The sequence below is a fragment of the Oncorhynchus mykiss genome, chromosome 6 (genome assembly GCF_013265735.2).
Source record: "Oncorhynchus mykiss isolate Arlee chromosome 6, USDA_OmykA_1.1, whole genome shotgun sequence".
Classification (NCBI taxonomy): Eukaryota; Metazoa; Chordata; class Actinopteri; order Salmoniformes; family Salmonidae; genus Oncorhynchus; species Oncorhynchus mykiss.
In genome coordinates, this window is record NC_048570.1 from 64,728,869 (window position 1) to 64,800,957 (window position 72,089).

At 42.7% G+C, this 72,089-nt stretch overlaps 2 protein-coding genes across 2 annotated transcripts; both read left to right on the top strand.

The window, feature by feature from the left end:
* Positions 1–24,160: 24,160 nt before the first annotated feature.
* LOC110526343 (neuronal acetylcholine receptor subunit beta-4) lies at positions 24,161–36,930 on the top strand. The gene is made up of 6 exons (XM_021607229.2): positions 24,161–24,702; positions 32,632–32,777; positions 33,641–33,685; positions 34,154–34,263; positions 34,426–35,503; positions 36,058–36,930. Exons 1-6 carry the CDS (start codon positions 24,654–24,656, stop codon positions 36,220–36,222), a joined length of 1,593 nt encoding a protein of 530 aa, XP_021462904.1. The 5' UTR covers positions 24,161–24,653; the 3' UTR covers positions 36,223–36,930.
* A 3,300-nt stretch (positions 36,931–40,230) lies between these two features.
* On the top strand, positions 40,231–52,836 carry LOC110526344 (neuronal acetylcholine receptor subunit alpha-3). Its single transcript, XM_021607230.2, has 8 exons — positions 40,231–40,413; positions 41,370–41,509; positions 44,070–44,114; positions 46,756–46,865; positions 47,342–48,593; positions 48,692–51,225; positions 51,350–51,825; positions 52,510–52,836. The coding sequence occupies exons 1-6, from the start codon at positions 40,356–40,358 to the stop codon at positions 48,815–48,817; spliced, it is 1,731 nt and encodes a 576-aa protein (XP_021462905.1). The 5' UTR covers positions 40,231–40,355; the 3' UTR covers positions 48,818–51,225; positions 51,350–51,825; positions 52,510–52,836.
* Positions 52,837–72,089: the final 19,253 nt, after the last annotated feature.

Genomic DNA, 72,089 nt, shown 5'->3' on the forward strand with positions numbered 1-72,089 from the left:
TTTACAGATGGGCTATATACAGGTACAGTGATCTGTGAGCTGCTCTGACAGCTGGTGCTTAAAGCTAGTGAGGGAGATATGAGTCTCCAGCTTCAGTGATTTTTGCAGTTCGTTCCAGTTATTGGCAGCAGAGAACTGGAAGGAAAGGTGGCCAAAGGAGGAATTGGCTTTGGAGGTGGCCAGTGAGATATACCTGCTGGAGCGCGTGCTACGGGTGGGTGCTGCTATGGTCACCAGTGAGCTGAGATAAGGCAGATAAGGCGGGGCTTTACCTAGCAAAGACTTGTAGAAGACCTGGAGCCAGTGGGTTTGGCGACGAGTATGAAGCGAGGGCCAGCCAACAAGAGCATACAGGTCGCAGTGGTAACAAAACGGATGGCACTGTGATAGACTGCATCCAATTTGTTGAGTAGAGTGTTGGAGGCTATTTTGTAGATGACATCACCAAAGTCGAGGATCGGTAGGATGGTCAGTATTACGGGGGTATGTTTGGCAGCATGAGTGAAGGATGCTTTGTTGCGAAATAGGAAGCCGATTCTAGATTTAATATTGGATTGGAGACGATTAATGTGAGTCAGGAAGGAAATGTTTACAGTCTTACCAGACACCTAGTTATTTGTAGTTGTCCACATATCCTAAGTCTGAACCGTCCAGAGTAGTGATGCTGGACGGGCGGGCAGGTGCGGGCAGCAATCGGTTGAAGCGCATGCATTTAGTTTTACTTGTATTTAAGAGCCGTTAGAGGCCATGGAAGGAGAGTTGTATGGCATTGAAACTCGTCTGGAGGTTAGTTAACACAGTGTCCAAAGAAGGGCCAGAAGTATACAGAATGGTGTCGTCTGCGTGGAGGTGGATCAGAGATTCACCAGCAGCAAGAGCGACATCATTGATGTATACAGAGAAGAGAGTCGGCCCGAGAATTGAACCCTGTGGCACCCCCATAGAGACTGCCAGAGGTCCGGACAACAAGCCCTCCGATTTGACACACTGAACTCTATCAGAGAAGTAGTTGGTGAACAACGCGAGGCAGTCATTTGAGAAACAAAGGCTGTTGAGTTTGCCGATAAGAATGCTGTGATTGATAGAGTCGAAAGCCTTGGCCAGGTCGATAAATACGGCTGCACAGTAATGTCTCTTATTGATGGCGGTTATGATATCGTTTAGGACCTTGAGCGTGGCTGAGGTGCACCCATGACCAGCTCTGAAACCAGAGAAGGTACGGTGGGATTGGGTACGGTGGGTGGCAGGTGGTGGGACACAATGCAGATAGCCAAGTTAACCACTGTGCGGGAGCCCTGGTTGGTCAGCCCAATTGAGGTAGTATGTACATGAAGGTATAAAGTGACTATGCATATATGATAAACAGAGAGTAGCAGCAGCATAAAAAGAGGAGTTGGGGGAGGGGGGCACGCAATGCAAATAGTACAGGTAGCCATTTGATTACCTGTTCAGGAGTCTAATGGCTTGGGAGTAAAAACTGTTGAGAAGCCTTTTGTCCTAGACTTGGCACTCCGGTACCGCTTGCCATGCGGTAGTAGGAAGAACAGTCTATGGCTGGGTTTTAAAAATATTTTTAGGGCCTTCCTCTGACACTGCCTGGTGTAGAGGTCCTAGATGGCAGGCAGCTTAGCCCCAATGATGTACTGGGCCGTACGCACTACACTCTGTAGTGCCTTGCGGTCAGAGGCCAAGCAGTTGCCGTACCAGGCAGTGATGCAACCAGTCAGGATGCTCTCGATGTTGCAGCTGTAGAACCTTTTGAGTATCTCAGGACCCATCACAAATCTTTTTAGTTTCCTGAGTGGGAATAGGCTTTGTCGTGCCCTCTTCACGACTGTCTTGGTGTGTTTGGACCATTCTAGTTTGTTGATGATGTGGACACCAAGGAACTTGAAGCTCTCAACCTGCTCCACTACAGCCCCATAGATGAGAATTAGGGTGTGCTCTGTCCTCCTTTTCCTGTAGTCCACAATAATCTCCTTAGTCTTGGTTACGTTGAGGGATAGGTTGTTATTCTGGCACCACCCGGCAAGGTCTCTGACTTCCTCCCTATATTCTGTCTCGTCATTGTTGGTGATCAAGCCTACCACTGTTGTGTTGTCTGCAAACTTAATGATGGTGTTGGAGTCGTGCCTGGCCATGCAGTCGTGGGTGAACAGGGAGTACAGTAGGGGACTGAGCACGCACCCGTGGGGAGCTCCAGTGTTCAGGATCAGCATGGCAGATGTGTTGCTACCTACCCTCACCACGTGGGGGCGGCCCGTCAGGAAGTCCAGGATCCAGTTGCAGAGGGAGGTGTTTAGTCCCAGGATCCTTAGCTTAATGATGAGCTTTGAGGATACTATGGTGTTGAACGCTGAACTGTAGTCAATGAATAGCATTCTCACGTAAGTGTTCCTTTTGTCCAGGTGGGAAAGGGCTGTGTGGAGTGCAATAGAGATTGCATCATCTGTGGATCTGTTTGGGCGGTATGCAAATTGGACTGGGTCTAGGGTTTCTGGGATAATGGTGTTGATGTGAGCCATGACCAATCTTTCAAAGCACTTCATGGCTACAGACGTAAGTGCTACGGGTCTCTAGTCATTTAGGCAGATTGCCTTTGTGTTCTTGGACACAGGGACTATGGTGGTCTGCTTGAAACATGTTGGTATTACAGACTTAATCAGGGACATGTTGAAAATGTCAGTGAAGACACCTGCCAGTTGGACAACACATGCCCGGAGCACACGTCCTGGTAATCTGTCTGGCCCCGAAGCCTTGTGTATGTTGACCTGATCCACAGTCGCCTGGAACAGCTGATGCTCTCATGCATGCCTTAGTGTTGCTTGCCTTGAAGCGAGCATAGAAGTGATTTAGCTCATCTGGTAGGCTCGTGTCACTGGGCAGCTCGCGGCTGTGCTTCCCTTTGTAGTCTGTAATAGTTTGCAAGCCCTGCCGCATAAGACGAGTGTCTGAGCTGGCGTAGTATGATTCCATCTTAGCCCTGTATTGACGCTTTTGTGTTTGATGGTTCGTCGCAGGGAATAGCAGGATTTCTTGTAAGCTTCCGGGTTAGAGTCCCATACCTTGAAATTTGGCAGGTCTACCCTTTAGCTCAGTGCGAATGTTGCCTGTAATCCATGGCTTCTGGTTGGGGTATGTACGTACAGTCACTGTGAGGACGATGTCCTCAATGCACTTATTGATAAAGCCAGTGACTGATGTGGTGTTCTCCTCAATGCCATTGGAAGAATCCCGGAACGTATTCCAGTCTGTGATGGCAAAACAGTCCTGTAGCTTAGCATCTGCTTCATCTGACCACTTTTTTATAGACTGAGTCACTGGTGCTTCCTGCTTTAATTTTTGCTTGTAAGCAGGAATCAGGAGGATAGAGTTGTGGTCGGATTTACCAAATGGAGGACGAGGGAGAGCTTTGTACGCGTCTCTGTGTTTGGAATACAGGTGATCTAGAATTTTTTTCCCTCTGGTTGGACATTTAACAGGTTGATGGAAATTTGGTAGAAATTATTTAAGTTTCGCTGCATTAAATTCCCCGGCCACTAGGAGTGCCGCCTCTGGGTGAATGGTTTCCTGTTTGCTTATTTCCCTATACAGCTGATTGAGTGGTGCGGTGTTCGTGCCAGCATCTGTCTGTGGTGGTAAACAAACAGCCACGAAAAGTATAGCTGAAAACTCTCTAGTTAAGTAGTGTGGCCTGCAATTTATCACAATATATACTCTACTTCAGGCGAGCAAAATCTAGAGAAAAATTTTAGATCCCCTCATCTTACCGGAGTGTGCTGTTCTATCTTGCCAGTGCAGCGTGTATCCCGCTAGCTGAATATCCATGTCGTCATTCAGCCACGATTCCGTGAAACATATGATATTACAGTTTTTGATGTCCCATTGGTAGAATATTCGTGATTGTACTTCATCTAGTTTATTATCCAATGAATGCACGTTGGTGAGTAGTTTTGACTGTAACGGCAGCTTTCCAAGTCACCTTCGCCGGGTCCTGACCAGGCATCCGGCTCTTTGTCCTCTGTACCTGCGTCGCTTCCTCTTGCAAATAACGTAGATGTAGGCCCTGCCAGGTGTTTGGAGGATGTCTTGTGCCTCTTGTTTGTTGAAGAAAAAATCTTTGTCTAATCCGAGGTGAGTGATCGCTGTCCTGAAATCCAGAAGCTCTTTTTTGCCGTAAGATACGGTTGCAGAAACATTATGTACAAAATAAGTTACAAATAACGCAAAAAAAATACCAACACATAATAGCACAATTGGTTGGGCGCCCGTAAAACTGCTGCCATTTCTTCCGGCACCATTTCTGTAGCAGTTTGGGTCTAGAGTGTCTCCCCCTTTGAAGAGGGGGATGATCGCGGTAGCTTTCCAATCTTTGGGAATCTTAGACAATACGAAAGAGAGGTTGAACCGGCTAGTAATATGGGTTGCAACAATTTTGGCAGATAATTTTAGAAAGAGAGTGACCAGAATGTCTAGCCAGGCTGATTTGTAGGGGTCCAGATTGTGCAGCTCTTTCAGAACATCAGCTATCTGGATTTGGGTGAAGGACAAATGGGGAGGCTTGGGCGAGTTGCTGTGGGGGGTGCAGGGCAGTTGACCGGGGTAGGGGTAGCCAGGTGGAAAGCATAGCCAGCCATAGAAAAATGCTTTTTGAAATTCTCAATTATAGTGGATTTATCGGTGGTGACAATGTTTCCTAGCCTCAGTGCAGCGGGCAGCTGGGAGGAGGTGCTCTTATTCTCCATGGACTTTACAGTGTCCCATAACTTTTTTGAGTTTTTGATACAGATGCAAATTTCTGTTTGAAAAAGCTAGCCTCATCTTTCCTAACTGCCTGTGTATATTGGTTCCTAACGTCCCTGAAAAGTTGCATATCACGGGGGATATTTGATGCTAATGCAGTATGCCACAGGATGTTTTTGTGCTTGTCAAGGGAAGTCAGCTCTGGAGTGAAACAAGGGTTATATCTGTTCCTGGTTCAGATTTTTTTTAATGGGGCATGCTTATTTAAAATGGTGAGGAAGGCAATTTAAAAAAATAACTAGGCATCCTCTACTGACAGGATGAGGTCAATACCCTTCCAGGTTACCCAGGCCAGGTCGATTAGAAAGGCCTGCTCGTTGAAGTGTTTTAGGGAGCGTTTGACTGTGATGAGGGGTGGTTGTTTGACCGCAGACCCATTACAGATGCAGGCAATGAGGCAGCGATTGCTGAGATCTTGGTTGAAAACAGCAGATATGTATTTGGAGGGCAAGTTGGTTAGGATGATATCTATAAGGGTGCCCGTGTTTACAGATTTAGGGTTGTACCTGGTAGGTTCATTGATAATTTGTGTGAGATTGAGGGCATCAAACTTAGATTGTAGAATGGCTGGGGTGTTAAGCATGTCCCAGTTTAGGTCACCTAGCAGCACGAGCTCTGAAGATAGATGGAGGGCAATCAATTCACATATGGTGTCCAGGGCACAGCGGGCAGAGGGTGGTCTATAGCAAGCGGCAACGGTGAGAGACTTGTTTCTGGAAAGGTGGATTTTTAAAAGTAGAAGCTCGAATTGTTTGGGTACTCTGCAGGCTATCTCTGCAGTAGATTGCAACTCCGCCCCCTTTGGCAGTTCTATCTTGTCGGGAAATGTTCTTGTTAGGGATGGAAATTTCAGGGTTTTTGGTGGTCTTCCTAAGCCAGGATTCAGACACGGCTAGGACATCCGGGTTGGCATAGTGTGCTGAAGCAGTGAATAAAACAAACTTAGGGAGGAGGCTTCTAATGTTAACATGCATGAAACCAAGGCTTTTACGGTTACAGAAGTCAACAAATGAGAGCACCTGGGGAATAGGAGTGGAGCTAGGCACTGCAGGGCCTGGATTAACCTTTATATCACCTCAGGAACAGAGAAGGAGTAGGATAATGGTATGGCTAAAGGCTATAAGAACTGGCCTTCTAGTACGTCCGGAACAGAGAGTAAAAGGAGCAGGTTTCTGGGTGTGATAGAATAGATTCAAGGCTAAATGTACAGACAAAGCTATGGTAGGATGTGAATACATTGGAGGTAAACCTAGGCATTGTGTAATGATCAGAGAGATATTGTCTCTAGAAACATTTAAACCAGCTGATGTCACCACATGTGTGGGAGGTGGAACTGAAGTGTTGGCTAGGTCATATTGAGCAGGGCTAGATAAGTGAAATAAGACAATAATCACTAACCAGAACAGCAATGGACAAGGCATATTGACATTAGGGAGAGGCATGCGCAGCCGAGTGATCATAGGAGTCCAGTGAGTAGTTAGGCTGGCTGGAGACACAGCGATTCAGACAGCTAGCAGGCCAGGGCTAGCAAGCTAGCAGAAGGGCCTTAGAGGGACAATGCGACAGAGGAAGTCTGTTATAGCCTCCTCGTGCAGTTACGTCGAATATACCAGTCGTGATGGAGTAGTAGGGTTCCGTGTAGCAAAGGGGTTCAGTCCAATTGGCAAAATAGGTATAGTGGTCCAAGATATTGGCCGATGGATCTGAACAATTGAACAATTAATTGAACAATTGAACAACAATTGAACAATTAAATGTAATTGCAAAAACTTATGACAACGAACGAGCACAAAATCTTCAACAAAATCATATTTTACAGTAACAAAATCGTATTCTACAGGAACAACTCAATTTAGCCAAAACTAAATACGACAATGTCCACGCCAAACTAGATAAATCTATTAACAGGAAAGCTCAACTTGATAACATGCATGCAGTTTTGTTGAACATTACTCAAAGTAACACTGTTCTACTCTAAATTCTGCAGACCAAAGACGATCAAATAATGAACACAGTGACTAAGTTAGATGACAAATCAGAAGAACTCATTGAAGTCGCTGACCTAATGAATGATGAGAGAACACAGGTGATGAAGATGGAAATATTGATTTCTAAGCTGGATGAAATCTCATCACTGAATCTCTCGCTCCGTACTCAAGACCTCTATCTGCAAACCATGACAGATACGTTTGAGACTGAAAGGAGCAAGTGCGACACTCACGTGTCCATAACTCTAAGCGCTCAAGTGGACTTTGTAATGCAGCAGAATACCACCCTTAGGTACAATCTTACTATCATAGGTTTCATTCAGCTTACTTTGGCCTAATCACTGAAACAGGAATGGATGAGCTGTTACCATTCAAACAAATGTTTCTGTCGAACATGTATCCCACCTTCATTACATACTTGGGCCCTACAGCCTAAGTTGGCTTGCCTACCTTACAACTCAGAGAGCTTGCACACACAGCTTTTAAGGCATCAAAAGCTCACAACGCTAAGAGCCCTGACATATCGGTTTTGAAGTTTGACCAGGACCACTCACTCCAGTTAGAGGGTGCATTATCAGGTATTGGAGCGTTGAAAGATGACATACAACAACGGTTTCTACCACGAAACCATGGATCCAATAACCACCGTGGTCGAAATAACTGTAAAGTACGTCGCCATCAAAATGACAACCGCTACAATCAACCTGTTGTTCGGTGATCTCAAAAGGACTTTGAAGCCAACTGAACGTTGGTTAAAAGTGGAACGATGCAACACTACACTTTGAGGTTTCACTCAGACTATCTCGCCTCTCACATTGAGAGTCATGCAAAAACTACACTTCCAGGACGTATCGCTTGTTCCCCCTGTGTATGTTACCAGCCTCGAATCTGAACCCCTGCTACTCTGAGCAAACTTGATGGATCGGTTACTCCCACTGATGGATTGGAAAACCAACCATGTATGGTCACAGGTCACAGCGCCTTCCCCACTGACCACACTGTCTTCCCCTAACGCTAGCTACAATGCAGTCATCCTAGAGGAGTATTTGTCGAAACTACCCCCTTAAGAAAAATACGTTTTGAAACTTCTTGGTGCAGAATCCGATCCAAGGAAATATTACGAAATCTCGACACATTCAATCAGCAAACCTGATTGACCATTCTCTTCATGATTTCGAGCCAGCAGTCTCTGTGGATGAGCAACTTCTTTCCTCCTTGCAGCCGTGCAAATCTGTAGTTGAAACATAAGAAGATTTGGTTGAAAGGTAACAGCCATTCTCATAATGACAACTGACACTGACAACTCGTACATGACAACTCGTACAATAGGGTTCGACCTTTTCATTCACGCCTCGAATGTCAACACCACACGCTGGTGGGGGTGTCGAGACTACATGCAACACCGTATGAGGTCGCCAGAGCAGAAAACAACATCTAGTTGTAAACTCCCCGATGAGAATAGTGAGGAGCAGACAGGCCCCTAGACAGGGATAATCTTAGAACACATCTAAGATATTACTGAGGTGTACCACACTGGTCGTAAAATAAGTCCAGTGGACTTCCACCTCCAAAACAAAGGAAAAAAATAATGATGCCTTGCCATGTGTAGGTTCAACTACAAGACAACTAGTAAAATTATCTAATCATGTGTTCCGGTAGGATAATATTTCAGAATAAATCAGTAGGATGACTGATCCCCCAGAGTACCAGTACCAATGCCAGCACAGTCAGTCCAGCAACAATCAGTAAGAGGATTAGAGACCTCACAAATCAAATTGCTATTGATAACAGCGACAGAGGAGTTAGTAGTCACTCAGATTTCAACACATGTAAGGGAATCTCCAGAACACTCTTCTGATGGTCAACACACATGCCACTAATAAATAGAACCCTCCATTCAGGAGGAAAGTTATTAGAAGTCATGAACTATAATCACACCGAGTACGAGGCCTTTGAGGCCTTTGACTCTACAGTACTCACCAGTTTCTCCACAGAGGTCCATAGGTTATCCCTGTAGACTGCCCGAAGCTGGTGCCTTACAGCTGTAGACTTATCATGTAGTTATCAACTTAGGATAGTGCCCTAAGCAACACACCCCAAATTAGGAACGCCCTAGATATGACATTAGACAATGCCATGATAGGGTAATTTTGCCAGGACCTTGGACGTAAATTGAATACAGCCCAATTAGATGATTTAGGTGTGATAACTATTTTTTTTGTATATCTTTTGTTTATGCTTTCATTCCTTTTCGTTTCAGTTCCTTTGACACTTAGGAAGTGCATTGTTAACATCTCCCTAAATTACTGCCCAGAACTTCCAGTCTGGTCGACCAGACGACAGGTATGGAACAGCGATCACCAACCGGACATCCACTGCCCATTCTTGTGGTGGACTGCTCCGCTTTCAGAAAGCCTGCCAAGGTCAACCACCAGAGGGGGACTGCAACGATGACCCACAACCAGGACATCACATGGTAGTTATTTTTATGTTGGTTTGCAACTTGCAGAATCCTTCCAGGTCGAATCCTTCCAGGTCGAATCCACCAGAGATGGACTGTCATAACTCTCCTGTTACAATCTGAAGGATCAAGTTACAGTGGGTCCGCTCTACAGCGTGCTCTCTCTCAGGGGGAGAGTGAGAAGTCGGTCATAAAATATGCTGCCCCTATGTTCTGTAGTGTTCGAGAATGGAGTGTAAACTGTGGAACACAGAGAGACCCTTGGACATCAAAAGTTTGAATAATTGAACAATATTTATATTTTTGAGAATGTGGGAATGGTCTGTGGACACTTAAGGGACAGTCAGGTTAAGTGTGTTTCATTTGGTGATCTCATGAAGGACAGGAAACACACATATCTGTATTTCCCAGCTGCCAGGTTTACATCAAGTATTGTGAAACATATGTGATTAAACATGAAACCATTTGTGAAAAGATGTAATGCGATGTTAACCTTCTCAATGAGAATATGGATTTTCATATAAAGTTTGACTATTCAGTGGCCACAACCCAGACATCACATTAGGCATCATAGAACCGCCCCTTTTTCCACAGAGTAGATAACCACTTCCTACAAAATTTACAGTCAGAGAATGCCGGGACGAGGTCCCCACGTTGGAATGGTTACAATTCTATAAATCATTATACCAGAAAATATGGAGCTGACGCTACATGTTGAAATGGTTAAGAACTACAACTCTATAGGCCACGGAGACCATACAGCTGTAGGTTTGGCTACATGGCTGTAAATGTTTAAACTCTAAAACTATCGATCACTACAGTATAAGAGCAAATCCTAGATGTATAATTACTAGTCAGCAGCTAGAAATTACGCAAGTCTAGTACGAGAATATCGACAACCGCAGAAGCATCTATTCTATGCAACAACCATCTGTAGGTCTGACGTATCCATTACAACAGACACTATCCAGATCCACAGAGAAAGCTACAACCATGAAGGACATTGTGACTTCTGGGGAACCAGAGACTCTCTGATGAACTGACCCTCCAGCAGATGGACAGGTGATTCCAACAGAGAAGACAACAACATATGGGCGTAAATATATACATTGCAATTATTCTCTAATGAGCGGCCGTGCAAAGGATTAGCATTTCAGTGAATATAATTATCACCTGTGTGTCGTGAATCCTTTTAGTCTTTCCTGCTCTTTCTCAGTCCCCACCCCTTTCCTTTGTCGGCTTCTTCCGCCAGGGACTTTTTTTTGTATCATGTAGTAGCCCAAATATCTACTGTTTGTTTGTTTGTTATGTATTTTTGTGATTATTTAGGTGGTTAGTAAATAAATAATTAAGCCAATTTGCATATCGCTGATACACATTTAGGCTAGGGTTCGTGCAGATATCCAAGGGTTTTGCGACGTTCAGTAATGAGAACTGATGAGGTAATAATAATTCATTAATAACCGACTATTTTGATAAGATATGAAAATATCTGAAGAGTCGATTCGGGAAATAGAGACTCTATAAACTATTTTTTTCCGTGGTGCCCCGACTTCCTAGGTACTTAAAATGTACATGATTAGTTTAATCATGTAATAATAATTACACAGAGAATTGATTTGATAAAATAACAGTCTTCACATTTAATGATAGCCACAGACACGACAATCCTCAAAGTGGAACAGAGTAGATTTAGTGACCTAAGGCCGTCAGTCTCTCACTGGAGAACATTCATCAGTGTTACTGATGATTCATGGTTATGGTCTCTCACTGTTCTCTCATTGCATAGAATCCATACAGCATGTGCTCTGATATGTATTGCTTACTGTATGGTTCTTTTGTACTCTTGTACTTTGCTTATTTTGGTATGATTGAATGCCTCAGACAATGTGGTTCATCCTAAGACCCAATGATGTACTTTGCTTCTTTTGTTATGATTGAATGCCTCAGTCAATGTGGTTCATCCTAAGACCCAAGTTATTCATTGTTACCTTACAGTACCTTCTCATTGCGGCATTTTTGTTAATGGAAACTTTTGTCTTTAGTTGGGTAAACACAACATGGATAAAAACATAGTCAAGCCATCAGGTATTTCATAATATTATTATTTTGAGTAATATCTTGCCAAATGGCTCCATTGCTTCCAAACGGACCCTTGTTATTTACATTAGACTACCACATAGACTTGGATGTCCTCCACATCAGCAAACCAGCAGGTAATTCACCTCTTGATTGGCAGGAGGACCTAGCAGGTTAGGAGATGACAGGCATCCAACACATCATGACCCAAGCCAAGGAGACTGCTGCTGAAGCCCTGGCCCATCTCTCTGGTCAAGAGCCAACACTGGGCTGTTTGTATTCCATGTCACAGACAGATCAATAAGCACAGGATAAAATATTAGAACTTTCAAGGAATCGTGGGAGGGACAGAGAACATTAAAAACAGATTTTATGGAGGGAATGTCTCCAACCTATAATGAATCGAGGCTGGCAGAATTAGTATTCATTGAGGCAAATGTCTCCATATTGGAAGAATAAATGGACGCTAATGCAATAAAAAGAAGAACTGAATCAGCCGTGAGCTGAATTAAACGGGGAAGTGAATCAAAGCAATAAATTTAGGTACAAGGGCATGTACCATATGCAATTAAATATAGAGAGAATGACTTCCACCTGCACTTGAGAGTAAACAGCCAACATTAGCATAAACCCTGGGATAATGACTCACAGGACATGGAAGGAGAAACTTGTTGTGTTTGTTGTTGTTGGTGACTGTGGTTGTTTAGGGAAAAACCAAACCCCATGACATGCTTTGTATGGTTAGTTGATTCTCTCTGGCATACATCATTAGTGGTCAGTCCAGATCCACAGCTATCACTCACATAGTGTAGCCAATCCCGTCTGTACTGATGAGATCCCTAAAGAAGGCTTTGCCTGCGGTCTTCCCCTCACTGTGGCTAACAAAGGGCCTCACCTCTCCAATCACACCTCCCTGGGGAAGGGTAACATGGACACCAAATTGAATCACAAAGATGATGAAACACTGTCCAGATGATGTCAGGGATAGACTCCTACTAACAACACTCCCTTGTTAACTGTAAACAAGTGGATAAAAAGATACTGTTGCATCATTGACAGCTGCTGTGGGTCAGTCATGGGGGAATATTACAATCTGTGTTTCAGTTCAATTAAGGTTTGTGTTACTCCAGATTCTTGGTCCAGTGGTCCAGAGTTTCTATGGCGATATAGAAATACCCAGACCCATTTGTTTGTAACATAACACTGTGATAATGACTTTGACCAGTTCACCCAACTTCATCGTAAGTACCTGTGTTCTCTCAACTGGTGTAGTGCTACCTAGAAGTTGAGTGCAGTCATTAAAATGCACTGTAGAAAATTATAGGAGAGCGTCTATTATTCTGCATATGTACTTCAGTAAAGTTGTCACAACCTGATCTATTTCACCTGTCTTTGTGCTTGTCTGCACTCCCTTCCAGGTGTCGCCCATCTTCCCCAGTGTGTTTATACCTGTGTTCTTTGTTTGTCTGTTGAAGTTTGTTTTGTTTGTCAAACCTACCAGTGTTTTTCCCCCTGTTCCTGTCTGTTTCTAGTTTCTGTTTTCTAGTTTTCCTGGTTTTGACCATTCTACCTGCCCTGGTTCTGTACCTTGTCAATTCACAATGGATTACCGACCTCTGCCTGCCCTTGACCTGTCGTTTTTCCTGCCCCCTGTTCGAGTAATAAACTTTTGTTACTTTGACTCTGTCTGCATCTTGGTCTGTCCTAAAACATGATAAAAATGAAAAAGATCTTGATCATTGAAATGTATTTTTACAGTTATTTTCATAGATCCCCATGAAACGGATTCAGAGCTGACTCCAGTTGCAGTTGTCCCATACTGTTCTACACAACTCTTTGTTCTCTCTCCATCACAGGAACATGAATAATGGTGGGTGAGAAAGTGCAAATACAACCAAAAACCAATTAAGGGTTAGCAGCACTTCGTAAAACCCAATCTTGATCTTCGTAAAGCAATATTCCTTTGCCAAGCATGCTATCGATCTGCCAAGCCTTGGTTTTGTCTTTTAAAGCTTTATGTCAAGGTTCACCCAAACACACTGTGGAGGTCAGATTCATCCCACATTTTAATGACTCCTATTCCTCTAGGTTGTGTTGTCAGTGATGAAATGTAGCTCTGTGGTAGTAGATAATGTGCAGTGGTGCTTATCATTTCTTCAGGCAACGTTGGTTCACCAGACTACCTGCTAACACCTCAGTAATAGTATACATCCATTCCTGGAGTGTATGAGTGATAGTAAATGTTTTCCTCCAGATGTATCTAATCTCTGTTTGGTATCAGTCCTGTTCCCCCCCAGACAGATGATTCCACTGGGATCCCATGGCCCCAGGGTTACCCCTTCACTCTCCAGACCAGTGGATCAGGACCGTGGAAGGTAATTTCCATGTCCAGCATTGATAGGCATTTATTAGATATGCACAGCCCGACCCCCATGCACTACGAGCCCTACGAGAAAGGAGCTGCCTGGGTTCGATTAGGGCAACAACCACACCAGTCACACATATACAGCATGGACCAAATTAGCGAATGTTGTTTCACCCAAGCATCCCAGATGTTTCCAGCTATGCCATTATCCAACCCTGATAATGTGCCGTGTCCTACATCCCGATGATTTAGACCAGTGATGGGAAACTCCAGTCCTTGTGGGCCTGATTGGTGTCACACTTTTGTCCAAGCCCCAGCTAACACACCAATAATCAACTAATCATCATCATAAGTTTAGAATACAATTAGTTTAATCATCTGTGTTTGCTAGGGAGGGGGTAAAGTGTGACCCCACTCTGGCCCCAGGCTCAAACTTCATTTAGACCTTATTTTCTTAGATTCACACAGTGTTTTGAACTCCATCATAATTAGCAACATGCCCTGTGAAGGCTTCATACACTGTCTAAATAAACTAAGTTAAATAACTGCAAACCTTGTGATGTTATGTGTAGGCCAATAGCCTGTGATTTCTTCTATCATCAAAGCAATGTCTTCGTCCTCAGACAGCTGAGGTTAAGCAATGAAGAGCTCTATCTGCCTCCGTCCCATTCAGAACGGGTAATTAATCACACACATACACGCATGTACAAGCATAAACATACACACAGTCACTCTCAGGATTGAAACCCTGATCCTCGGAGCCGGGTCGCGGCTTACGCCCATCCGCCATCCCCGTCCACAACGCCCCAGCAAGCTGCGAGCCTACTTGATGGTAATAGCGTTCACGGTTGCCCCTAGTGGCTGGTATTGAAGGTATCTCCCAACATCCTGGGGACCTGGACGAATGTTGAATACTGCATTAGAAATGGTGGTGACCTGGCTGCATTAACACCTCAACTATAATTTGCATAAACAGTGATATAGTACTATTGCTCAATTCATACAACAATGGCCAGTATATTTACATTTTACATAACATACATATTTATTAAAACAAAGACATATGCATAAACATGAGCATTACCAAGAGAATCTGAAAACACCCCTAAACGAGGGAAACCAACCAAAAGGAACGCAAACTATGGATAAACGATAAATGGATCGTTGCTTCGCTAGCCTGGGTACCAGTCTTTTTAGCTAACATTCCTTACGGCCAACTCTGTAGTAGAAGTAGTGGAATGGTAGCTAAAAAGACTGGCACCCAGACTAGCGCTTGGCAAGGAACAGCGTTTAAAGTTGAGTAGGCCTAAAACAGTTTGACGTTTCAACAAAAGGAAGACAATGCTAAACATTTCTAAAGAAATTGTATGACAACCAGACTCTGGCGTTTGTTGTTTTGTGATACAAAGTAGAAGGTTTTAGCATGACTAGCAGCATAAACAAACTTTAGAAAACAATGAGATCATCTGGAGAGAAAATGAAGGGAAATAGGCTATCCCACATATAATACAATTTGATCTATTAATGAAACATTCCTTGAATTAAAATAATGCTGCATAAGTGATTAGTGTTCAATGTCCTTCTTATGCATGACTGCATTGATAATGAACATTTTCTCATTGACAATGTCAATGTCCTTGAAATGCATGTGCTGAATGAGGAACCGTCATTAGGCTATCCCAAATGAGTTTAATGATTCTTAATGAATCTCTCTCCTTGGCCTGTCAGCCTGATGTGGCCTATGTACGTGAGAGTGAGGCATGAGAGACCGCTGGGCCACTTTTCTCCATTCCACCTGTAAGAGTTAAAGCTTCCTCTACTCTTTTTTCCCTTTACCAGTATAACGCAAAGACCCTAATTTGCTAGAGAAAAAAGCCCCATACAATATTTTACAATTAGTTACATGTTTAAATCCAGCGGATTTCCAGAATTCACCTTCACTGCATTTGATGGCTGCATGGAACCTAAGCTCTCTACCTAGAGGACCATGGTCCATGTACATTGTGTAAGACAGGCTCCGGCCCCCTCTAAATCAGGTTCCCTGATGACAGAGGATCATGGACGGGCTTCTCCCATCGATCCCAGGGGGATTTGTGGGCTGTGCTTCAAGGCAGGTGCAGTTTTATGTCTAGGCTGAGGCTGAGCAGTAAAGAAGGGCCCTGCGGAGCACCAGTCATCAGGTTATGGAGAGTTCCATCCCACCAACGGGTGTCCCCCAGGCCCGTTCAGCCCCACCATCCATCCAACTCTCCCTGGGTGAAATACAGGCAACCTGCCTGTCTATCAACTAGGACCATGGCACATTAACGATGAGGCTGGTCTATCTGTCTTCTTTAGGGGCTGTTCATTACTGCTTACCTGGATGTATGGCAGAATGTTTCAAGTGTCGAGTTTCAAGTTTATTTGCTGTGTGAAATTAACAGATTTCTAAATCTTACTCACTCCAGCTGTAGGTGAGTCAGCATGAATACAAGGATCCCAATATGTTCCACTCATGGTGCCATTAGTAACAGACAGTGATGTCACAGGAGGTTGGTGGCACCTTCATTGGGGAGGACAGGCTCGTGGTAATGGCTGGAGCGGAATCAGTGGAATGGTATCAAATACATCAAACATGGTTTCCATGTGCTTGATGCCATTCCATTTGCTCCGTTTCTCCCTTCAGCAGACTCCTGTGAGTGACGTAGTGTTAATGAGTCTGGCAGTAATAATACACACGAATGCATTTCAAATTGTGTTTTTACTGTAGTGATACCATGTTCATCGCATCAGACAGACATCGATGAGAGCAGGTAATCTCAACACGCACATACTGTACCTGCACACACAAACACACACTCTGTAAGAATACATTCACTGACCCCAGCAACATTACAACACCCAGGAAAGCTATGAAATGGTCGTCCCTCTGCAGGTAATGGACGAGGGGCAATCAATACCTTCACATGCAGCTGAAACGCTCCACTATAGGAACCAAGCACTTCAGGTAATGAACTGCCTGGTTGCAGGGTGGGACTGCAGCAGCGCAACATGGCAGTGCTACAGCAGCAATTCTTTGATTAGTCATACTGACAAATCGCCTGTCCTCACTGTCCCTCCATCCACCCATCAACCCCTTCCCCAACCTTACTTTCCTCTGAGTCAATGTGTGCACATCCACACTGTCATACATACCACTGCATGCTGCCTCCCATAACTCATCTGACACTGACAGGCCTTCATTTGTTGAGTGACTAGACTGTACAGTACAAGTCCCCAGACCGTTTTTTATGTACAGCACGGCCGCCCTCCTGGGCTTTTCATGCACTACAGTGTCTAGGGATAACCGAGAAGGATGCAACAAGCAAAAAACATCCAGTCAGCGGCAGTCCTAAGGGCGAAAACAGCTCTCTGATGAGAAAGGTTGAAGGAGAATGGCAAGAATCATGCAAGCTAACAGGCGGGCCACGAACAGACAAATAACAACGCAATACAACAGTGGTGTTCAGAACGGCATCTCAGAATGCGCAACTTGTTCATCCCTTGTCACGAACGGGCTATTGCAGCAGACGACCACACCGGGCCCACTTCTAGCAGCTAAAAACAAGATGAAGCGGCTCCAGTGGGCAAGTAATCACAAACATTGGAGAATTCAAGAGTTGAAAACATTGCCTGGAACATGACAGCGAGTTCAGTTTACTTGAGTGACCTGCGCAGTCCCCAGACCTCAACCCAGTAGAGCATCTTTGGGATGAGATGGAACGGGCTGTTCGCAGCATGAATGTACCGCCGTCCGATCTGCAGCAACTGCGTGATGCCATCGGGTCATCATGGACCAATATCCCTGTGGAATGTTTCCGACACCTTGTAGAATGCCCCGAAGAATTCAGGTTGCTCTGGTGGCAAAGGGGGTCTGACCCGGTACTAAATGGTTGTACCTAATAAACTGTCTGGCTGGGTGACTGACTGACAATGAGAATATGTCAACTGATTGACTCACTCTATATGAGAGGTGTGTGCTTTTAGCTGGGCTCTTCTGAGGTCTTGCATTCTCATCTAGTGGCTTGACAGCCTAGCATGCTGTCTGTTCTCCAGCGTGGGCTTGGTTAAACGAGTGTAAGGATGAGGTCCACTGATAACCCAGAGTGCTCCACTACAGCCCTGCCAAAACCCCAGCATCACAGAGAAATTAGACGCGGCTAGCCATCTATATATTTCCCCTCCAAACAGTTTAGAGTTTAGACAGTGGTCTAAATAAAAAATCAGAGACACACAGATCTACATTATGAATGTAGACAGAGAGAGAGAGCGGGGGAGAGCGGGGGGAGAGAGAGAGAAAGAGAGAGAATGGGGGAGAGAGCGGGAGAGGGAAAAACAGAGAAAAAGAGCGGTGGGAGAGAGGGGGAGAGAGAGATTTTAGCTAGGTTAGAGAGATCCTATAATCAGCAGTATATCTCATTAACTCCATGCCTGTTCTTTGTCAAAAGGCAAATCTAATCAGGAAATGTTGTTTTACATTTGAGGTTTTACTGAAACATAAGACATGCAATTAGGAACTGTCTATGGTCCCGAACGAGTTTAATTGGAGGTAGTGCTGGATGAAAACCCATTCAGCATGTGTTTTCCTTCCATTTGAGCTTAAAAGTGTTTTACACAAATATTACAGGTATCTACGTTAGTTCTTCAGCTGGGATATGTTTTTGTTATGGGCTGTGATGTTTTCATTCTGCTTTGTGTCAAAGCATTAGTACATCATGGCATCTGAAATGGTCAAAGCTTTCCTTTTGTGGTCAGGCCTTCACTCACAAGCACTCAAGCGTTTCAAATATTGGGGCAGTTTGATATGAACCTGTTATGTAATTCAGAAAGAGCAGAGAGTATTTCTCCCAAGGGCCTTGTTACTACGGTTTGAAAAACAGAATACCAAGCAGTCTTGCTAAACTATAATTCACCCAGAGATAGCACTGCCGCTAAATGTCTATAAAAGCCATTCAATGTCTATTCCACATTGGTTCAACGTCATTTCATTGAAATGATGTGGAAACAGAGTTGATTCAACCAGTGCGTGCTCAGTGTGTGGGAAATATGATCTATCAGCAGGAATATGTTTTATGCATGACTACACCCTCTGACAGTGATGTATTCCAACCAGCTGTCTCTTGTACCGTTCCAGAAGTTGAAATCCATCACATATAATGAACTTCATAAAGGATTACTTTCACAAGATGTTGGACATCTCAGTATGATATCCAGAAAGGAAGGTTAACACAGAAACAGAAAGTAGGGGAAGGAGAGTGACTGAATCAGGCCTCTAATGTAAAGGAGAATTCCTGACTGGACACCATTCAGATCTTGAGACACAACAGGCTCGGGTCTTCCAGGAAGCTTATGGAAATTAGACCCAGGAAAAACAAACATAGCAAATCAGATTGAACACATTCTCTTGGCCCTGGAGTAGTGCGATTTCATCCAAAGAACAAACTGTCAACCTAAGAACATTTTGAGTGAGAGAGGCGTTGTCACACAGATACTACCAAGGTGTGCGCTTTCAGACTTCTTGTTTTACTTCAGTTTCAAGGTAGAGCTCTAAATACACAAAGAAACAGGGTTTTTATTGAGTTGAATAACATGCCAAGTGTTACTGGAAATGAGGGCAGTAGACTTCCCTGTCACAGGGAGAGGGGGAAGGGGAGAGAGAGAGTGAGATAACAATAACAAAGCGTCTTCCCCGCCCCTGTTTTGCCCCTCAAAAAAAGGGATGGTGCTGGAGAAATGTAACCACGCTCAATTGCATAGATAGAGCTATGGATGCAAGGACTGGCCATCCAAATGAAATGTATAGTTTTAACCATGTTTTGAGGCAGTACATTGTTTGTTTAAAATTATGTTGTTTACACACATTGGAGTAAAACAAGCTTATATTTTAGGTTCTGATTAGGTATAACAGTTAGTTGGATGCATTTATAAGTTATATTCCTCAAACATCCATGGGTATATATATATCATTAATTTAAGTCCAAAAATTGATGAAGCCACTAAGGATTCTAGCTTTAACATAATTAACTATGGATCCGTTTGTAAAATGACCTGGTTCGTTTTGGGGGAGAACCATTTGGTGGAACCTCATAATCAATCAATCAATCAAATGTATTTATAAAGCCCTTCTTACATCAGCTGATGTCACAAAGTGCTGTACAGAAACCCAGCCTAAAACCGCAAACAGCAAGCAATGCAGGTGTAGAAGCACGGTGGCTAGGAAAAACTCCCTAGAAAGGCCAGAACCTAAGAAGAAACCTAGAGAGGAACCAGACAATGAGGGTTGGCCAGTCCTCTTCTGACTGTGCCGGGTGGAGATTATAACAGAACATGCCCAAGATGTTCAAATGTTCATAGATGACCAGGAGGGTCAAATAATAATAATCACAGTGGTTGTTAAGGGTGCAACAGGTCAGCACCTCAGGAGTAAATGTCAGTTGGCTTTTCATAGCCGATCATTCAGAGTATCTCTGCCGCTCCTGCTGTCTCTAGAGAGTTGAAAACAGCAGGTCTGGGACAGGTAGCACGTCCGATGAACAGGTCAGGGTTCTATAGCCGCAGGCAGAACAGTTGAAACTGGAGCAGCAGCACAGCCAGGTGGATTGGGGACAGCAAGTAGTCATTAGGCCAGGTAGTTCTGAGGCATGGACCTAGGGCTCAGGTCCTCCGAGAGAGAGAGAGAGAATTAGAGAGAGCATACTTAAATTCACACAGGAAACCGGATAAAACAAGAGAAATACTCCAGATATAACAGACTGACCCTAGCCCCCCGACACAAACTACTGCAGCATAAATACTGGAGGCTGAGACAGGAGGAGTCGGGAGACACTGTGGCCCCGGCCGACGATACCCCCGGACAAGGCCAAACAGGCAGGATATAACCACACTCACTTTACCAAAGCATAGCCCCCACACCACTAGAGGGATATCTTCAACCACCAACTTACCATCCTGAGACAAGGCCGAGTAAGGCCCACAAAGATCTCCGCCACATCACAACCCAAGGGGGGGCGCCAACCCGGACCAGAAGATCACGGCAGTGACTCAACCCATTCAAGTGACGCACCCCTCCTAGGGACAGCATGGAAGAGCACCAGTAAGTCAGTGACTCAGCTCCTGTAATAGGGTTAGAGGCAGAGAATCCCAGCGGAGAGAGGGGACCCGGCCAGGCAGAGACAGCAAGGGGGGTACGTTGCTCCAGTGCCTTTCCGTTCACCATCACACCCCTGGGCCAGACTACACTCAATCATAGGACCTACTGAAGAGATGAGTCTTCAATAACAACTTAAAGGTTGAGACCGAGTCTGCGTCTCTCACATGGGTAGGCAGACCATTCCATAAAAATGGAGCTCCATAGGAGAAAGCCCTGCCTCCAGCTGTTTGCTTAGAAATTCTAGGGACAGTAAGGAAGCCTGTGTCTTGTGACCGTAGCGTACGTGTAGGTATGTATGGCAGGATCAAATCGGAAAGAAAGGTAGAAAGCAAGCCCATGTAATGCTTTGTAGGTCAGCAGTAAAACCTTGAAATCAGCCCTTGACTTAACAGGAAGCCAGTGTAGAGGCTAGCACTGGAGTCATATGATCACATTTTTGGTTCTAGTCAAGATTCTAGCAGCCGTGTTTAGCACTAACTGAAGTTTATTTAGTGCTTTATCCGGGAAGCCGGAAAGTAGAGCATTGCAGTAATCTAATCTAGAAGGGACAAAAGCATGTATGAATTTTTCTGCATCATTTTGGGACAGAAAGTTTCTGATCTTTGCAATGTTACGTAGATGGAAACAGTCTGAAACAGTCTTGATATGTTCGTCAAAAGAGAGATCAGGGTCCAGAGTAACACCGAGGTCCTTCACAGTTTTATTTGAGACGAATGTACAACCATCAAGATTAATTGTCAGATTCAACAGAAGATCTCTGTTTCTTGGGACCTAGAACAAGTATCTCTGTTTTGTCTGTTTAAAAGTAGAAAGCGTTTCATATACATTGTTTGTCTTCATGAAGGCAGTGAGTTGCTGTGCAACAGCTTTTTCAATTTTTGGGAATGGGAAATTCGATATAGGCCGATAGTTTTTCATATTTTCTGGGTCAAGGTTTGGCTTTTTCAAGAGAGGCTTTATTACTGCCACTTTTAGTGAGTTTGGTACACATCCGGTCGATAGAGAGCCGTTTATTATGTTCAACATAGGAAGGCCAAGCACAGGAAGCAGCTCTTGCAGTAGTTTAGTTGGTTCAAGTCTGGCCTCTGACTAAAATAACAGACACAGGTTGTTTAAAAGATTTTTAAACTTTGTAAGTATAAAACAAGTATAAAACACTTTTTGAGCTAAATCCAATCAACTTGAAGATTTAGAGGCCATGATTATTTTCATCAATGTGTCAAGAGATATAGTACTAAAAAACTTGAGTGTCTCCCTTGATCCTAGGTCCTGGCAGAGTTGTGCAGACTCAGGACAAACAAGTTCATAACGGCTTCATACAATGCTGGTGTGAAGTGTAAGGTGTAACTATTGTGTAAACAGGGGTCTCCTGTTTTATCTTACCCACCTAAATGCTAAAATGTCTTGTATACAACAGTATATTCTGATTTACCAGGGACGTAGAGTGCATTCAGAAAGTATTCAGACCCTTTGACTTTTTCCACATTTTGTTACGTTACAGCCTTATTCTAAAACAGATTAAATAAAACATGTTCCTCGTCAATCTACACACATTACCCCATAATGACAAAGCAAAAACAGGTTTAAAAGTACAGAGAGATCCTTGATGAAAACCTGCTCCAGAGCGCTCCGGACCTTAGACTGGGGCCAAGGTTCACCTTCCAACAGGACAACGACCCTAAGCACACAACAAGACAACACAGGAGTGGCTTCGGGACAAGTATTTGAATGTCCTTGGGTGGCCCAGCCAGAGTCCGGACTTGAACCAGATCGAACATCGCTGGAGAGACCTGAAAATAGCTGTGCAGTGACACTCCCAATCCAATTTGACAGAGCTTGAGAAGATCTGCTGAAAAGAATTGGAGAATTCCCCAAATAGTGCTGCGTAAAGGGTCTGAATATTTATGTAAACGTAAAAGTTCTAAAAACCTGTTTTTACTTTGTCATTATGGGGTATTATGTGTAGATTGATGAGTGGAAAAAATGGTCTCATCCATTTTAGAATAAGGTAACTGTAACGTAACAAAATGTGGAAAACGTCAAGGGGTCTGAATACTTTCCGAAGGCACTGTATATATAACAGCTCCATTCTCCTTATGTCCAGATCATCTATGGAACAAATGAAGGTTGTTGAACTCTTATCATCAATAATAAGGAAAACAATACCAGGATGTTAGATGCAGTGTGTTTGTCGTTCATTACAACGAGGTCTTGCTCTCTCTGATACAGCTTCTTCATTGGCCATAATAATGAGGGGTTGAGCAGTGTGCAGACGGTAAATCTACTGGGCTGAGAATGCTCTGTCATTGGACTGACTTGGGTCCACTGCTATAATTCTGTCCCACCCAGAGACACAGGGTTGTGTATCACCCACCAGACCTTGTAAACATCCTCACCAAACTTGTGTGACGTCACTGAATCACCCAACTCATCACACAACCACCATGGTAGCCAGAGAAGATATGTAGCAGGAAACAAACAATTTGAATTAGCTGTGGTTATCTGGCCAGGGCATCCAGACATGGGAGCCATGGAACTGAGGTCAGAGTCTGTGTCAGTGTTGGATTAGTGAGTGTTTGTGCTGTGACTGAAAGAGACAGGTAGGCTATAGGCTGGTACAGCTAAGTGCATGTTGGAAAAGTCAGAGACAATGAGAGATGGGGGAGAGAGTGTGAGAGAGCGAGAAAGAGGGAGCGAGAGGGAGAGAGAGCGAGAGAGGTCTCACCAAGTGCAGCACACTCATGCCATCTGATGAGTGGACAGACACTCTTCTGATCGTCTAACACAATATGGACACTAATACAAAGTGTCATAAAGGGCTCCAGTTCACTTGATTGTCAGTTAAGTGTGAAATCCTCATTTAGGGTAACTTACTGTAGGTCATCCTGTGACCTAATTGCTGTTTTGGTGACTTATGTGGCAGATTTGATATTGGGAAAATAATACATACATATATATATAAAATAATAATAAAAAATATATATATATATATATATATATATATTTTTTTTTTAATTTTATTATTTTTTTAACTAGCATACATATAGTGGTCTAGATTCAACCCATGGCACTATGGTCACATATGGTCATATGAATATAGATTTGATAGAGGACTGGCTACCCCTCATAACCTGGTTCCTCTCTAGGTTTCTTCCTGGGTTCCTGCCTTTCTAGGGAGTTTTTCCTAGCCACCGTGCTTCTACACCTGCATTGCCTGCTGTTTGGGGTTTTAGGCTGGATTTCTGTACAGCACTTCGTGACATCTGCTGATGTAAGAAGGGCTTTTAAAATACATTTGATTGATAGATTTTGTTGTGGATTAATACATGAAGAAAACAAAACATTTTTATTGTCATACATTTGATTGTTTATAGCCTAAGTAGTATCCCCGAAATCTGCCTATAACCTATAACAGATCACATGGTTAAGTATCAACATTGAAGGAAGAATGGAAAATAGCAATTAGTCGATCCAAGATTTGCGCTCAGGAGATCATGGTGTGTGTGAGAGCGATGCGCAACGAGTAAGGAAGGTGGAACGGTGTATGTTGGGGAAAGGGTCTCGTTTCTATCCCAACGCTGCTGCAAATCTCAACCTGGTACAGACACACAGTTTTCAGTAAACATTTGTTCTAACTAATGCGGGTGTCGTTATTTGTAGAGCCGGACAGGCGCGCGTGTATGGAGCTTTTTAGGAGTTGGGAATGCTCGGTAAGCACGTTAGATCCTATTATTATTATTAGGCTTCCTGAATGAGGACACGGATGGATTTCGTGGCACTGTTGTCAAAATGACTCGGACTCTCACTCTCCTCGCTTTCCTTTTCACTTTGTTAAAACGTAAGTATTTAATGTATGTGAATTTCGATTGCATTGTCAGTTCAGTTGAAAAATCTCTCGACAATGGGTTGTTGTTCTTGTTGTTATAACTGTACATATTCAGAAAGGAGGTTCACTTTTGTAATTCACCAACAGTGCATGTAAGAAATTATTTAATTTAATGCCTAATTTCCATGAGTGCATAAATGTGTTTATTTTATTATCAAAGAGGAACATCGTTCAACATGTATTGATGCATTAATTTCAACAATCACATGTCTTAAATAAATTAGATACAATACTGTCAAGAGAATAAAACAATATTTGTATTACCCTTTATTGATTCGCACATAGGACAAGCAGTGAAGAACATTCACAGGCTAATCAGCCAACCTGGCCTAAGAGCGTTTCTTATTATTTACTTTAATCAGATACACTCCATTTAGTATGATAAATTACGTTTGGTATGGAATGTATTCATTTATGGATATCCATCCTCCATTTCAAATTATATGTTATGAATTACAATGTGTATGATATATTACCAATATTCAAAACCTACAATATGATACGATTTTGCAAATGTACAAAGTGTTACGAATCTTCAAAAGGTATGATATGTTACGAATTCCAATTTGTTGTGGCAACGTAGCTAACACTAATGCTAGCTAGCTGGCTAACATTAGCTACGTTAGGGGTTAAGGTTAGGAGTTAGGTGAAAGGGGAAGGGTTAGCTGAAATGGTTAAGGGAAGGGTTAGCTAATATGCTAAGTAGTTGCAAAGTAGATAAAAAGTAATAAGTAGTGGAACATTTGATAATTAGCTAGTTGTTCGTGATAAGACTGAAAATTCAACCTTTGGGTTGCTAACTTAAACTCATACATCGCCTTGGTCCGTACAATTGCCCTTATTTTAGCGCCCCAAAAACGTAATACTTCCAGATCAACTGCAATGTCAATACCATTGTAAAGCACAATTTATCACCTTTCCAACAAAATCAATTACATTACCTAAACGCTGCCCGTTTCTGCACAATTCAAGCAGGCAATGCGTGGTAGTGAGAAGGAGAGGAGATGTGTGGGAAAATTGCTTTTTTTCACTCGATCTGTCCAACTTATCACCTTATCGCCTCTAAAATGTAAATACAACACTATAAAGAGTTTATATAATGTGTCATTACATACCTATTTGAAGGTTTGTGTCGAATTTGAATCGGGTTTTTGGGGCGGTGCTAAAGTGATCATAGATTTAAACAGCGGATTTGAGAATGATGATCGCATGCAATGATGACTCAAAAATGTCGATCAACGCTTGAGTAGAAACCTAGTTCACACCCCCGATTTTGACGTCAACACAGTCGCTACAGTCCCATTAGTTTTCTTTGTAGCCTTGTTTGAATGTTGCGGTTGCGCACATTTGTACAGAATGGGGTGAGTTTACGTTAGATGTTCGCAATATATGCCCACCCACCTTTCATTTTTTGCCTTAAATAACCTTCTGTCTTATGTAACCATACCATACGTAACATATGTATATATTTTTTTCTTTCTTTTTTCCCCCTTTTTTCCGTAACATCACTTCTCGAACATCTCATTCCAAAATCATGGGTATTAATATGGAGTTGGTCCCCCCCTTTGCTGCTATAACAGCCTCCACTCTTCTGGGAAGGCTTTCCACTAGATGTTGGAACATTGCTGCGGGGACATGCTTCCATTCAGTATTAGTGAGGTCGGAGGCCTGGACAAGTCTCTGAATGTCCTTGAGTGGCCCAGCCAGAGACCGGACTTGAACCTGATCGAACATCTTTGGAGAGACCTGAAAATAGCTGTGCAGCAATCCCCATCCAACCTGACAAAGCTTGACAGGAACTGCAGAGAAAATTTGGAGAACATCCCCAAATACAGGTGTGCCAAGCTTGTAGCGTCATACCCAAGAAGACTTGATGCTGTAATCCCTGCCAAAGGTGCTTCAACAAAGTACTGATTAAAGGGTCTGAACTTACCTGGTAAAATAATGGTAAAATAAATAAAAAAATGGTCAAAGACTCCAGCCACCCTAGTCATACTGTTCTCTCTGCTACCGCACGGCAAGCTGTACTGGAGCGCCAAGTCTAGGTCCATGAGGCTTATAAACAGCTTCTACCACCCAAGCCGTAGGATTACTGAACATCTCGTCAAATGGCTACCCAGACTAATGGCATCTCCATAGACAAACATTGGCAGTAGAATTGCCTTACTGAAGGGCTCAGTGACTTTCAACAGGGCATCATAGGATGCCACCTTTCCAACAAGTCAGTTTGTCAAATTTCTGCCCTGCTATACTATTTGCACCCCCCCCCCCCCCCCTTTTATACTGCTGCTACTCTCTGTTATTGTCTATGCATAAGTAACTTTAATAACTCTACCTACAGTGCCTTGCGAAAGTATTCGGCCCCCTTGAACTTTGCGACCTTTTGCCACATTTCAGGCTTCAAACATAAAGATATAAAACTGTATTTTTTTGTGAAGAATCAACAACAAGTGGGACACAATCATGAAGTGGAACGACATTTATTGGATATTTCAAACTTTTTTAACAAATCAAAAACTGAAAAATTGGGCGTGCAAAATTATAAAGCCCCATTAAGTTAATACTTTGTAGCGCCACCTTTTGCTGCGATTACAGCTGTAAGTTGCTTGGGGTATGTCTCTATCAGTTTTGCACATCGAGAGACTGACATTTTTTCCCATTCCTCCTTGCAAAACAGCTCGAGCTCAGTGAGGTTGGATGGAGAGCATTTGTGAACAGCAGTTTTCAGTTCTTTCCACAGATTCTCGATTGGATTCAGGTCTGGACTTTGACTTGGCCATTCTAACACCTGGATATGTTTATTTTTGAACCATTCCATTGTAGATTTTGCTTTATGTTTTGGATCATTGTCTTGTTGGAAGACAAATCTCCGTCCCAGTCTCAGGTCTTTTGCAGACTCCATCAGGTTTTCTTCCAGAATGGTCCTGTATTTGGCTCCATCCATCTTCCCATCAATTTTAACCATCTTCCCTGTCCCTGCTGAAGAAAAGCAGGCCCAAACCATGATGCTGCCACCACCATGTTTGACAGTGTGGATGGTAGTTTCAGGGTGATGAGCTGTGTTTCTTTTACGCCAAACATAACGTTCTGCATTGTTGCCAAAAAGTTCAATTTTGGTTTCATCTGACCAGAGCACCTTCTTCCACATGTTTGGTGTGTCTCCCAGGTGGCTTGTGGCAAACTTTAAACAACACTTTTTATGGATATCTTTAAGAAATGGCTTTCTTCCATAAAGGCCAGATTTGTGCAATATACGACTGATTGTTGTCCTATGGACAGAGTCTCCCACCTCAGCTGTAGATCTCTGCAGTTCATCCAGAGTGATCATGGGCCTCTTGGCTGCATCTCTGATCAGTCTTCTCCTTGTATGAGCTGAAAGTTTAGAGGGACGGTCAGGTCTTGGTAGATTTGCAGTGGTCTGGTACTCCTTCCATTTCAATATTATCGCTTGCACAGTGCTCCTTGGGATGTTTAAAGCTTGGGAAATCTTGTTGTATCCAAATCCGGCTTTAAACTTCTTCACAACAGTATCTCGGACCTGCCTGGTGTGTTCCTTGTTCTTCGTGATGCTCTCTGCGCTTTTAACGGACCTCGGAGACTATCACAGTGCAGGTGCATTTATACGGAGACTTGATTACACACAGGTGGATTGTATTTATCATCATTAGTCATTTAGGTCAACATTGGATCATTCAGAGATCCTCACTGAACTTCTGGAGAGAGTTTGCTGCACTGAAAGTAAAGGGGCTGAATAATTTTGCACGCCCAATTTTTCAGTTTTTGATTTGTTAAAAAAGTTTGAAATATCCAATAAATGTCGTTCCACTTCATGATTGTGTCCCACTTGTTGTTGATTCTTCACAAAAAAATACAGTTTTATATCTTTATGTTTGAAGCCTGAAATGTGGCAAAAGGTCGCAAAGTTCAAGGGGGCCGAATACTTTCGCAAGGCATTGTACATGTATATATTACCTCAATTACCTCAGCTAACTGGTGCCCCCGCACATAGACTCTGTACCGATACCCACTGTATATAGCCTCGCTATTGTTATTTTACTGCTGCTCTATAATTATTTGTTACTTTTATTTCTTATTTTCCTTTAGGTATTTTTCTTAAAACTGCATTGTTGGTTAATGATTTGATTTGAATAAAACAAATTGTAATATTGATTTTCTTCTAAAAACCTGTTTTTGCTTTGTCATTGTGGGGTATTGTGTGTAGATTGATGAGAATAAGGCTGTAACGTAACAAAATATGGAAAAAGGCAAGGGGTCTGAATACTTCCAGAAGGCACTGTATATTGTATATTTCAATGCAAATGCTCTCTCTTATCCTGAGGCACTAAGTCAAACCTGTTACAGTAGCCTTTACAACCAGTTAGCAAATATAAGGGCATTCTGGGTATTATCATAGAAAAAATGTGTGTATTCACTGTGCTGTGGTTAGAGGAGGAGTTTGGTTAAAAGGTTTCCAACAAATGGGCATCAATTGGCCACAATAACAATGATTAAGGAGCTCTGACCGGCCCTTCTCAAGAAGAGAGGGAAGTCACTGGGAGAGTAAAGGATCATATATCACACTTTGCCTATACAGTACACTGGCCATTTACAGCACCTTCTTGCAAGCGAATTTGACAGCTGGGATAGATGCTATGTGTAGCATTTTACTTGTCCACTCTGTCTTGTTTGGTTCGTTGTTATAACATGTATAGCCTGAAAATAAAGCCAGGGCACACAGACCTGGCTGGTGACCAGGCTACATAGTCTGTCTGACATGTCTTGAGGGCCAACACTGAAATCCAGATAACAGGATGTTTTTGCCTGCTGTTTTCTATTGGGTCAAAAGAAAGGTTGCATTATGCACCTCCAAATCTCGTCATAGATGCAATTTTTGAGAATGCAGTATTCTGGAGTTTAGAGCAGAGTAACCTTTTTAAAAGTCAACCATTGCTGATTTAGTCACTCTATTAACACCGCTGCCCTCTCCTGCCAATCAACATAATGTCAACGCCACACTTTTAAATTGTTGCCATTAAAAAGAATGTACATTCAAATCAAATTTTATTTGTCACATGCGCCGAATACAACAGGTGTAGAGCTTACCGTGAAATGCTTACTTACAAGCCCTTTAACCAACAATGCAGTTCGAGAAATATAGTTAAGAAAATATTTAAAAAGTAAAATAAAAAATAACACGAGAAAATGACATAACAATATACAGGCTATATACAGGGGGTACCGGTACCGAGTCAATGTGCGGGGGTACAGGTTAGTCGAGGTAATTTGTACATGTAGGTAGGGGTAAAGTGACTATGTATATATAATAAACAGTGTCAATGTGAATAGCCATTTGATTAATTGTTCAGCAGTCTTATGGCTTGGGTGTAGAAGCTGTTAAGGAGCCTTTTGGAACTAGACTTGGCGCTCCGGTACTGCTTGCCGTGCTGTAGCAGAGAGAACAGTCTATGACTTTGGTGACTGGAGTCTTTGACAATTTTTTGGGCCTTCCTCTGACACCGCGTAGTGTATAGGTCCTAGATGGCAGGAAGCTTGGCCCCAGTGATGTACTGGGCCGTACGTACTACCCTCTGTAGCGCCTTCTGCTCAGATGCCAAGCAGTTACCATACCAGGCGGTGATGCAACCCGTCAGGATGCTCTTGATGGTGCAGCTGTAGAACTTTTTGAGGATCTGGGGACACATGCAAATCTTTTCACTTTCTTGAGGGGGAAAAGGTGGTGTCGTGCCCTCTTCACGACTGTCTTGGTATGTTTGGACCATGATAGTTCTTTGGTGATGTGGACACCAAAGACCTTGAAACTGTTGACCCACTCCACTACAGCCCGACAATGTTAATGGGGGCCTGTTCGGCCTTTCTTTTCCTATAGTCCACGATCATCTCCTTTGTCTTGCTCACATTGGGGGAGAGGTTGTTGTCCTGGCACCACACCGCCAGGTCTCTTACCTCCTCCCTATAGGCTGTCTCCCCTTTTCAACCCTGTTGATACACACACACACACACACACACACACACACACACACACACACACACACACACACACACACACACACACACACACACACACACACACACACACACACACACACACACACACACAGGGACAGTGTAAAAGCCCTTCTCAGCAGGTGATTAGTAGTTTGAGTTGCCTGCTCTCTCACTGGCCAGTGCCCTTCACCTCTGGGTAAGGAGTGTGGATGTTTGACAATATGCCATCTGTCTTGTAGAGGACCCATTGTGTTTGATGGGAGTCCAGCCAAGTGACTGATGATAGGGTACCCATGAAAACATGCACCAGTCTATTGTCTGTTGAACACTCCTGAACTCTCAACTCTACATGAAACTATTCCTCAATAATCAGGATTTATGGTAATTGCCTGGCACAAACTGGCAAATGGGCCTGTCTGATAATACACTTTTGGGAAGAGATCTATAGTATAAACATGTATCTTATTTTTACCTACCATAATCTGTAAATTTGAAACTATACTATGCATGCCAGTCTCCCTTGGCTAAAATTAGGGGAGAGTCTAACTGCATCACTTCTTGTTTTTATAAGAAACAATGTGTTCAAAATTCCAAATGGTTTGCATAGTCAATTTACACATAGCACGGACACACACACACTTACCCCACCAGACATGCCACCAGGGGTCTTTTCACAGTCCCCAAATCCAGAACAAATGTAAGAAAATGTACAGTATTATAAAGAGCCATGATTGCATGGAACTCCCTTCCATCCAAGATTGCTCAAGAAAACAGCAAACCGGGTTTTAAAAAAACAACTCCTCTCCCCTATTTGATATAGATATTGTGTGTATGTCCTAAAATGTAGGCTACGTAACATTTTAAATGTATGTATGTATCTGTCCTTGAGCTGTTCTTGTCTATTAATGTTCAGTATTATTTCATGTTTCATGTTTTGTGTGGACCCCAGGAAGAGTAGCTTCTGCTATCGCAACAGCTAATGGGGATCCTAATAAAATACCAAATATCAAACCATGAATCTTCAAATTAATATTTTTCAGTGCAACAGTCATAGCAGCTATTGTAAAGATTACTTCAGGGTATGTACCATTTGACTAAGCATTTTTCTCCAAAACGATTTCTCCTGACTGTTCTACTCAGCTACTCTCTGCTACTGTATGACAGAGCATTACTCACTATAGAGGAGGGCTGGTGGGGGAAGAGAGGGTTGTTGGTGGAAGAGAGAGCGTTTTATCATCTCCGCCTCCCTGTCCTTCCTCTTTCGGGGAGGGGGGGGGGTAAACTGACTTGCGCATCGTGGTGGTATTCATGGCTGGAGCTCATGGCTGATCATGTGGCTTTAGGCTCTGGCTCTGCAACAGCAGAATTGTTAACATTCTGCAGAAACATCTTCCCTCCCATATCATGGATATACAGTAAATTATTCTGCAGAAAAGCTCCAAAGCCCTCATATATTATTTTCTTATCTATTTAACACAGCCCAAGCCCTATCAGACATTCAGTTTGTTTGGAGTGATATTAAACACTTCCAGGTGCACGGGTATAAAAACCAGGAAGTGTCACATTAGGTGTTTTGATCTGCTCCTCTTTGTCCTGGGTTGGGGAGCTGAAAGACTGAAAGACTGAAGTCGGCAACACAGTCTTCATCCAGTCCATACAGGGCTATGAAACATGCTCCATGAAACAACATAAAAAGACAGGCGTGACAGTCCAGCTATAAAACCAGTGACTAAACACAACAGATACAGCCAGTGGGTCTTTTTTTAATCACACAGTAATCTAGTTTTTTCATTGTCATACCACAATTGCAATAAAGGTACCAACTCTGACTATTTCCCGCAATTATCTCCAAATCACTGTTGACTCTTTCCACAGGTTGCAGTTGTGCGGACTCAGAGGAGCGTCTGATGAACTGGCTGCTTAGAAACGATCGCTACAACAAGCTGATCCGCCCAGCTGTGAACAGGACAGAGCGAGTCACTGTCAAACTACAGGTGTCCCTGGCCCAACTCATCAGTGTGGTCAGTCTCATGATAGCCATTCCATAGAGCCAGGTAGAGGCCCTGAGACGGAGAGGAGAGATCGGGCAGATGAGGGAGACCACAGAGGGAGAGGAGAGAGCAGAGATGAGAGAACAGAAAGGGAGAGCAGAGCTCAGAGGAGTCAGTGGCAACCATGTTAATTACTTACACACATTCTACTGAAAGGCCCTGGCCCTAATGACAGCATGGGTATAGGATGGATCTGGCAGGGCTCTCCGTCTCTGTCATGTCCAGATTGAAACTTCAGCACATTACCTAAGAAAGAGCTGTAAAGCTGCCTCAGGAGAGGACGTTGGAGTCCCACACTGATTTACAGGGTCCTCCCTTCCTTCCTGCCCTGGCATGGCCCAGAGAATATCACCAGAACACATACATTCTCTGTTTATGGCTTCTTATTGTCCTCCTATTTGGTAATTGACATTTGAATGTCCTGTAAAGGGTAATGAAGTGTGACATATTTGTTTTAAAGCATTGTGCTGCTGCGTGCATTGGAGGTTTGCCCACTCTGCTGCCCACTCCTTTTTAGGGGTGTTCGTTTTACTTGCTGTTCAGAGTTGATGCAAGCGCTCTGTGGATTTATCAACAGGTCCAACGGTGCTCAGATGGCAGATGTGTCCCAGGCGAGGGTGTCATTTATCTTAACAATTGACCCCATGTGCAGGGAATTTATTCAGCGTGGAAACACATCTCTCACTTTTACTCTCTTCTAAATCAAGCATGTGCCCTAGAGGAATGTGTGCTGGAGTCTGTATGTGTGTTTTGTCATTCAACATGCTTTGTGTATTGTATAGTAAATAATCTGTTTTTAAATGAAGCTAACACTCCGCCTTTTTAATTTCCAGAATGAGAGAGAGCAGATTATGACCACCAATGTTTGGCTCACACAGGTAATTGTGAAGATTATGGTCCTATCCTATTAATCATTCATTACTTAGTCTGTCCCCCTCGTCCGTCTCCAGCTCCAGTGTCCTTCTCATTGAACCTGAATTGAAGCAGAACTATGCCTCTGACTCAGACAATCCGGAACAGAACAGAATGATAATTGTGCCCACACCCTTCACCACTTTTCATTTCAATGATAATTAATTGTGTAATTGGAAATTATCTGGTGTTGGCAGAGAGTCCTTATGTGACTGAGTGTAACAGTCAGAACAGTGAGGGTAGCCTATCAGTTAAGAGCGCTGGGCCAGTAACCGAAAGGTCGCTGGTTTGAATCCCTGAGCCGAATAGGTGAAACATGTCTCTATGTACCCTTGAGCAAGGAACTTAACACTAATTGCTTATCTAAGTTGCTCTGGATAAGAGTGTGTGCAAAATAACTACAATGTAAAATATGTAACCCCCTGTCTCTCCAGCACTGGGATGACTACAGGCTATCATGGGACCCTTCTCAATATGATGGCATTGACAAGCTTCGTATTCCTTCCAGACACATCTGGCTACCTGATATTGTGCTCTATAACAAGTAAGTATTCATTGTCCAGATATATTTTCCAAATGATGAACACATTTTCTCATGTAATTTACGGATCACGAAAATCTAACTTGTGATTGTAATACATTTTCTCATAAAGGCATAATACGTTTCTGTCCTCTCCCCCTACCTCCCTCATCACTCTTTCCATAGTGCGGATGGAACCTATGAGGTAACAGTCTTCACCAATGCCATTGTCCAGTTCAACGGCAGCATCGTCTGGCTGCCTCCGGCCATCTATAAGAGTGCCTGCAAGATCGAGGTCAAGCACTTCCCCTTTGACCAGCAGAACTGCACGCTCAAGTTCCGGTCATGGACCTACGACCACACCGAGCTCGATTTGGTCCTGAAGACAGGGGTGGCCAGCATGGACGACTTCACTCCCAGTGGGGAATGGGACATCTTGGCCCTGCCGGGCAGGCGGACAGTTAACCCTCTGGATCCTACCTACGTGGACCTCACCTATGACTTCATCATCAAGAGGAAGCCGCTGTTCTACACCATCAACCTAATCATCCCCTGTGTCCTCATCACCTCTCTGGCCATCCTGGTGTTCTACCTGCCGTCTGACTGTGGGGAGAAGATGACACTGTGTATCTCAGTCCTCCTGGCCCTCACTGTGTTCCTCCTCCTGATCTCCAAGATCGTCCCTCCCACCTCGCTGGACGTGCCTCTGATCGGGAAGTACCTAATGTTCACCATGGTGCTGGTGACCTTCTCTATCATTACCAGTGTGTGTGTGCTCAACGTACACCACCGCTCCCCCAGCACACACACCATGCCCTCCTGGGTCAAGGTAGTGTTCCTCAACAAGCTGCCCCATCTACTCTTCATGAGACGCCCGCAGAATAACTCTGCCCGCCAGCGGCTACGCCAGCAGAGACAACTCCGAGCTCGCAGGTCCATCCTGGCGGACCTGGGCTACCCTGCCACCACCACGCCCAAAACAGCCACCGCTGCCGCCATGTCTTCCTCTTCTGCCTTCCTCTCCTCTGCCTCGGCCTTCGCCTCCCCGGGACACTTTTACAACAAAGTCACAGCTCCGCTGGGGTACACCCACACCTTCAGGAAGGGGGAGGCCCGCTCCACCGAGTTCCTGCCCAACAGCTTCCCCTCCTCCCAGGACCTCCGTCAGAGAGGCAGCCCAGACTGGGGGGGAGATGTCCAGGAGGCAGTGGACGGGGTCCGCTTCGTGGCTGATCACATGATGGGGGACGATGATAACCAGAATGTAAGTGAACCATGACCGTGTCCATGGGGTTAGTGTTGTGAAAGGAGCTCAAAGCAGTGTTTTTTTAATCCTTGGTCCTGGAGAGACGTAGTGTGTACAGCTTAGTACTTTAACACCTGGCTCCACTAATGATCATGACCTTGATCAGCTGGACCAGTTGTGTAAGTGCTGGGCTAGGACAAAAGCCTGCACACGCTGTGGTCCTCAAAGACCAGGAATGAAGAATACTAGGATGTGAGGTAGTTGAGAATAACATCTAGTAAAATAACCCAGACTGTTGTAATAGGTTGTTTTCTTAAACAAATCAATGTAAAAGTGAGGTGACCAGGCTTGAAAAATGTCCACTTTCAAAAACGGCTAAGGAGGGGTGAAAGGGTCAATAGCTTCTACAAGGTCTGGCTCAGTAATATTTAGACTGGTGATTTCGCTTTGTCTCTTCATCTTATGTTACATTTGCATAATTTTTTACTCAATCACATATTGTACCCCATACCCTGCATGTCACAGGTGCATGACAGTAATGTGACCATACCTTGTTCTCTGTGTGTTCCCAGGTGATCGAGGACTGGAAGTATGTGGCAATGGTGGTGGACCGTATGTTCCTGTGGATCTTTATAATAGTGTGTGTGACTGGAACCCTGGGTCTTTTCCTCCAGCCTCTATTTCAGCATTCAATAGTCCCCATCCAGCAGCCCAGCTCAGACACACCCCGTACCTGAACCCCCCCCCAAGAAGTATGGGGGTCATACATAGAAACAAGGGTCATAGAACATCAACCAACGCCATGTGGCCTACAGCAATACAAGTCTCTGTATCTCTTTCTGTTTCTATTTCCTGGTCCTAACGTGACACAACGGTACAATGAAGAGTTGACTTTTTTTCATGTAGCTGAAGCAGAGATACAAATATGTCCCTCGAAAACTAGACTGAAAGTACAAGCATTACCCGGGTGGAGTAATAACCCACATAATACAGAGAGATATGTCAGATATCATTTGACTCCTATCCATGTTATATCACCCTGTTGTTGAGATGTAAAAGTGTAATGAAAAAAAATCTATAAATGTATAAAAAAGTTCAGTGAGTTTGATTAAATTCATTAACACCCAATAAAGTCTAAAGTGGTGGAGTACTTCATGAAATTATGTTCAGTGTGATTAGATAAAATAGCTTGACTCAGTTAAAGCAATTTTCAAAGTGCAAATTAGAATATTAGGTCACATTGATAAGATGGATATTGGGCAAAATCATGTAGCTCAGAACATTATGACTCAAGCTAGGGTGTTATAAAGAGGCCTCCTAACTGATACACCCCATATATAAAATGAGTTGGTGTATGAGTTACAAGTCTATAACCTGTGAATTACGGGGGATATTCCCCACAGATGTAGGATTTTGATGCAATAAACAGTTCCAGTTTAAAAACATATTTGTACTTTTTATTTGGTTATATGTAAGTTTCCTGATTTATCTATGAACAGAAGCATAAAGACAGAAGTATAAAGACAGAAGCATAAAGACAGAAACATAAAGACAGAAGCATAAAGACAGAAGCATAAAGACAGAAGCATAAAGCCAGAAACATAAAGACAGAAGCATAAACCTAAAGGCAGTAAGCCTAATAGTGAAACATTGACAGCCACACGAGAAGTTACATATTGTGCCATCTACTGGCCACATTGTAGATGCCCACTCTGGCAACACATCCATTGACATTGCACGGACTCTCTTGCTATAGGTATCAATCTCTCCTTTGATCAATCGCCAGAGCCCTGTTAATCACCGACTTTCTGTCACATCAGCTGCTAATGACAAGGCAAAGCAGCTTTGTTCCTGACTCATTAAACATGTGAATCTCCTACCTCAACGGATGATATGTGATTACACTGACAGTTTAAACAGCAGCCTGCCTGCTGGGGTGTTTAAGTATATCGCACCGACTTCTAGGAAGTGTGCAAGCTGGGTGCTTTTGACCTAATGACGTATATATATGTTTTATGCCAATAGAGTTACTTACACCTCTCCGAAAGAGTAGCCTCTTTTATTAAATGGGATCTTTATCATCTTTGCTGGTCTGTCTTGCCAATGTTTGTAGTATTATACCTATGTCCTGATGTTAATGTTTCTGGTGTTTGTTTTGTCTGAACTTTGGGGGTGGAATTACAATAATAGTGTTCAAATAACTGTAAATAATGCTTTAACTATACAGCTACACTGGCTTGACAATAACATAGCAGCACACATCTGCTTCATCAGCTCGATAAGCACAGATGTAACATGATAACACAGCCCACAGAATTGTATACAGCAGCAGGCCATTATTATTTTTTGACATACCTTAGGAGAAACCTTGGCAATAGGCAGGATTCCTAATCTTAATGAAGGTGGATTGATAGTTTGAAGCTGCATCCAAAGTAATACATTAAAATGGGGTTGCAGGTTAATGGAGGTCTAGCCTCCGATATGAGGTGTGTGAAGGTTGCTTGTCAAGAGGGGGTTGGGGATGGGGGTGCCTGGCCTGGCCTGGGCTTTGTGTGGGCTTTGATGTGAGTACAGTTGAGAGCGTCTTTCAGACTCAATCGATGACCTCTCTTGGAACTACCCCCATCATATTTTTCCAGGAATTTTGCTTGAATACCTTGCACACACTTTAAAACACATTGGTGCGTTGTGAGTGTTTTATCGTAACGCTGCTGTTTAATCTTTTTCCTGGCTCTTCTTTTGTCCATTGTGACTTGAAGAACAATAGTAGATTGTATAATGCACGTAAAGCCGGTCACGGGTGCACCTCAGCCACGCTCAAGGTACTAAACGATATCATAACCGCCATCGATAAAAGACAGTACTGTGTAGCCGTCTTCATCGACCTTGCCAAGGCTTTCGACTCTGTCAATCACCATATTCTTATCGGCAGACTCAGTAGCCTCGGTTTTTCTGATGACTGCCTTGCCTGGTTCACCAACTACTTTGCAGACAGAGTTCAGTGTGTCAAATCAGAGGGCATGCTGTCCGGTCCTCTGGCAGTCTCTATGGGGGTGCCACAGGGTTCAATTCTCGGGCCGACTCTTTTCTCTGTATATATCAATGATGTTGCTCTTGCTGCGGGCGATTCCCTGATCCACCTCTACGCAGACGACACCATTCTGTATACTCTAGGCCCGTCCTTGGACACTGTGCTATCTAACCTCCAAACGAGCTTCAATGCCATACAACACTCCTTCCGTGGCCTCCAACTGCTCTTAAACGCTAGTAAAACCAAATGCATGCTTTTCAACTGTTCGCTGCCTGCACCCGCACGCCCGACTAGCATCACCACCCTGGATGGTTCCGACCTAGAATATGTGGACATCTATAAGTACCTAGGTGTCTGGCTAGACTGTAAACTCTCCTTCCAGACTCATATCAAACATCTCCAATCTAAAATCAAATCTAGAGTCAGCTTTCTATTCCGCAACAAAGCCTCCTTCACTCATGCCAAACTTACCCTAGTAAAACTGACTATCCTACCGATCCTCGACTTCGGCGATGTCATCTACAAAATAGCTTCCAACACTCTACTCAGCAAACTGGATGCAGTTTATCACAGTGCCATCCGTTTTGTTACTAAAGCACCTTATACCACCCACCACTGCGACCTGTATGCTCTAGTCAGCTGGCCCTCGCTACATATTCGTCGCCAGACCCACTGGCTCATATTCGTCGCCAGACCCACTGGCTCCAGGTCATCTACAAGTCCATGCTAGGTAAAGCTCCGCCTTATCTCAGTTCACTGGTCATGATGGCAACACCCACCCGTAGGACGCGCTCCAGCAGGTGTATCTCACTGATCATCCCTAAAGCCAACACCTCATTTGGCCACCTTTCGTTCCAGTTCTCTGCTGCCTGTGACTGGAACGAATTGCAAAAATCGCTGAAGTTGGAGACTTTTATCTCCCTCACCAACTTCAAACATCTGCTATCTGAGCAGCTAACCGATCGCTGCAGCTGTACATAGTCTATCGGTAAATAGCCCACCCAATTTTACCTACCTCATCCCCACACTGTTTATATTTATTTACTTTTCTGCTCTTTTGCACACCAATATCTCTACCTGTACATGACCATCTGATCATTTATCACTCCAGTGTTAATCTGCAAAATTGTAATTATTCGCCTACCTCCTCATGCCTTTTGCACACAATGTATACAGACTCTCTTTTTTTCTACTGTGTTATTGACTTGTTGATTGTTTACTCCATGTGTAACTCTGTGTTGTCTGTTCACACTGCTATGCTTTATCTTGGCCAGGTCGCAGTTGCAAATGAGAACTTGTTCTCAACTAGCCTACCTGGTTAAATAAAGGTGAAATAAAAATAAAATAAATAAATTCACTGTCAACAAGAAATGTCGTTTGAATTTGTAAACTTAACTCCAGTAACGTCCTCATACCTCCACCCAAATAGTCTCCTAGCCCCACCCAAATAGAATTGAACGATCAGTTATCGATTCTGTTGAGTTGACAGACTGCATTCTACAGGCCTACGCCTGAAATCAAATACATGACGTTCGTTATTAGTGATACATACAGTATATACAAACGTCGAATATGAAAGCAGTCAAATGGCGAGGTGACTCCAATTCCTGAAATTACCCGGCCGTGGGGGTTAAAGTGGCGACGTTATGATTGACTACCCTGGTTTCGCACCCTCCCTCTCCTGAATCCCTCCCTCACTCGTTGCTCCCCAGCATCTGTAGCAGCTTGTCGGCACCGCGCGCTTTTATTACTTCCACTTCCCACTTTCTCTCTTCTTCTGCCTCCTTCTGTCGTCCGTGTCCTGATAGATTGAGGATTCATTTTCTGCAATCCTTAACAATGAACGCCCAATTTTTCTTCATTTTTTCATGTTCGTTCTTTTTTCCCCATTTGTCGGGTGAGTAGTGTATAGTTTACCTTGATATGAGCCCTCTACTTGTTGCTTTAAGTGCAATCATACTGTATTCAATTCAAGTAATATCAGATACCGAACATAATGATGGCCAATAATGACAATGATAAAACGGAGTATTTGTTGCATGGATAGCCCATACTTGGAACGCCTATAAAGGTCACAATTAATATAAATTAAATATTATATTTTAGTTATTGGCTTATTGTTTTTTTTACATTTGTTGGCGTGGATGTCATTGATTAAGAAGAAGACATTTTAAATATCTGATTTGTGTGGTTTCCTGATGTTTTTAGTGAACCTCAAAATCAGGAGAACTGACATTTTGTTCGTTATGGGCTATATCCTAATACTTTCAGCAAAGACGTCAACGTTATAAACCATTCCCATATTTGTCGCACCTATTTTATTTTATTTTAAACGGTACGTGCCATTCATTATATATAAACCATTGATAAATGGTTGTACATTTATTTATTTTATTGAAAAGCAAAGCATGTTGCTGACATTTGATGTAAATCTACGGTCACTCAGATGTGTGATATCTTTGATTCCAAGGTAACCTACTGTCTGAGTCGTTTGCATTAGGCTACTGTATGAAATCTGACCTTCAAAGAAAATAATGCCACTCTCCCTGCTTGGCAATCTAAGCTGGGAAAAAACTGTCTAACTGAAAACGAATAAACTAACCAACCTTTTGAATCATCTCAGGGACGAAAATATAATATATAGTTAGAAAATAGGGGCAATTGAGGGATTGTCATTGGCTAAGGAGAACACCAAATAAGGCCAAAATAATTAGTCACTCAGGATCAGTCTACTCTACAACATGAATACTGAAAGATGACTTGTCCACTCCATCACCATAGGCTACAACAGGTGCTTTAAGTTTTACTGATGCTGTCTATGTCTAACCCTCCACCCCCACCTCTCTTATTCAGGAGGCTCCTGCTCTGAGGCAGAACACAGGTTGTTCTCAGTGATATTCTCCAGCTACAATCAGTACATCCGCCCAGTGGAGAATGTGTCTGAACCAGTTATCGTGCAGTTTGAGGTGTCCATGTCCCAGCTGGTCAAAGTGGTGAGTGTTTGTGTGAGCGTGTGTGTGTGTGTGTGTGTGTGTGTGTGTGTGTGTGTGTGTGTGTGTGTGTGTGTGTGTGTGCGTGCTCGCGTGTGTGTGTGTGCGCGTGCGTGTGTGTGGGTGAGAGAGAGAGAGAGAGAGATGTTGACTGCGTCCTCAGTGCCTCTGCTGTGCTGTATGTCTCCCTGGGGTTTGAGAGTTCCACTCTCGGCCAGTGGAGTGTATATATCACACAGTACAGTCTGTGAAAGGCCAGGCTCTGACAGGGAGAAACAATTCATTCCATAAATAACGTATTGAGCACAGAGCCTCTGTGCATTCTCTTAAATTAATATGCATTGATTCAGGGTGATGAAAGCCCATGTTGAGAGCAGCTGTATGGGAGGATGCAGGGGTCAAACTCAACTATATGTGAATGGTCTCATATGAGGGACCAATGTGAAGAGTTGTTCATGGTTTGGGTGCTATCCAGGACACCTGAGATGTGTCCTGCTGTAAATGAGACTCTCTGGGGCCAGTGGGTGATATCAGCCTGAGCCTGGACCCAACGGAGCCTGTCACAGCGAATGGCTGCGTGGGTGTGTGGTTGGCCAAGAGAAGATGGGAAATGTCAGCTCTTCCCTCACTCCTCCCATCTCTGAGTAGGCAGCCCCTTTCACTCAATCACTGCCACTTCGAATGAGTGCTCCAGGTTTTAATGCCTGTTTTTGGCCGGGCGCACTGTGAGGAGATTGGACGAGGAGAGCGGCAGCTGTTTCGCCAGCCTCAAACTGCCCCAGAGTGGATTACTTTAATTACACAAAAAAGGGGAGGGAGGAAGGGCGTCATTCACAAATAAACAGATGTATTATTCTAGCACAATACTGTCTGGACCCTTATGTAACAGGGATCTTGATGTGCTGGGTATTGCCACATAAAATTACTCAGGAACTTACTCCCTGTGTATACTTTATAACATAGAAGAACAACACATTTGGGCCACTTTGTGCTACATCAGGCCATATACAACTAGCAGTGGAATAACCTGTGTGATTAGTGTAACAGATAGAAGCTACAAGATACAAGTCTTGTCAAGATCTGTGTTTATTATGGTTCCACATTGTGAGCAAGTTCATGTTAAATATGGAATAAAACACGACCACAACGAGTCGATTTCATTTCAGTAAATATCCTCTGTAGAGCTTTCCTTTGGAGGAACTGGGCTCCAAGCCAGAACCTCTCTTTACTGAACATGACACAGAGATAAGAGTATTTCTCATATTTCCCTGACCTCAGCCCATTTAACAGCACAGAAGAACTTCCTGTTTTGATGGATTACCATTATTTCCTCCCCACGCCTCACACCCCTCTACAACTGGGATACTTCAGTCTACTTACAGCTTGGACTATTAGCTTATTTAAAACGCCCATTCTTCCAGGTGGCTCAGACATAATCTCTCATTTAAATAATATACAGTCACTGGTTCCACAGTCTGCCTGGAGGGACATACAGGGCTGGCCTAGTTTCTGCAACCCCAGAACCACCTGTACTGTATCGACCTGCAGCAGTCTTCCTCATCTTAGAGCCAACACCTGGAGTGTCTCTTGGGAGCTCATCAGGACACATGAATGGTTAATGTTATGAGCTGGGTTCTGTCTGTCTGTTTGTCCGTCGGTCTGTTGGTCTGTCTGTCTGTCTGGGAAAATCTAAATTGTTTTTGTTCACCTCCTCTCCTCCGTCCTCAAAGGTAATTGAGAGGGTAATTGGAAACATGGAAACAAATGCGCTTGTATGAAATGAGACTCTCCTTCTCCACTCAGGCAAATAACGTTTATAGGGGAGGAATCTCTAAATACATGTGTAAAGTGGTCAAAACTGATTAAGCTGGTTGTAGAAAACATTTTATAGATAAGAAGATACTTTTCTCCTTGTAAAAAAACAGCAGATGATTCAAAGGGTGTGTCACAGATTCTAAAACACTTCCACACTAGCCACCGAAAGGTATCCTCTGTGAGAGGAGGATATAGAGGAGTGGAGGACACTTCTCCGTTCGCCTACTAACCTATTGACACTCTCCTCAACCACTCAACCATTTATCGGTTTCTTGGTCATGGACGAGAGGAGGACAGAGGAGTTGAGGAAAGGACAGACTTTTGCCCAATTGAGAATCTCCCTCTCTCTCCTTCTTTCTCTATTTTTTTTCTTTTTCCATACCCCCCTCTTCCCTTCCACCTGAGCTGAGACAGTGTCAGGCCCTAACTAGCACATCCTGAGAGACAGCCTGGAGCCTGAGGGCCTAGAGGTTGAAGCCATCATATAGTCAATGGCATGCCTCTGGGCTGGAGGACTCAGGTGTTCCTCTCCTCTCAGTATAGTGTCCTCCTCCCTGTGTAACTCCAGCCAGGGTTAGACCCAGGACAGAACGCTCTGTTCACCCTGCCATCCTGTATGGAAGATGATTTCTCCTGACAGTGTGCCCCCTTTCTAACTCCGAAATATTCCTACAGTTCATGAACCCCTGCATTTTGCCTCTGGTCAACTTGTCCTTCTGAGAGTAAATTCTTCTTTTCTGTTTCTCAGGATGAAGTTAACCAGATTATGGAGACAAACCTGTGGCTGAGACATGTAAGTACAATCTTCATCCATCTCCTACTGTATGTGTATATTAATTACTGTTTAAACAAATCACTCCACTACATCTACCTGACCTACTGGGCTCTCGAGTGGCTCAGCGGTCTAAGGCACTGCATCTCAGTGCTAGAGGCATCACTACAGACCATGGTCTGAATCAAGGCTGTATCACAACCGGCTGTGATTGGGAGTCCCATAGGGAGGTGCACAATTGTCCCAGTGTCGTCCAGGTTAGGGTTTGGCCGGGGTAGGCCATCATTGTAAATAATAATTTGTTCTTAACTGACTTGCCCAGTTAAATAAAGGTTTAAAAAAAATAGATATAATAATAATTAAATAAACTATCATACATGATTCCTGGAGGCCATAATGATTTCTTGCATTATTCATCAGGAAAATACTTTTAACCCTCCGGATATTAACCTTATGATAAAGGTTTATGAGCCATAGATTTACCCTGCCATGACTGGGTTACATTTCTATCCAGAGATGATATCCAGAGATGATATCCAGAGATGATATCCAGAGATGATATCCAGAGATGATATCCAGAGATGATATCCAGAGATAATATCCAGAGATGATATCCAGAGATAATATCCAGAGATAATATCTAGAGATAATATCTAGAGATAATATCCAGAGATGATATCCAGAGATAATATCCAGAGATGATATGGGTTACATTTCTACCCAGAGAAGATGTACCATGACTGGGTTACATTTCTACCCAGAGAAGATGTGACATGACTGGGTTACATTTCTACCCAGAGAAGATGTGACATGACTGGTTTACATTTCTACTCAGAGATGATGTACCATGACTGGGTTACATTTCTACCCAGAGAAGATGTGACATGACTGGGTTACATTTCTACTCAGAGATGATGTACCATGACTGGGTTACATTTCTACCCAGAGATGATGTGACATGACTGGGTTACATTTCTACTCAGAGATGATGTGCCATGACTGGGTTACATTTATACCCAGAGATGATGTGCCATGACTGGGTTACATTTCTACCCAGAGATGATGTGCCATGACTGGGTTACATTTCTACCCAGAGACAATGTGCCATGACTGGGTTACATTTCTACCCAGAGATGATGTGCCATGACTGGGTTACATTTCTACCCAGAGATGATGTGCCATGACTGGGTTACATTTCTACCCAGAGATGATGTGACATGACTGGGTTACATTTCTACTCAGAGATGATGTACCATGACTGGGTTACATTTCTACCCAGAGATGATGTGCCATGACTGGGTTACATTTCTACCCAGAGATGATGTGACATGACTGGGTTACATTTCTACCCAGAGATGATGTACCATGACTGGGTTACATTTCTACCCAGAGATGATGTACCATGACTGGGTTACATTTCTACCCAGAGATGATGTACCATGACTGGGTTACATTTCTACCCAGAGATGATGTGACATGACTGGGTTACATTTCTACTCAGAGATGATGTGACATGACTGGGTTACATTTCTACTCAGAGATGATGTGACATGACTGGGTTACATTTCTACTCAGAGATGATGTGACATGACTGGGTTACATTTCTACCCAGAGATGATGTACCATGACTGGGTTACATTTCTACTCAGAGATGATGTGACATGACTGGGTTACATTTCTACTCAGAGATGATGTACCATGACTGGGTTACATTTCTACCCAGAGATGATGTGACATGACTGGGTTACATTTCTACTCAGAGATGATGTGACATGACTGGGTTACATTTCTACTCAGAGATGATGTGACACGACTGGGTTACATTTCTATCCAGAGGAAAGGCACAGTATATGATCACATGGTGTGGTGCTACAGAGAATACAAGGGACTGTACTGTTGCATGGTTTGCTGGTTTTGTCACATGGTTTGTGCTGCTGATATTGTCGTGATACACGCTGGGATGAGCTCATTCTGAGGGAAATGAACCGGAGCTAGTTTCCAGATCCATATTAATCTGAACCACATATCCACATCTGTGTTTAACATTCATCTTATACATGACCATCTGTTTGTCAACATACCTAGTATAAGGGACCGTGTGTATATGGTAACAACTCAGTCACAGTCAATACAGCCGAGCCAGTCACAAGAGGGTTGTGAAGAACCACTTAATCGAAAAACGTGGCCATCCTTAATTGAATGGTTAATTAGATAAAATAGTAGCTGTGGACCTGGAGGTCATGGATCAGGTCTCAGGGGAGACACAACCTCTCTTCTGTAGGACTGTGTCACTTATATACTCTCCCTCTTAGGTCAAAGGAAAGCCATAACTGTTTCGTCTAATTAACCATTCAATTAACGGATGGCCACACTTTTCGATTAAGTGGTTCTTCACAACCCTCTTGTGACTGGCTCGGCTGTATTGACTGTGACTGAGTTGTTACCATATACACACGGTCCTTTATACTAGGTATGTTGACAAACAGATGGTCATGTATAAGATGAATGAGGGTTAAACACAGATGTGGATATGTGGTTCAAAAAAGGTGGCCATCCGTTAATTGTCAATGGATCAAACATATAGAATGTAGAATTTGAAATGTGTGTGGCTTTTATAAAATACTATTATCTAATGATATGAGACAACCTATTACCTCTTCAGATCTGGAATGACTACAAACTGAGGTGGGATCCCAAAAACTTTGGAGGAGTGGAGTTCATTCGAGTGCCTTCTAGCAGGATATGGAAGCCAGATATCGTGCTGTACAATAAGTGAGTTAAACAAGAGTTACGTCTACACAACAATATTGATCCATGCAATTGCATTAATAATATGTGCCGTGCATAACTGAGTTCAAGGATTTCTTCGATGACGTTGAAATGACAGAGTAGATGATCCAAAACCAGGACATGACACTAATTTCTTATATTACACCATCATATACTGTAGATCATTTATGTAGTTACTAAATATTCTTAATGGCGTGCATGTAAAGTCTATTAGACAGTGTTATCAAATGATGGAGCCTCAGGGCTTCTTTCTGATGAATTTAGCTGAGTGACAATAGTCTGTTGTTTATATTACATCCTTCCAGTGTAATCTTCAACGATTCATCCACCCTCCTCCATCCCTGTTGTCTCTCTCTCTCTCTCTCCCGCTCTTTATCTCTCTCCCTCTCCCCCCCACTGTTTCTTTCTCTCTTTCTTTCGCTGTCTCCTCCCCCCTCCCCTCTCTCTCTGCGCCACAGTGCAGTGGGAGATTTCCAGGTGGACGATAAGACCAAGGCCCTGCTTCGCTACAATGGGGATGTGACCTGGATCCCTCCGGCCATCTTCAAGAGCTCCTGCAAGATTGACGTTACCTACTTCCCCTTCGACTACCAGAACTGCACCATGAAGTTTGGCTCTTGGACGTATGACAAGGCCAAGATAGACCTGGTTCTGATTGGCTCCACCATCAACCTCCATGACTTCTGGGAGAGTGGCGAGTGGACGATTATCAACGCCCCGGGTTACAAACATGACATCAAGTACAACTGCTGTGAGGAGATCTACACAGACATCACCTACTCCCTGTACATCAGACGGCTGCCTCTCTTCTATACCATCAACATGATCATCCCTTGTCTGCTCATCTCCTTTCTCACTGTGCTGGTCTTCTACTTGCCTTCTGACTGTGGGGAGAAGATCACCCTCTGTATCTCCGTCCTCCTCTCCCTCACTGTGTTCCTCCTGGTCATCACCGAAACCATCCCTTCTACGTCGCTGGTCATCCCCCTCATCGGGGAGTACCTCCTCTTCACCATGATCTTCGTCACCCTCTCCATTGTCATCACCGTGTTCGTGCTGAACGTGCACTACCGCACGCCCAAGACCCACACCATGCCGTGCTGGGTGCGCAGTGTCTTCCTGGGGCTTCTACCCAGGGTCATGTTCATGACCCGGCCGGAGAGGGACCCTGAGAGGCTGCCTGGGGGGGTGGTTCAGCAGCTGATGCCCCAAGCCTCACGGCCCTGTGTGGTCTACACCACAGGAACCATGCAGGGGCAGCAGAAGCCCCAGGCCCTGGTCTCCACCGTGGCTGCCAGTGTGCTCCCAAGCCTGGCCCAGCGACAGCGCCTCTTCATCAGCACGGAGCTCACCAACCTCAATAACCTTAGCCTTGGTGGGGATGGTGGTGGTGACTCGGTTAATGCGGGCTCCAGCTTCCTGTGTCGCGAGGGCCGCTGCAACTGCTGCTGGCGTCAGAGGTCCACCAAGCTGCCTACTGAGACGGGAGGAGGGGGTGGAGGGGTGGGGAGCATCGGGACCCACAGTGGAGGAGGGTCTGCTGGGATTGGGGGGGTTTGTGGAGGCGGTGGAAGCTCCTGCTCCAGCTCAGAGTCTCTGGATGGCAGGCTGAAGACTCTGTCCCCTCACTTCTCACCGGAGGTCAGGGAGGCCATGGAAAGTGTCAAGTATATCGCCGAAAACATGAGAATACAGAACGAAGCCAAGGAGGTAAGTCGAGACGAATCACATGTGTATCATTCGCAATAGCTAAGAAAATATTCAAGGTCTATATCTACCATTTAGTGTCTCTGACAACTGTCTTTCAGGTCCAGGATGACTGGAAGTACGTTGCCATGGTGATCGACAGGATATTCCTGTGGTTGTTCATCTTGGTGTGTATCCTGGGGACCGCTGGGCTCTTTATCCAGCCCCTCCTATTGTTCAATATGTGACCCACTCATACACACAGCAATTACACAGTGACTGAGTGTTTTAAATCATACATGCACAGTCATTTTGTGTATCACCCAGTGATGCTGACCAAAGAAGCTGAGACGAACCAATACTGTGAACGGAAGGGAACCAGATTATGGAGGAAGGCAAGCTGATGCCAGCTGTTCCATGTCACTTCTCAGTATGTAGATACGTTTCTTATTGCTAAAGTGTGGTGTAGTAGTGATCACTTAGCTCCTGAGGACCAGACTCTGAAACCATGGCAACGTATAACTCCCGTACTGCTGCCTACCCATTCCCTTTTTTGTTTGCTTTGTGTTAATGACTTCATCATAGTGTCACTTGATTATGCCTGGCACAAAGAACCACACTATCGTCAACAAAAGGACCGTGACTAAAGGAACATCTATTGGACCAAAGGATCCCAAACATGTACATAGCAATGACTGCTTAAAGGGGGCTTTCCAAAAGTACATAACAAGTATCTCAAGTCAATTTCACACCTTATTGAAGTCATATCATGTTTTCAAATGTTGAATATCACCGAGTCATTTTGATATTGTTTATTTGTGAAATATGAATGTATTCCTAAAAACACATGCTGTATGTTCTTATTTACTACAACTATACAGCACCATTTCAATCTGATTCTAATGCTCAATAAGGTTTCAATGAACCACGGTGTCATATAATATACAGATAAGCTATTCATAGAAATCACAAACTGTTGAACATTAAAAGGCTATGATGCAGGATGGGTAACGTTATTACACCATATGGGTGAATGTGGAAAAACTATGAAAGCAACCTGAAATGATTTTCATTGTGCTGTGAGGGGTGACACCATGTGGTTATTATCTGCTACTACAAGTGACCACAATATGATCCAGAGGTCACTTACCATATGTTTGCAATCAAAGACACAAGATTTTGTATCTTCATTTTCAGTTTTTTTTATTTGTGCTGGAGAAGCACACACAACTTTGAAAACAGCTCTTTAAAGGCTCTTTCAACAGAAACGTCTGTCTGCAATGATCCCATGGTCATAGGATGAAGTGACTTCTGCAGTGGACTGAACACATGCTAACCTACCTGTAAACTCATTGCATTCCCAAATCGATATTTCTCTCCCTTATGAAAATTGAGTTTGGAGGTCCAGCTGGCAGGCAGGATGTAGATGCGATTATCAGTAGCAACAAGACCATGTAGAGGTTGGGTATAACCCTGTTACATCCTCCCTGCCTCTCTGCCTCCTAGCCTGGCCTCCCATCCCTGCCTCTCTAGCTCCCTGCCTGCCTCCCCTCTCTGCCCTGGGCCCCCTTCTGCTTTATTGGACCACAATCAATATGGAGACCTGGTGATGAAGTACATCATTAGTCTGGGGCCTGGGCTACGGTCTTCATCTCACCATCCTACCGCTATGCCAAAGAGCATTTCTCCTGCTTTAACTTGACACTACTTATACTCTCTGTTAATAAGGAGGATGTGGTTGAGATCTCGTTATGTTGTACCATCATTCAAAAAACAGTTGGGTGTACAAGAGGAGGAAATGCACAATTATGAGTTATAGATATCTATGGCCTGTGGTATCTATGATAGAGAGTGAAACATTTTAAATAGGATTTTTGGGGAGCATTTCAATCCCACATTTGGGCAGACGAGGAATCTCTGGATGTTGTTTCTGTGGCTGTATGTTGTAGTCAGTAAACTGTAATCAGGTTGTCACTGAATCGTAACTGGATGTTAGCCAGGAAGCACAGTCACATACCGTTGTACTCTATCCCTTCTGATAACATTCCCCCTGCTGATTGATTGAATTAAAGCTCACTCAGTGCTCATTTCAGTGAACTAGTTTGAGGGGGAGATCTGTAACAGACCGTACTAAAGCCTGAAGGTTGTGGGGAGGCTGAGGGGATGAGTGCATTTATAGAACAGCGATGGTTCCATGACCACACTTGTGTGATGAGCATCCTTGTCTGAGACCTGAAGAGTTGCATTGCATGCAGGTATACATGCATGCGTTCTGTCCCTGTCGGTCACACTTAAGAATTGTCCCAGTGTTTTTTAGTCAGCATGAAATCATTTAGCATATTTTCATTTGAGAGGAAAGCAAGTTGAGATCATTGATTCCGTGCACCTGTTGTTCTTTTTAGTTACACATGGTCAATGTTAAATAATACCCATCATCCTCCAGGTCTATGGTGCAAACATATCCTGTAGCTGCGACAGTCCTACAAATACAGGAAATGACGTCATTCGTATTCACTCTTCTTAGTTAACATGTCTCAACTAAAAGAATCCCTGTCTAGTTTCAGGTCCATACCACAAATACACAAGGTAGAAAGAGCCAACCAACAAGTGTTTCAACAAGACTTGAACACAATGATCATGTTCATCCTCATCCTGTGTGAGTATATTTATGAAAATGAACCTGATATTTATTTAGTTTTAATTGAATTCAAATGTATTTCACATTTTGCTATTTAAATTGGTCTATGTTGTGTCTTTTGAATGTGTTTTCTCCTCTTAAGGTGCCTTGTCAAGAGAGGCCATGGTCCAAACCACAGGCAGGTCAAAGTCCATTAATTATTGAAGATGATTGAACTCTCTTTTAGATAATTACAATATGACACTCTACACATAAACGGTTTACATGTTGCAGATATTTTATGAGCCAAATACTTTTTATTTTCTGAAATATTAGCCAAGAAGATTTTTCCAGCAAAGATCTATTGGACTTCTACAGGAACAATAATGGAGGGAAGTGACCTTGTGGTAAAATGTAGTACACATGGGCGCAAGGAAGACAAAGTGGCATATGTTTACTTGTGCATTAACGGGGTTGCAGTGGAACAGAAGAGAGTTATACAAGAAGACACCTCTTTCACCATGAAAAGTGTTACTGGCCAACAGAGTGGCAATTACAGCTGTGTGTTCTCTAAAACCCAATATCCACTCTCTGAAGTGCAGGGAAAAGGAGATAATTCCCTTTCCATCCAGGTGATGGGTAAGGATATTTTTACTGTCTGGATATGTTATTGCTCTTAGACATTATTTGACACACATTGAGTGGACAAAACATTAGAAGTTGCACAACCTTTTGCCCTCAGAACATCCTAAATTCGTTGGGGCATGGACTCTACAAGGTTTCGAAAGCGTTCCACAGGGATGCTGGTCCATGTTGACTCCAATGCTTCCCACAGTTGTGTCAGGTTGGCTGGATGTTCTTTGGGTGGTGGACCATTCTTGATACACAAACTGTTGAGTGTGAAAAACCCCAGCAGTGTTGCAGTTCTTGACACACTCAGACTGGTGTGCCTGGCACCTACAGCCATACCCCTTTCAAAGGCACTTACATATTTTGTCTTGCCTATTCACCCTCTGAATGGGACACATACACAATCCATGTCTCAATTGTCTCAAGGCTTAAAAATCCTTATTTAACCTGTCTCCACCCCTTCATCTACACTGATTGAAATGGATTAACAAGTGATATCAACAAGGGATCATAGCTTTCACCTGGATTCACCTGGTCAGTCTATGTCATGGAAAGAGCAGGTGTCCTTAATGTTTTGTACACTCAGTGTATATGGATATACTATCCTTTTCAATGTTGTTGATACATGTATATTTCAATGTGACTGCAATATTTTATACCTTACATGATTCCTGTCTCTTCCTGCTGATACAGACCGTATACTCCCTGCAGACATATCACTTGCAGGCTCAAGAACTGTGAGAAAGGGAGATGGTGTGGAGTTTAAGTGTACAATCTCAGGCCCAAGTTTTCAAACAAAAAATATCAGTGACTTAGTTCACGCTTACCTCTGCAAGTATGGCTCTGTTGTTCAGATCCAGGTGTTTGACGTAAAGAGCACGGAGGCAACTTTTACGATTAAAAGTTTTAATAAGAATGACGCAGGTAACTACAGTTGTGTGATTGATCTGCAATCAAAAACCCTCAAAGATGAAGACAGAACATTATATGGAAATAATGCAGTATTTCTACAGGTTAATGGTAAGAATGTATGGTGTTTCTCTAAATACTTCTATATTTAAATAATATCGTCACTTCATAGGTAACTAGTTTTGTTATTAAACGATCATTGTTGATGGTTCATGGTTGCAGTACGTTGTTACTATAGAAGTGAGATGTTTAACAACATACCTGTTTTGCTTTCCAGTGTCCTGGAGTCACTTAATCACACTCGTGTTCTGCGTCTGTTTTCTTCTGGTCTTATCACTGATAGTGGGCATATGGTGGCTGTTCATTAAACAAGGTCAGGCCATTTAACATGGACATTACTCTGGATATACAGGTCTAATTCATATAGAATAATGTTGATCAAACTAATACATTCCGTATCTGGATTGAATGCACTATCTGGAGCCGTTCCAATATCATTGTTATGATAGTTAGCTTGAGTTTAACCAATAATGTTACATTTCTTTCATGACAGGAGCGTTACAATGTTATTGTGGAAGGTAAGCGTATAGTTTTCATTACATGTTCATAGCTAGTTTGTTTAGCATGATGATGTATAATGATTGAACGGTTCACATGTATATTTCCTCCAGAACACCACAAAAGGAGGAGAACGATGTGCCAATGACAGGGGAGGGTGCCGGTATGTTTTTTAAGCTTTCCAAAATAACTATTGTTCTATTAATTAACATTTATTTCACATTCTGAGATATTTCTTTGTCTTAGACGGAACGTCAAACGTGGAGGAAGAATCCAGGTAGGAAAATCATGTACATTTGACATTTTACTTAATTATATCAAAATGATTTATTTGTATCTATTTGTATTAGTTTCTTTGAATATACATGTCACAGACTACATTCTGTATTTCTACTGCAATGAAGCAATGGAGAAACACAAAGGTGTTACAAAAACAATAATGTAAAGTGTGCTGCTTCTATATAAAAGGTGTATATGAATTAGATTCATATTTAATGTAATATGACAATCTAACAACAACAACCAATGTATAATAATCTGTATCTTGTTTATTTCTCAGTGATGAATTTGCCTGTGACAGTGAGGCCAGTAAGATAACCTTTATTTGTTTGTTTGGATAATGGTTAGCTGCATTAATTATGCTTTAAATTAAATGTGTGTTTTAAAATACTGATGCTGATACTAAGTAATTCATCATTCATTTAGTTTCAGTGCCTTGCTTTAAAACATTTCTTATTTTAAAATATATTTTGAATCTTATCCCCCAAACAGGTGGGGAGGAGTACCAGAATCTGGGTGAGAAATGTTTAGATAATATGATGCTGCACAAACATGTACTGCTTATGATGTAAATTAAAAACGGGTATGTTTTTTCATTCTTACATTTGCAATATTGGGTAAAAAAAAAAGGATATTTAAATACATTGCTTTGTTAAGAAAATAAGATATTTAATCTTCTAATCTCCCAAGCAAATGATTCAACATACCAACATTTGGGTGAGAAATGCTTAGATAATGGTCATGACTGAAATATTATGCCATGCCCTGAGTGAAAATAATTAATTATTTTAACGGTTTTAACATCTTCTAATCAGGTGTTGAGATTGAGATATACCATGACCTGGGTGAGAAATGCTTAGATATTATGAAGCTTCATAGAAATTCAATGATTATATTGTGACATTTACAGTACTGGGTGAATGGTGATCTAACAGATTTCAGGGCCTTGGGTGATTGTTTTTGCTAAATAACTTGTTTTAATGATATATATTTAACTTCCATCTTCATATCTCCAAAACAGAGGATATCACCTACCAAGAAATTCTGGTGAGCTGTGAGTTCCAAATGAGCTTTGACTAATGATAACTAATGATTATAATGACTCTTAGTTATAGAGGCTTACAGGGCTACACTCAATTTCTTCCTCTTTTACTTTTCCACGCCTGTTGTAATTTTATATTTCAGGTTGAAACACAGAAAATTAAACACGTTATGGTGCGTGTTCAAGGTGAGTTCAATATTTTGAAATAGTAATAATAGTAAGTTAGGTGTATTTTTGGGATTTCCATACTTCAGGCAGAATGAGTCAGGTTTTGTTTCACGGTATCTATCTGACCATGGAAAATATCTTGTCTCACTTTCTATGTCAATGGTGTATTTTCTGATGGTTAGTAGTAGTTTGCATATGAAACTACAGACACATTCAGTCACATTTTCTTCACATAAAGCAAACCAAGATAAGAATGGTTTACATCATGATCTGGGTATATATCCTCTGTGCAGAGAATACAGACTTGAGAACTTGTCCTCAGAGCTGTGGTGTACACTCTCCAATTCAGCGTTGCTTCTGTGATAAACCTATTTAATCATTGTCTTAATGTCATTGTCCCACCTCATCTTGGATGAAAACTGAAACATTTCTGACATAAGAATGAACACACAGCTGTCATCTAATGTGATGAAGGATTTTGTCGGACCAGATATAATATGTTGGGGACTTTTCATACGCAGATGCAGCAAATCAAGGCCCAGATGCAGAAGATATGTATGCCAAGTTATGCAAGAAGACCGGACGTCATCAATACATGCCTTAATCATGATTAGATCTGCATTATTTCAAAGCAGTACTGCATGTGTGGTTACAGTATCTATAATGATGTATTTTATGTATTGTGTATTCAATGTGTGTCTTCCGTTGGACTACTCCCTGCATGTTCAAGTTGACGATGATGCCAAATTGTCTGGTGACCTGACGTGCGATGCATTCTATTAAATCTTCAGTGGAAGATATTTAAAAAACGGAGTCATTTTAAAGTACCACATTAAGTATTATTGCTGGATATACTGTTGTATTCTCCCTCTTATAAAATATGTTTTAATGTTCTCGAACTGTGAATGTGGTGTACTTCTTTATTGGAACTGGAAACAAATACAATCGTCTTATAGGCACAGTTTCAGTTGGGACAGCAGTTTAGAATATCACCCTTGATAACAAGGAAGACTGTGGGCTCACTTGGTCTAACCAATATGTGATGCTGTCACCAATTCTACAGCCTCCACTAAAGCATGCAAGGATACATTGAAGTTTAAAATAAGCCATTCTTAAATACGTGAATCTTGCAGACAGTTTTTTGTGTTTTCTTCTATGCAACTAGAAAGCCTGGTGATAAATAATACATATATTAACATATGGACTTATATTTGCATATCCACTGATGTACCACATATACATAGTCCAACCACAACGTACAGACAAATATATCATTAATTACACTGGCACTACAAGGCTAATCATTAATTACACTGTATCAATCACATTTCAATGTTGCTGATGTGTACACCATAAACAATGAAGATGAGGTCAGAGGACTGATGTATTTCTTCAAAATGAGCTGCCTAGGATTCTGCCTAAGCTCTGTAATAAAACTTTGCATGAAGGTTAGATGCTTCTAATTCGGTCCCTATTCAGTTTCCCATAATTCACATAGCTACATGGTTATAGACACAGTATGTTACGTGTGAAAACATCACAACAGGCTGAAGATCACACCATGAGTCCTATCTTATTCACAATATGTGAGTATTTTCACAATATTGATCAAGGTAAAGCATACTTATGGCCACATAATGTCCCCAATATTCAACCTGGTTGTACAAACTGTTATCTCTATTTGTTTCTAAATGCAGATTTACTGGTTAACTTGGTACACTTACATAATGGAATTCTAAAACTCAAACAGTCAAATCTGTCATTTTGTTACAGTACAGCGGATGTCTGAGAAGATTCATTCTAAACATTGGAACTTCTGAAACTTAAGTTTTAATCATAAATTGTATTTTTCACTCTCCAATGATGAAGCTAATATCTACCCAGCAAAGCTCTTTGGAGCTAGTACCCACAGAAGGAAAGACAGTCGATGTGAAGTGCAGGCACCAGAAAACCGTTGAGCAAGGTCTATTTTACCTTTGCAAGACTGGAAGTGGAATGAGAGTAAGAGAGCTGGAGAAAGGTGAAGATGACACCATTTTCACCATTAAGGATGTAAAATGAGAGTACTCAGCCATATAATGCTGTGTGTACAGCACATCATAGAAAAACTAAAACTCAGTCAAGTGATCGCAACAAGTGTCAATCTAGCCATCATTCAGGTCTACAAGGAGGGAGAAGGTAGGACCTACTCTGTGTTGTATATGGATGGATAATCAATTGTTTATACTGACTATATGGCAACTTCTGCGTAAATACGTATGTCTTTCTGTTCTGTATTTCAGAAGAGGTTCATCAAGAGGTCCATGAAGAAGCTGCACATGATGTGAGACTGGTCACGGTAATCCGTCTGATAAATTCAGTGTTTGTGGTCATACTCCTTTTGTCTGTATTATATGTTAGTTACTACTGTCCAAACATATAAAATGATCTGTTTCCTGGATGACATACAGTACAGTCGTAACAACAACAGAATAGCAATGCTATTTTCTTGATAATTCTTACATGTAATCTACAGTAGGTTTTTAGGTCCACACCACAAATACACAAGGTAGAGAGAGTTACTCAACAAAACTTTAACACCATGATCATGTTCATCTTTATCCTGTTTGAGTATATTTCAAACAATTAACCTATTTGATCATATTTGGGTGACAACATTTCCAGTTGTTTCACGTTTTTCCATTTTTGCCACATGTATTTTCTTATCAAAGTTTCCTTGTCAAAAGAGGCCATAGCCCAAACAAAAGGTATGTCAAAATGATTTCGTTAACATTGTTATCATTAAAGGACCAATCTGCAGTTGCTACGTCCGATTCTGGACTAATAAAGGAAGGTTATGTACCCATTCATCCTTGAAGAATATAACTTATAAAGACGAGCTTAGTTGAACTGTTCTACCCCATCAGAACCTAAAACGTAAGCTTGTTTTACTCCACTGTTTGTAAACGAAGTAAATGTAAGCATACACTGTATAGCCTCAAAACAGGGTTAAAACTATAACATCAAGGATGGTCAATCCTTTCATCCATAGCTCTGTCTACGAATTTAAGAGTGTTCACATTTCTCCAAACCCATCCCTCAGCTTTTTACCAAAACAGTGGTGGGGATGACGCTTTGTTATTGTTTCAACAGCTGATTGCCCCCTTTAAAAAAAAAAGTGATTGTATGTATTTTCCATTTTTGTAGATGAGTACATTCTAAATACCACACTTGCATAACATGTGTTATGTTTATATTTTATTTGCCATTTTTCAAATATTCAAATATTAGTTAAGGACATTTTTCCAGCAAAGATCTATGGGACAGAAACAAGAATAATGGAGGACAGTGACCTAGTACTAAAATGTAGTACATTTGGGCACAAGGATGAAACAGAAGTGGTACATGTGTACTTGTGTTTGGATGTGGTTGCAGTGTATGTGGACAAATGTGACTTAAATGTGACATTTTTCACCATGAAAAGTGTCATTAGCCAACAGAGTGTTCTCTATAACCCAATATTCACTCTCTGAAAAACAAGGGAAATTAGATCATTCATTTTCCATCCAGGTGATGGGTAGGAATCATATTATTCACTGGATACCTTATTGCTGTTAGAAATGTACTGCACTTAAGAATACAGCATCCTTTATTTTTTATACAGATACTGTGTATCAATGTGACTGCAAACACACATTGTCCTCTCTCTTCTCATGCAGACAGTTTACTCCCTGCCAACATATCACATGCAGGCTCTAGCACTGTGATAGAGGGAGAGGATGTGGAGTTCCTATGTACTATTTCAGACCCCAGGAACATGGACATTTCAAGTTACTTAGTTCACTCTTACCTCTGCAAGTATGGCTCTGTTGTTCAGATGCAGGTGTTTGATGTAAAGCGCACGGAGGCAACTTTTACAATTAAAAGTTGTAATGAGAATGACACAGGCAACTACAGTTGTGTGCTTGATCTGCAATCAAAAACCCTCAAAGATAAATGCAGCCTTTCTTCAGGTTAATGGTAAGAATTTACAACAAAAAATGCAGGTTTTAAAGGAAGAGGTGAAGAGACAAAATAAAGACTAATTCACCCATCTACTCTGTATTTTAGAGGTCGCACATGTGAGAGTGGTCAACGTAATCTGACTGATAAGATCAGCAGCTGTGGCCATAATATTGACTGTAGTGGGCTGTTTGTTACTAATGTCCAAACCTGGGTTACGTCTGGCAATATGGCACACACAGGGAACTTTGGTATAGTTTTTGGCCCTGTCCGAGGTAAGTCTCTCTCTCTCTCCCTCCATCCTCCCGGAGGACCTGAGCCATAGGACCATGCCTCAGGCCTACCTGGCATGAAAACTCATAGCTGTCCCCAGTCCACCTGGTCGGGCTTCTGATTCAGTTTCTGCTATTCTGTCTGCGGCAATGGAACCCTGACCTGTTCACTGGACATGCTAAATCAAATCAAATCAAATTATTTTATATAGCCCTTAGTACATCAGCTGATATCTCAAAGTGCTGTACAGAAACCCAGCCTAAAACCCCAAACAGCAAGCAATGCAGGTGTAGAAGCACGGTGGCTAGAAAAAACTCCCTAGAAAGGCCAAAACCTAGGAAGAAACCTAGAGAGGAACTAGGCTATGTGGGGTGGCCAGTCCTCTTCTGGCTGTGCCGGGTGGAGATTATAACAGAACATGGCCAAGATGTTCAAATGTTCATAAATGACCAGCATGGTCAAATAATAATAATCACAGGCAGAACAGTTGAAACTGGAGCAGCAGCACGGCCAGGTGGACTGGGGACAGCAAGGAGTCATCATGTCAGGTAGTCCTGAGGCAAGGTCCTAGGGCTCAGGTCCTCCAAGAGAGAGAAAGAAAGAGAGAAAGAGAGAATTAGAGAGAGCATACTTAAATTCACACAGGACACCGGATAGGACAGGAGAAATACTCCAGATATAACAAACCTACCCTAGCCCCCCGACACATAAACTACTGCAGCATAAATACTGGAGGCTGAGACAGGAGGGGTCAGGAGACACTGTGGCCCCATCCGATGACACCCCTGGACAGGGCCAAACAGGAAGGATATAACCCCACCCACTTTGCCAAAGCACAGCCCCCACACCACTAGAGGGATATCTTCAATCACCAACTTACCATCCTGAGACAAGGCCGAGTATAGCCTACAAAGATCTCCGCCACGGCACAACCCAAGGGGGGGCGCCAACCCATGCTACCTTGTCCCTGACCTGCTGTTTCGACCCTCTTTCTCTCTCGCACGTCATTTAATCCTCAGGTGCTGACCTGTTGCACCCTCTAGAACCACTGTGATTAGTATTTGACCCTGCTGGTCATCTATGAACGTTTGAACATTTTGAAGAACGATCTGTTCTTAATGGCAGTTTACTCTTATAATGTCCACCAGCATAGTCAAAAGAGGACTGTCCACCTGTCAGAGCCTGTTTCCGAAGAACTCTTTTGAAACCCTTTTTTCTAAGAGTGTAGCTACTGTGCTTCTACATCTGTGTAGCTGCTCTTTTGGGGTTTTAGGCTGGGCTGTGGTATAAGCACTTTGTGACAACTGCTGATGTAAAAATAGCTCAACATTTCACATAATGCTGTTTAAAGCGAAGCACTGAGGTAAAAAGGTATAATGATGAACACAGAAATATAAATACACATAGCTTCCATCTACATGTAAAGTCACAATGCACAACACTGTTACTCCCCAAAGCTTACAAAGCCCTACCTAAAAACAGACTCAAAGATCAAATGTTGTTTAAAACAAATGTCCACTTGAGATACCCACCCTGCACCACTAGTCACTACATATGAATCCCACAGCCTCGAGTCTCTAACTGTAATGATACAGTAATCAAGGTGACAGAGTACTAGAAAGTCAAAGAAGATGATAAAGTAGTAACCCATAGTAGTTGATTGAACAAATACATGTTTGGTTTGTATTGTAATCAGAACATCATGTCATAGAAATTCTGAAATTGCATTTTTGTCCTCCACCCATTTTTATCATTGGAATGTGATACAAAACGAGGTAAGGGTGTGCTTTAGGACCATGTAGACACTTACGAACAGTCGGGTAGGCTGTTTGGAGTGTTTATCCAACTGGATACATAAAAAAAAAATTATAATAATAATTATGTCAGCCCCACTTCTAAAACCAAAGTTGCGCTCCTGCTAATTCATATAGAATGATGTTTATCAAACTAATACATTCCATATCTGGATTGAATTCACTATCATTGTTATGATAGAATTTAACCAATAGTGTTACATTCATTTTATGACAGGAGCTTTACAATGTTATTGTGGAAGGTAAGCGTATAGTTTTCATTACATGTTCATAGCTAGTTTGTTTAGCATGATAATGTATAATGATTGAACGGTTCACATGTATATTTCCTCCAGAACACCACAAAAGGAGGAGAACGATGTGCCAATGACAGGGGAGGGTGCCGGTATGTTTTTTAAGCTTTCCAAAATAACTATTGTTCTATTAATTAACATTTATTTCACATTCTGAGATATTTCTTTGTCTTAGACGGAACTTCAGACATGGAGGAAGAATCCAGGTAGGAAAATCATGTATATTTGACATTTTACTTAATTATATCAAAATTATTTCTTTGAATATACAGTGCCTTGCGAAAGTATTCGGCCCCCTTGAACTTTGCGACCTTTTGCCACATTTCAGGCTTCAAACATAAAGATATAAAACTGTATTTTTTTGTGAAGAATCAACAACAAGTGGGACACAATCATGAAGTGGAACGACATTTATTGGATATTTCAAACTTTTTAACAAATCAAAAACTGAAAAATTGGGCGTGCAAAATTATTCAGCCCCTTTACTTTCAGTGCAGCAAACTCTCTCCAGACGTTCAGTGAGGATCTCTGAATGATCCAATGTTGACCTAAATGACTAATGATGATAAATACAATCCACCTGTGTGTAATCAAGTCTCCGTATAAATGCACCTGCACTGTGATAGTCTCAGAGGTCTGTCAAAAGCGCAGAGAGCATCATGAAGAACAAGGAACACACCAGGCAGGTCCGAGATACTGTTGTGAAGAAGTTTAAAGCCGGATTTGGATACAAAAAGATTTCCCAAGCTTTAAACATCCCAAGGAGCACTGTGCAAGCGATAATATTGAAATGGATGGAGTACCAGACCACTGCAAATCTACCAAGACCTGGCCGTCCCTCTAAACTTTCAGCTCACACAAGGAGAAGACTGATCAGAGATGCAGCCAAGAGGCCCATGATCACTCTGGATGAACTGCAGAGATCTACAGCTGAGGTGGGAGACTCTGTCCATAGGACAACAATCAGTCGTATATTGCACAAATCTGGCCTTTATGGAAGAGTGGCAAGAAGAAAGCCATTTCTTAAAGATATCCATAAAAAGTGTTGTTTAAAGTTTGCCACAAGCCACCTGGGAGACACACCAAACATGTGGAAGAAGGTGCTCTGGTCAGATGAAACCAAAATTGAACTTTTTGGCAACAATGCAAAACATTATGTTTGGCGTAAAAGCAACACAGCTCATCACCCTGAACACACAATCCCCACTGTCAAACATGGTGGTGGCAGCATCATGGTTTGGGCCTGCTTTTCTTCAGCAGGGACAGGGAAGATGGTTAAAATTGATGGGAAGATGGATGGAGTAAAATACAGGACCATTCTGGAAGAAAACCTGATGGAGTCTGCAAAAGACCTGAGACTGGGACGGAGATTTGTCTTCCAACAAGACAATGATCCAAAACATAAAGCAAAATCTACAATGGAATGGTTCAAAAATAAACATATCCAGGTGTTAGAATGGCCAAGTCAATGTCCAGACCTGAATCCAATCGAGAATCTGTGGAAAGAACTGAAAACTGCTGTTCACAAATGCTCTCCATCCAACCTCACTGAGCTTGAGCTGTTTTGCAAGGAGGAATGGGAAAAAAAAATTTTGCACGCCCAATTTTTCAGTTTTTGATTTGTTAAAAAAGTTTGAAATATCCAATAAATGTCGTTCCACTTCATGATTGTGTCCCACTTGTTGTTGACTCTTCACAAAAAAATACAGTTTTATATCTTTATGTTTGAAGCCTGAAATGTGGCAAAAGGTCGCAAAGTTCAAGGGGCCGAATACTTTCGCAAGGCACTGTAATTGTCTCAGACTACATTCTGTACTTCTACTGTAATGAAGCAATGGAGAAACACAAAGGTGGGCTGCTTCTACATAAAGGTGTATGTGAATAATATGAATACTTTAATTAAGCAATAAGGCAGAGGAGGTGTGGTATATGGCCAATATACCACGGCTAAGGGCTGTTCTTACGCACAACTCAACGTGGAGTGCCTGGACACAGCCCTTAGCCGTAGTATATTGGCCATAAACCACAAACCCCAGAGGTGCCTTCTTGCTATTATAAACTGGTTACCAATGTAATTATAGCAGAAAAAATAAATGTTTTGTCATACACGTGGTATATGGTCTGATGTACCATGGCTGTCAGCCAATTAGCATTCAGGGCTCGAACCACCCGGTTTATAATGGAACCAATTTCTAATGCACAGTATCTTGTTTCTTTCTCAGTGATGAATTTGCTTTAAAAAAGTGTTGCAGGTAAGACAAAAAAAAAAGTGGGATAATGTTTAGCTGTAAGTGTGTTTTAAAATACTGACCAGGCTGATACTAAGTAAATGGTCATTAAATTAAAAGTTTAGTTTTTTCCATTTGATGTGAGGTTGGACTTAAGCACCTATAGCTTGTTAGCATGTAGGGCCCACCGATTGGTGCCACCTCGTTATTTAGTTTGGGCTCCCGAGTGGCACAGCAGTCTACAGCACTGCATCTCAGTGCTAGAAGTGTCACTACAGACCCTGGTTTGATTCCAGGCTGTATCACAACTGGCTGTGATTGGGAGTCCCATAGGGCGGCACACAATTGGCCCAGCGTCGTCTGGGTCAGGGTTTGGCCGGGGTAGGCCGCCATTGTAAATAAGAATTTGTTTAAATAAACAAATTAAATAAAAGTTAAATAAAAAAAGATAAAATAAAAAAGTATGTGTTACACCTGTGCTGGTTGCCATCTCGTTCGTGGGAAGGTGTTTCACCTGGTACTATTTAAGAGTGGCTGTCCCAGTGCTCTAGTGAGAGATGCGAAGGGTTAGCACCTTTAGTTGGCTCTTCCTAGTTTGATTTCTTGACAAACCATCCATTATCCCTGTTTTTGTTTCACTCCACTTTTTGGTTTGCTCCCTGTTTGGTGTGGGTTTTTCTTTTATTTGCCTCTTCTTGGGGAAATTTAGTGGGCGCTCATGGTATGTGTCTTTTAGATTCCCATTGTTGGTAGTCAACTTTCAGTGGATACACCCATGAGTGTCATTCAGAACCCCTCCTAAAACCCTACCTGTTTCGTTTACATTGTTGGTCAGGGACATTTTAGATTTTCTTGCTAGGGAACATAATAAGTTTAATTGCCTTGCTTTAAAACAGTCTACATTTCTTATTGTGATAATTTTCATCTTATCCACCAAACAGGTGGGGAGGTGTACCAGAATGTGTATGAGAACTGCTTATATAATATGATGCATAGAAATGTACTCATTATGATATTAATAATAATAATGTTTTTTCATTCTTACATTTGCAATACTGGGTAAAGTAAAAACTTGTTTGGGAGATTTTTTATTTAAGGTTTTTTCTTGTCACGACTTCCACCGAAGTTGTTCCCTCTCCTTGTTCGGTCGACGTCACCGGCTTTCTAGCTGCCACCGATCCATTTAATTTTTCCTTTTGTTTTGTCTGTTTACACACCTGGTTCCCATCTCGTAATTATGTTCCTTATTTAACCCTCTGGTTTCCTTTTCTGTTTTGTGCGTGATTGTCTTTCGTATGTTGGAGTTCGAATCCTGTTTTGTCCTTGTTTTGTAACGGATTTTTTGTTACGTTCTTGGATTGCGTAAATACAGTGTTTTTTTTACTCTTACCTGTGTCCTGCGCCTGACTCCTTCGCTATCTTCTAGATAAACTCTGACACATCTTGAATAAAAAACGTTTTTATTTTTATTTTTTATTATTCATTTTTTATTACTTAGATATTTCATCTTCTAATCACCTAAACAGGCGATACAACATTTGGATGAGAAAGGCTAAGATAATAAAATGATGATAATAATGATGCTGTATATTTTAAAATATATATTAAATAAAACAGTTATTCTGACATTTCCGATACTGGGTAAGTGGATATGACTAAACTAATATGAAATGCCTTGAGTGAATATTGTCTAAATTAATGGTTTTTACATCTTCTAATCAGGTGATGATTTTTTTTAATTTACCTTTATTTAACCAGGCAAGTCAGTTAAGAACAAATTCTTATTTTCAATGACGGCCTGGGAACAGTGGGTTAACTGCCTGTTCAGGGGCAGAACGACAGATTTGTACCTTGTCAGCTCGGGGGTTTGAACTCACAACCTTCCGGTCACTAGTCCAACGCTCTAACCACTAGGCTACCCTGCCGCCCCCCCAATGAGATTGAGACATAAAACAATTTGGGTGAGAAATGCTAAGAAATGCATTTATATTTATATTGTGAAATTTAAAATGCTGGGTAAATGGTTATATAACAGATTTCAGGCCCTTGGGTGAAAAACTTTTGCAAAAATTGCTTTAATTAAATATATTTAACTTATCTCCAAAACAGACAATGTCATATACCAAGACATTCCGGTGAGCTGTGAGTTCCAAATGAGCTTTGACTAATGATAACTAATGATTATAATGACTCTTAGTTATAATTCAAAATTCAATGTATTTCTCTTTTATTTTTCCACACATTTTCATTTTATTGAGGTGAGTTCAACATTTTGAAATAGTAATAATGTATACTGTACTCTCCACCGTAAAGTTAGGTGTACTTTTGGATTTCCACACATGGCAGGCAGAACGAGTCAGATTTTGTCACGGTATCCATCTGACCATGAAAAATATATGGACTCACTTTCTCTGTCAATGGTGTCATTTCTGACATACAGTGCCTTGCGAAAGTATTCGGCCCCCTTGAACTTTGCGACCTTTTGCCACATTTCAGGCTTCAAACATAAAGATATAAAACTGTATTTTTTTTGTGAAGAATCAACAACAAGTGGGACACAATCATGAAGTGGAACGACATTTATTGGATATTTCTAACTTTTTTAACAAATCAAAAACTGAAAAATTGGGCGTGCAAAATTATTCAGCCCCCTTAAGTTAATACTTCACCTTTTGCGTCACCTTTTGCTGCGATTACAGCTGTAAGTCGCTTGGGGTATGTCTCTATCAGTTTTGCACATCGAGAGACTGACATTTTTTTCCCATTCCTCCTTGCAGAACATCTCGAGCTCAGTGAAGTTGGATGGAGAGCATTTGTGAACAGCAGCTTTCAGTACTTTCCACAGGTTCTCGATTGGATTCAGGTCTGGACATTGACTTGGCCATTCTAACACCTGGATATGTTTATTTTTGAACCATTCCATTGTAGATTTTGCTTTATGTTTTGGATCATTGTCTTGTTGGAAGACAAATCTCCGTCCCAGTCTCAGGTCTTTTGCAGACTCCATCAGGTTTTCTTCCAGAATGGTCCTGTATTTGGCTCCATCCATCTTCCCATCAATTTTAACCATCTTCCCTGTCCCTGCTGAAGAAAAGCAGGCCCAAACCATGATGCTGCCACCACCATGTTTGACAGTGGGGATTGTGTGTTCAGGGTGATGAGCTGTGTTGCTTTTACGCCAAACATAATGTTTTGCATTGTTGCCAAAAAGTTCAATTTTGGTTTCATCTGACCAGAGCACCTTCTTCCACATGTTTGGTGTGTCTCCCAGGTGGCTTGTGGCAAACTTTAAACAACACTTTTTATGGATGTCTTTAAGAAATGGCTTTCTTCTTGCCACTCTTCCATAAAGGCCAGATTTGTGCAATATACGACTGATTGTTGTCCTATGGACAGAGTCTCCCATCTCAGCTGTAGATCTCTGCAGTTCATCCAGAGTGATCATGGGCCTCTTGGCTGCATCTCTGATCAGTCTTCTCCTTGTATGAGCTGAAAGTTTAGAGGGACGGCTAGGTCTTGGTAGATTTGCAGTGGTCTGATACTCCTTCCATTTCAATATTATCGCTTGCACAGTACTCCTTGGGATGTTTAAAGCTTGGGAAATCTTTTTGTATCCAAATCCGGCTTTAAAGTTCTTCACAACAGTATCTCGGACCTGCCTGGTGTGTTCCTTGTTCTTCATGATGCTCTCTGCGCTTTTAACGGACCACTGAGACTATCACAGTGCAGGTGCATTTATACGGAGACTTGATTACACACAGGTGGATTGTATTTATCATCATTAGTCATTTAGGTCAACATTGGATCATTCAGAGATCCTCACTGAACTTCTGGAGAGAGTTTGCTGCACTGAAAGTAAAGGGGCTGAATAATTTTGCACACCCAATTTTTCAGTTTTTGATTTGTTAAAAAAGTTTGAAATATCCAATAAATGTCGTTCCACTTCATGATTGTGTCCCACTTGTTGTTGACTCTTCACAAAAAAATACAGTTTTATATCTTTATGTTTGAAGCCTGAAATGTGGCAAAAGGTCGCAAAGTTCAAGGGGGCCGAATACTTTCGCAAGGCACTGTAAGTAGCAGTTGGCACAGGAAACCATATATATTTTTGGTTGGTACTTCACATAAAGAGAACCAAGATGATCTGGGTGTATTTCCTCTGGGCAGTGAATAGACTTGTATTTCCTTTGAATGTCCTCAGAGCTGTGGTGTATAATGTGGTGTACACTCTCCAATTCAGCATTGCTTCTGTGATAAACCTATTTAATAATTGTATTAATGTCATTGTCCCACCTCATCTTGGATCCTACAATATCCTGAAAACTGAGAATGTCTAATACGAGGTAAAAAAAAAAAAAATGAAAGTCTCTCTGCACACACAGCTGTCATCTAATGTGATGAAGGATTTGTTGGACCTGATACAATATGTTGGGGTCTTTTCATCCACAGATGCAGCAAATCAAGGACCAGATGCAGAAGTTGTTTTGCATGCCAAATCATGCAAAAAGACAGGACATCATCAGTACATGTCTTAATCATGAGTGGAAGTAATTTAATTTTAAAGTACCACATTAATTATTATTGCTGTATATACTGTTGCATTCTCCCTTACATTAAATATTTTAAAAATCGCAAACGGAATGTGGTGTACTTCTTTATTGGAACTGAAAACAAATGCAATCATCTTACAGGCACAATTTCAGTTGGGACAGCAGTTTAGAATATCACCCTTGATAACAAGGAAGACTGTGGGCTCACTTGGTCTAACCAATATGTGATGCTGTCACCCATACTACAGCCTCCACTAAAACATGCAAGGATACACTGTAGTTTAAAATAAGCCATACGTAAATTTGTGAATCTTACAGTTTTTCAAATTTTATGCAACTAGAAAGCCTGGTGATAAATAATACATATATTAACATATACAGTTGAAGTCGGAAGTTTACATACACTTAGGTTGGAGTCATTAGCATGTGTTTTTCAACCACTCCACAAATGTACTCCACAAAACTATAGTTTTGGCAAGTCAGTTAGGACATCTACTTTGTGCATGACACAATCCATTTTTCCAGCAATATTTTACAGACAGATTATTTCACTTATAATTCACTGTATCACAATTTCAGTGGGACAGAAGTTTACATACACTAAGTTGACTGTGCATTTGAGGTTGGACAATTCCAGAAAATAATGCCATGGCTTTAGAAGCTTCTGATAGGCTAATTGATATAATTTGAGTCAATTGGAGGTGTACCTGTGGATGTATTTCAAGGCCTACCTTCAAACTCAGTTCCTCTTTGCTTGACATCATGGGAAAATCAAAAGAAATCAGCCAAGACCTCAGACAAAAAATTGTAGACTTCCACAAGTCTGGTTCATCCTTGGGAGCAATTTCCAAACGCCTGAAGGTACCACGTTCATCTGTGCAAACACTAGTAGGCAAGTATAAACACCATGGTACCCCACAGCCAAAAGTATCTATATCCACAGTAAAACAAGTCCTATATCGACATAACCTGAAAGGAAGAAGCCACTGCTCCAATACCACCATAAAAAAGCCAGACTACAGTTTGCAACTGCACATGGGGACGAAGATCTTACTTTTTGGACAAATGTCCTCTGGTCTGATGAAACAAAAACAGAACTGTTTGGCCATAATGACCATCGTTATGTTTGAAGGAAAAAGGGGGAGGCTTGCAAGCCAAAGAACACCATCCCAACCGTGAAGCCCGGGGGTGGCAGCATCATGTTGTGGGGGTGCTTTGCTGCAGGAAGGACTGGTGCACTTCACAAAATAGACGCAATCATGAGGAAGGTAAATTATCTGGATATATTGAAGCAACATCTCAAGACATCAGTCAGGAAGTTAAAGCTTGGTCGCAAATGGTTCTTCCAAATGGACAATGACCCCAAGCATACTTCCAAAGTTGTGGCAAAATGGCTTAAGGACAACAAAGTCAAGGTATTGGAGTGGCCATCAGAAAGCCCTGACCTCAATCCTTTAGAAAATTTGTGGGCAGAACTGAAAAAGCGTGTGCGAGCAAGGAGGCCTACAAACCTGACTCAGTTACACCAGCTCCGTCAGGAGGAATGGGCCAAAATTCACCAAACTTATTGTGGGAAGCTTGTGGATGTTACGGTGAGTGAATGAGGACCCAAACGCGAACTAACTTAAACAGAGCTTCTTTAATAACCAAACGTAGGTAGGCTCAGATAGACCGGCAGATTCCGACAGGACAGGACAAGGTTACAGCAAACAGGACGATAGTCTGGTTCAGGCATGAAACACAACAAACAAGAATCCGACAAGGACAGGAACAAAAACAGAGAGAGATATAGGGACCTAATCAGAGGGAAAAAGGGAACAGGTGGGAAACGGGGTGAATGGGTAGTTAGGAGGAGACAAGGCACAGCTGGGGAAAAGAGGGGGAGAAAAGGTAACCTAACAACGACCAGCAGAGGGAGACAGGGTGAAGGGAAAGGACAGAAACACACAACATGACAATACATGACAGTACCCCCCCACTCACCGAGCGCCTCCTGGCGCACTCGAGGAGGAAACCTGGCGGCAACGGAGGAAATCCTCGATCAGCGCACGGTCCAGCACGTCCCGAGAGGGAACCCAACTCCTCTCCTCAGGACCGTACCCCTCCCAATCAACGAGGTACTGGTGACCACGGCCCCGAGGACGCATGTCCAAAATCCTGCGGACCCTGTAGATGGGTGCGCCCTCGACAAGGATGGGGGGGGGGGGGGGGAAGACGAGCGGGGGCGTGAAGAACGGGCTTAATACAGGAGACATGGAAGACCGGGTGGACGCGACGAAGGTATCGCGGAAGAAGAAGTCGAACTGCGACAGGATTAATGACCCGAGAAATACGGAACGGACCAATGAACCGCGGGGTCAACTTGCGAGAAGCCGTCTTAAGGGGAAGGTTCTGAGTGGAGAGCCAAACTCTCTGACCGCGACAATATCTAGGACTCTTAGTTCTACGCTTATTAGCAGCCCTCACAGTCTGCGTCCTATAACGGCAAAGTGCAGACCTGACCCTCTTCCAGGTGCGCTCGCAACGTTGGACAAAAGCCTGAGCGGAGGGGACGCTGGACTCGGCGAACTGAGATGAGAACAGCGGAGGCTGGTACCCGAGGCTACTCTGAAAAGGAGATAGCCCGGTCGCAGACGAAGGAAGCGAGTTGTGGGCGTATTCTGCCCAGGGGAGCTGTTCTGACCAAGACGCAGGGTTGCGAAAAGAAAGACTGCGTAAGATGCGACCAATAGTCTGATTGGCCCGTTCTGCTTGACCGTTAGACTGGGGGTGAAAGCCGGAAGAGAGACTGACGGAAGCCCCAATCAAACGGCAAAACTCCCTCCAAAATTGAGACGTGAATTGCGGACCTCTGTCCGAAACGACGTCTGACGGAAGGCCATGAATTCTGAAAACATTCTCGATGATGATTTGTGCCGTCTCTTTAGCAGAAGGAAGCTTAGCAAGGGGAATGAAATGAGCCGCCTTAGAGAACCTATCGACAACCGTAAGAATAACAGTCTTCCCCGCTGACGAAGGCAGTCCGGTGACAAAATCTAAGGCGATGTGAGACCACGGTCGAGAGGGAATGGGAAGCGGCCTGAGACGGCCGGCAGGAGGGGAGTTACCGGACTTAGTCTGCGCGCAGACCGAACAAGCAGCCACGAAACGACGCGTGTCATGCTCCCGGGTGGGCCACCAAAAACGCTGGCGAATGGAAGCAAGCGTACCCCGAACGCCAGGGTGGCCGGCTAACTTGGCAGAGTGAGCCCACTGAAGAACGGCCAGACGAGTAGGAACGGGAACGAAAAGAAGGTTCCTAGGACAAGCGCGCGGCGACGGAGTGTGAGTGAGCGCTTGCTTTACCTGCCTCTCAATTCCCCAGACAGTCAACCCGACAACACGCCCCTCAGGGAGAATCCCCTCGGGGTCAGTGGAGGCTACTGAAGAACTGAAGAGACGAGATAAAGCATCAGGCTTGGTGTTCTTAGAGCCCGGACGATAAGAAATCACGAACTCGAAACGAGCGAAAAACAGCGCCCAACGCGCCTGACGCGCATTAAGTCGTTTGGCAGAACGGATGTACTCAAGGTTCCTATGGTCAGTCCAAACGACAAAAGGAACGGTCGCCCCCTCCAACCACTGTCGCCATTCGCCTAGGGCTAACCGGATGGCGAGCAGTTCGCGGTTTCCCACATCATAGTTACGTTCCGACGGGGACAGGCGATGAGAAAAATACGCGCATGGGTGGACCTTGTCGTCAGAGAGGGAGCGCTGAGAAAGAATGGCTCCCACGCCCACCTCTGACGCGTCAACCTCGACAACGAACTGTCTAGAGACGTCAGGTGTAACAAGGATAGGAGCGGATGTAAAACGATTCTTGAGGAGATCAAAAGCTCCCTGGGCGGAAACGGACCACTTAAAGCACGTCTTGACAGAAGTAAGGGCTGTGAGAGGAGCTGCCACCTGACCGAAATTACGGATGAAACGACGATAGAAGTTCGCAAAGCCGAGAAAGCGCTGCAGCTCGACGCGTGACTTAGGGGCGGGCCAATCAATGACAGCTTGAACCTTAGCGGGATCCATCTTAATGCCTTCAGCGGAAATAACAGAACCAAGAAATGTGACGGAGGAGGCATGAAAAGTGCACTTCTCAGCCTTCACAAAAAGACAATTCTCTAAAAGGCGCTGGAGGACAC

Bases quoted from the DNA above. Each gene is read 5' to 3' on its own strand.
- LOC110526344 (XM_021607230.2), top strand. From the start codon at position 40,356: ATGAACGCCCAATTTTTCTTCATTTTTTCATGTTCGTTCTTTTTTCCC. The intron at 41,510-44,069 runs GTGAGTGTTTGT...TCTGTTTCTCAG, and splicing joins TGTCCCAGCTGGTCAAAGTG to GATGAAGTTAACCAGATTAT. The intron at 44,115-46,755 runs GTAAGTACAATC...TTACCTCTTCAG, and splicing joins CAAACCTGTGGCTGAGACAT to ATCTGGAATGACTACAAACT.
- LOC110526343 (XM_021607229.2), top strand. From the start codon at position 24,654: ATGACTCGGACTCTCACTCTCCTCGCTTTCCTTTTCACTTTGTTAAAA. The intron at 32,778-33,640 runs GTCAGTCTCATG...TTTAATTTCCAG, and splicing joins TGGCCCAACTCATCAGTGTG to AATGAGAGAGAGCAGATTAT. The intron at 34,264-34,425 runs GTAAGTATTCAT...CTCTTTCCATAG, and splicing joins GATATTGTGCTCTATAACAA to TGCGGATGGAACCTATGAGG.